Source organism: Tyto alba, unplaced genomic scaffold, assembly GCF_018691265.1.
Source record: "Tyto alba isolate M040663 unplaced genomic scaffold, T.alba_DEE_v4.0 Super-Scaffold_1000006, whole genome shotgun sequence".
Taxonomy (NCBI): domain Eukaryota; kingdom Metazoa; phylum Chordata; class Aves; order Strigiformes; family Tytonidae; genus Tyto; species Tyto alba.
This window is the reverse complement of record NW_024881272.1, coordinates 11,286,532-11,358,620: the sequence shown is the minus strand read 5'-3', so window position 1 is coordinate 11,358,620 and position 72,089 is coordinate 11,286,532. Positions and strand designations below refer to the sequence as shown.

Below are 72,089 nucleotides of genomic sequence, written 5' to 3'. Positions count from 1 at the left end.
GGATAAGTCCAGGAATTCAGCCTACAATATAATCAATCCTCTACAATCCACAAGCATTAAATTCATCATTAAAATGTTGTTCTCTCTTTCCCAAACCTTCTATGTAACAAGCATCTTAGGAAGATGAAAAGCATTTGTTACTGAGAACAGCCCTAAGGAAAGCAAAAAGAGCAAATCTGGAAAACATATTCATATTTTTCTGGAAATGGGTAGTATTCATAAAACATTTAGTGAGTTCAAGGTCAACTTGTTCTCCTTCTGTATGCTATTCATAACAGGCGTTTGACAACTCAGTGACAGTCAATCTAGCAGCTGAACTGAATATATTGGGTCATCCAGTTTAAATAAAAACTAAATCTTCATTGTGGAATAAGCACAACAAAAAGCAGAAAAATAAGAACGGAAAAAGGCTTTAATGTTTCTGAAGTTCTAATTAAAATCAACAAATACATTTACAAAAGATCTAATTTTGGTAAAAGGGGGCTAGTTGAGGAGGTTTATGCATAAATGGCAAGAGATTATGGTCTTTCACACCACAGTAGGTATTGTCTTCTCATTTAAGTGAAACTCCATGATACTGAGCATTTCACATTTTTTTTTTTCATCATACCATGTCTGAGAAATGACCCGATGCCAATAAGACATTCACATTTTGCAGTTACAATTACTCTGAACTTATCTTGTCTTTTTGCTCTCTCTACAAGATCACCCTTGAGTTTATTGCCAGTATTGATTGTTTCTCAATATGCTCTGTCATTCAGTAAAAGGTATCCCCTAGTGGCTCTTGTTCTACTAAAAGTGAAGACATTACACTTATTGGGATGGATTCATGAGATTTTCATCTGACTTCAAAAGCTGGTGAAAATAGCAGCTTGGGGAGCCATGGAGACATGTTTTGGAAATCCCAGGACTATTGAACTTTGTATCTATGCAAATTCTGAGGTTGGGTCCATTTGTAATTCCAATATTTTTTCTCATTGTAGTTCCTGTCATCATGAGTTTTAAAGAAGTTATTCTCTGTCCGTATATGTCCCAAATACAGAGTTTATACCCACCTTTTGTAAAAAACTAAATAAAAAAATAATTTTATATGGTGTACGTTGAAGACAGATGGTCCTAAACAACCAGTTCGTACCTTCCTTCCACCACTTCCAAACTGCACAGCTATTTTGAACATAGTGAAAGTGCATTGTATCACCAATTGCCTTCTCTGTTTCAACAAGATATAAAATGAAAAACAACTAGCAATTGTTTTGTGGGTGGGTTCAAAGATTAAAGATCAGCTATAAATTGAGAGGAGTATCAGGTTCACAACATACTTTGTTTCTTTTTGGAAACCACTACCTGGTTTTGTTTTTAAAGCTGCCACAAGTTTTCAACAGGATTCTTACTCTAAGAGCTCCATATCTTTCAACAGCTAGCACCCACTGAATGAGTACTGTGGATGTTAGTGTCAAATTCTTCTACAGATGTCCAGCTGGACACTCTACAAGGATTTTGCTGCAAGGGCTTGCTGGAGGAATGATGTTACTAACAGTTCCACCTCCCCCACTCTGCATCTTTCAAATATCAGCTATAAATATTTTGAATATGCTCATTATTTAGAATTTTAGATCTCTTCCCCAATTTTGTAAGGTATTTTAGAAGTGGCTTTCTGCCTACAGTTATAATGCGTGTCTGCAGTCCAGGAAGACAGCTGACAAGCACAGTGAATCTTGCTCTATATTTGGAAACATCTGCTGTTTCATTTCCATGATGCACAGTGACGTGCTATTCTAAGAGGAAGAACAAGTTTGGCACAGGAGACATTAGTTTCTGCTTATATATTACGATACTGAAGTTGGAATTCCGCTAATCTAACTCTTCTTAACCACCTTCTGGTGGTACTTTTCCATTCAGTAAAGGATGCCAAAAGAGTTCCTTAATGGTCCACTGACTCTCACACCATTTGCTGAGGAAGTAACTCCCACCCCTCGTGAGGCAGCCTTTCCAGGTATCAGCAATCACCTTCCTTCACATTATTTTGTCATTCTTGAAAGAGAAGCATATAGACAATGTAAACATGATGTGGAGGCAAAACCACTAAATTAACTTGGCAGGGGCTTTGGTTTGAAGAATCTCTAGATTCAAGGTGAGGTGCTGCAGATCTAGGAGAAGATTTGCTTTACTATATGTTCTATAAAGCAGTTACACCAAAACCCCAGTAGTGTTATCAAACATATAAAAGACTAGATGCTTATTCAGGAGAACTTCCCTTTGATGAGTCAAGAAAATTTGGCAAGATTCTGTCGTGATAGCAGCAGAGGAAATACTGTTTTTTACTAGTCTGTAAAATACTTTGAGAAGAAAACAGCTGTGTGAATAATCTTATCTATGCTTTTTGGGTGGGTAAGGCAAATTACTGTCATTGGTGCTAAAGATACTTTTGACTCTTATCTTCAACTAACCAAAAAAAAAAAAAGCCTTTTCATATGTATTTCTATGGTGATCAACTGTTGATCACTGCTCAATCCAGGACATCACCTCTGTGGTCTGACCTAGCACCATCATGCCTATGGACTTTTGTTCCAGTGAAAAGGCAGGAGCTAAACCTTTCATGGGTTCAGAATCAGACCACGTGTTTGTTTTTTGTTTTTTTTTTTTTTTTTTTTTCTTCTCAGTAATGATTATCAATAGAAAATTTAAATTAGATCTAGAAGAGTATGGGTTTAGGAGGCCTGAGAGAGCACACTGGTGAAGTGCTCTTAGTATGGTACAGTTTGAGATTTGGATGTCTGCTGAGTGTGTCTGTCTTCAATCACACTGCTAAGTGTAGTGACAGAAATTTTGGAGAATGTTGAAAAATTGTTATTTTGAGAAGCATTCGTGCAAAACTAGTTAAAATTCCCTCATGCATTCATTATGTAGGAGCTTTACAATGTATACATTACTTTTAGTGCAATGTAATTCTGTTGGCAAGGAATTCTTAGCTTTAAAAGGCTGGGGCATGAAGAGCTGCCTATTTCCAGAGAGAGGACAGACTTTTTTTGTTTTCCTCTTAAATTTAGACATTGGTGGAGTCTTTCTTCAGCAAAACTAAAAAGGGAGTACATTTTGACCTCCCAGATTCAATTTGATTTGTCAAATTTCGGAATGTCTGTGATCAAAAGTACAAAATCCAAACTATTCCATCAGTTGACCTGAAAGTAATACAATATAGTTTAATATAGCAATAATATTTTGTCCTAAATGTTATGTCAAGGCTGTCTATCAATAATTCAACTCTTATATAAAATATTCTTACAAATAAGATACTGTACTTCAAGGACAAATGATCTGCGTAGATATATTTTCAAAGAATTTCAGTCTCTCTGTTTATGTCAGTGAAGAGTGAAAGAAACCTGAGGGTGAAAAATAAAACAATACAAGGTTTTGTGAAATATGTGGGCTTGGAAGGAAAAATTATGAACATTTGGAACAGTTAAACTTCTAGCATGGAATGCATCTTAATCATTCTGTTGCTTTTTTCTGATGTTTTAAACCAACTTTCAACAGACAAAAAGTGCCAAAGAAACTTCAATGACAAAATACATGTTAGTATGCAAGAAATGTAAAATAAGTGCAGTGTGTAATGATGAAATGGGCTGTTCCAAAGCAATGCACTCCAAACCTGTGAGCTAGAGATGAAAAAAAATAAAAAGAATTATTACTTAAATCTCATTTAGGATATACAAAAGAATCAATACCTTGAAAAAAATCTATGAATTTGCCCTGAGGCGAAATGCTAAGGTGATGGGAAAAGCTTTTATTCTAAGATGACTATGTAAAATCCTTGCATTTCATAAAAGAATATTTCATGATTTTTTTTCTTTACAGGTTGTTTCATGTTTGCTTACATTATTCAGAAATGTTTTACATCTTCACTTCTAAATAAGCTGAAGCAGCATTGTTCATCTATCCATAAAGGCAGGAGCAACTGCTTATACCAGTGTTTTTTAAGAGGTATTTTTGGTTTTGGAGTGATAAAAGTTATGTCCCAACACTTGCAGCATTGCCATCCCACACCTCAATAAAATATGATTTAAGCATCTAGAAATCATGATATTGGCTTCAAAGCCATGAGTTTGAAGTTAAGTGAGTACATTTGGCCTGTGTAGCCTTCCAGGCCTTGTGGCCTGGAACTTCCTAACTTTTCCCCACAATCATGAATAGAGGTTTTCTTCTAAAATGAGCACTGGATGATTTCACACAGCCATGTGACTCTAGAAGTTGATGCTTAAGTATGCCATAAGAAATTTAGATACTACAGTAATGACTAGTAACTGTATTGTTTGCTAACCCAGATTTTAAATGCCACCCTGGAGGAGAAGGTTAAAAACACCTAAAATCTTTCTGCCAAGGCTGTTTTTGTTTCTTATATGATCAGCTGTGTAAGACTCCCACAGATTATTTTTTTGTTTTATTTTTTTTCACAACCAGGTCCCTGTAATCATTAGCCCTGGCAGTTAAATATCTTTTTCACATCTGTACAAGGAACAGTGAAGTTGATACCTCCTGGAGAAGCTGCCAGAGTTGCGCTCTCATCCTGTAGAGTCCTTTTGGTGGGATTTTGCTGCAGGTCTTTCCACAGCTGAGGAAATGGAAATTTATTCTGGCTCCCAGGCACCACTACTGATAATATGTCATCTTATTCAGACTCACTTGTTTCTCTAGAGATCACTAGCACTATTGCCAATACATAACTTTCTATTGCTCTAGGTAGCTAGTCAACTTTACTGACCTGAGCAATTACGAATGAAGATTTTCATGTGGGCAAGAGTCAAAAGGGAATATCAACTGAAAGTTTCTGAAAAGGGACAACTATGGGACCACCTCACAAGCGAGACATAATACTCAGTCTCCAAGGATCCCATCAAACCTTCCTGAGGATAAAGACTTGGCTGGATCCAAGGGCAGCTGTCTCGCTTCCTCCCATTCAGATTACCCTGTGGCTACCATGTGTCTTGCAGCCAGTATAGAGCCACAGCATCTCAGGTAAGCTTCAAGTTACGTTTCTAAAAGTGATGCGCATATCTGTGATCACACAACATAGATGATTTCCATGGGGAACTGCACTCCAAGCAGGCAATACAATCTTATGGTTAGAATAGGTTTATGACATCTATTGGACTGTCACCTTTGATTTGGTAGTTAGCAAAGCCCTGTAGAACCCTGATATTGATGTGATGCTAGTGTGAACTATGAAAGCTATATTAACCCAGTTGCCTCACCAGTCACAGAGCAAATAAACCCAGCACAGTATTGTTTCTCCAAAGGGGAATAATCAGTGTATCAATGAAAATATGGAGGCCAAATGTACCATTGTGTACAGATAAGCCCCCTCCACCCTCTTATTCCAAATAAGAACGGTATATTTTCAGATTTATGGTGCTGCTCCTTTCCTTCTCTTGCTTCATCACCTTACTTTTTCTCTCTCCTATCCTTTCAGGGTGGCAGACAGTGTAACTTCATAACGTTTATTGGTGTGTATATGATGCTGAGATGGGATTTTTTTTTTTTCATTTTTTTAGTAAGGAAGATGAACGAACTCATATAGATGGATGGGTGAAGTGAAGTAGAATATTACTGAATAATCTTCAACCTTGAATGAAGAAAATGAGATGCAGGATGCCTAATGTTTCACTGACTTCCATGAAAAGAGACATGAAAACTTCCAAACCTCTCTCTGAGGACGAAAGTTAAGAGGACCGCATGCCAAACTATGGCTCCAGTGAGAAAGGTGGCCCTGGCAGGCAGTGGGACAACAGGGATCCTGTGTACCTCTTCTTGTGTGGCAACAGGGGAGATCCTGTTCCTGGTACATGAAGGAGAAGAAAAGCATGTTTGGTGAGTTCTCAATGCAGTACTTTCCTCCTATTTCTGTGCAGGAGGTAATACTGACTTGAAAGAAAACAAAAGTTTTGTGCAAAATGGGTAAAATACAACTCCATGTTTCTTAATTTCTGGAGTAATTTCATTATTATGTTTCTAAAAGAAAGGATGTATTTTTCTTTTCATAATTAACAGAAAATATATGTTATACGTTAAATATGACACAAGAGAGATGAATTATGCAGTAAACTCTGCGTGTGCATATCAGCACAAAGCCCAAGGCACATTCAGCAGAGTTTCTATGAAGATCTGTAATGAGTTTCAAGTATATAATTTCCTGATGGAGGGTAAGAAAACATCCATCAATGCTAATTTTCCCACAGTTTTTAGGCTTTTATGAATACTTTACAGCTTACAAAAAAAAGATTAATTTCTAAAGTGCAACTTGAGGAAACTCTCTTAGTAATTATAGAGTGTTCCTAGCCAAAACTAATGAGGCCTGAACCTTAAACGTGGGGATGGTTCAAACTTGACAGCCCCAGCCTCTAATTTCTTCCAAAAGGTTAAATTTATTCCCCAAATAACGGGGACTGAACATGGATATTTTTTTTTTTCTAGTTGAACTCTAAACCAGGGTTGTCACTGTGCCTTCAAAAAGACAGAATTTAGGTGCTAGGCTCATTCCTGATTCTTCAGTATCTGCATAAGATTAAGGATTAAATGGTCTGAAAAAGTAAACTGAAATGAGATTGGGGCATCTCTATATCAAGCTTGAGGGCGCTGTGAAGTAATGCTGACTTTGTAGTGGAGCACATGATCATATGCACTGGTTTATTCTTTTCTTAAGCTTTTGTCAAGCTGTTGCAATAAAGACACCCTGACATTTTAGGAATGAGAAAGTGGATTTTAGATACTGTCAAGGAGGTGGTGGTAACTTCTCTAGTTAGGTAGTTGTCCATTTTATATTGAGATCTATTTGCTTCATTCCAGACTTCAAAGAATCCAAACCTAAAAGCTGTGAATATTTTTCCAGCTAGTGTTTGTTGCTTATTTAGTGAGGAAACATCAAATATATTCCATGTTTACATAATAATATATATTAGATGTGTAGTATAAATATAAACATAAATATATTAAATATAAAAATTATACCTGCTATAATAAGGTACTTAGCCCCTTAAGATTCTAGTGATTTCAGAGAATTTAGATGTGGTCAGGTGAAGAGCTGTGAAGAGCTTTCAAAGAGAAATACTAAACCAGTGTATAGGGAGGATAAAACTGTTTAGAAAAACTCATCCTTAATCGAAGCATCAGGTTGTAATTTGACTGTATCTGTCTCCTGCTTGTGTCCCTCAGTTATGTTAAACAAAAGCTCTCTCAGACGAGATTACTACTCTTATTCAGTCATAAATTAAGTTGGTTGTTTTTTTTTTTTTTTTTTTTTTTTTAAGATAGAATTTAAAATTAATGTTCAGGTTTCTTAACACAGATTTTTTCACTGTTGGGTGGTGAGGCACTGGCACAGGTTCCCCAGAGCAGTTGTGGCTGCCCCCTCCCTGGCAGGGTTCCAGGCCAGGTTGGATGGGGCTGGGAGCAACCTGGTCTAGTGGAAGGTGTCCCTGCCCAGGGCAAGGGGGTTGGAACTAGATGATATTAAAGGTCCCTTCCAACACAAACAGGTCTATGGTTCTGATTTCTTTCCAGAACTTCTCACTTGAACCAGAAGGCTTTTCTATATGCACAGAGTAGATTTTATTTGATGACTCAAAGAATCAAAAGCTATGATCTATTGAACAGCCTCAAAGCTGGAGACTGAACAAGAGTAACCAAAATAACTTCAGATAAATGTGAAAAAAAATGAAGATTTGCTTATGGAACTTAGAGCCACTGAAATTCTGCAAGACAATCCTCACTCTTTAATTGTGTTTCAGTTCCAAAGCAGAGCTTGTTTCAGTCATGTTTGTGTTTTTGTTGGTATTTACAGACATTCATGAGAACAGATTTTTATTCACAAGTGTTTTCAGGAAAGACTGTCTTGTTTGTCATGCTTGGACTCATACAATACTGCAAAGACACCATAATTCATTCTCTTCAAAACATTTCAGCCATTCAGTCAAGACACAGAAACAATTCCATGGGACTGGATAACCAAGTTATGAAAAGTAAATAGTCACTCTGGATTTCTACAAAGAAATTATGTCCTGAAATATTTTCTACCCAGTGATCACTGTGGGTATTCAGAGAAAGTAGGATAGGATCTCTCATGCTTTGGTATTAGGAAGAAAGGCTAATTTAATCTTGATTCAGGTAGGCAAAAACAAGTTGTTGAGCTCTGAGTACTAATACAAACTATTTTGTGATACAATGGGGAAAGGGAATATAACACTGAATGTTATTCACTTACCTTTGACGTAACAAAACTTTTGTAGTCTGATCCTACACTCATTTTCCTGTTCAGTAGTTGGATTGTCAAGTGTTCATACTGGATCTTAAAATGTGCTAGAAAGCTCAAGAGAATATCAACATTTGCAGCATAAAACTGTCTTATCATTCAAGCTTTCCATCACTCTAGGTGGTCCTAACTAATAAGGAACTGTGATCTTCTTCACTACTTGATTCCAGTAGACATGCAGCAGACCACATGCAATTAATTCTTGCCATTATTGTTTTAGTCAAAGGATTATTATTTTAGTTTAAAGATTTAAACATTTTAGGTCTTTTTCTTTGTTTTTTTTTTTTTTTTTTTTTTTTTGTGTGGTTTTTTTTTGTTTTTTTTTTTTTTTTCCCTCAAGGCAAAAACCTGTGTAAATGTTATAATATATGTTACCAAGCAGGAGTGCTGCTCTGAAGTTCCATACAAATTTGTACTATGAAAAATAGAAAACTGATCTTCTCCAGATTTCTACATGAAGTTCTTTGTATAAAAATGTTTGTTTACAAGTCTGCCACACCCATGCAATGCCCATACAGACAGCATTCAATCCGCTATCTCTGCTTCAGCAGCCCTTGTCTTTCTCGTTACAGATGCTGGGCACTAATGGCCCTACTCACTTTGTTGTACTGAGAACTCTGAAAAACACACAGGCAGAAAAGGAATTGGCATCCTCAGAATTAAATACCCGATTCTGGTCGCACACTTTTTGCAGGCAGCTACTGTGTAATGAATTTAATAAGATCTTTGAATCTTTGAACAAATATGATTGCACACAGGACATCAATTAGGGTGTCCTGTCCTAGTTAGGGGGAAGTTGTGGCCATAGGAATATCAGTCACATTGAGCAGATACCCAGGTATGGAACAGAGGTATGTATGTTTGGTTTAGATACTAGGATTTAATGATAAATGAAGAAGGGCTGATGATAAAATTCATTAGTGTGATGACAGTTCCTTCTGAAAGGAGTTTCAAGCAATTTCAACCAGGCAGGTCCTCCACAAATGTCTTTCCTGTATCTAAAATACCTGCTGAATTTGAGATTATTGAGAATGAAGAAGTTGCCAAGGGGAAACTGAGAAATGATCTACAAGTACATACCTGATCTTTATAGAAACCTTAGGCCTCCTCTTGCTTTGATTATAGGTTGATTTGATTTGCTGACCTAATAATCTTGGAAAATGTATGTTTGTGATGGAATCACAGTGAGGTATGTAAGTTCAAGAAAGAACTTTTGTTGCATAAATAACTCCTTAGAGGTTTATGATAGTAACCTCCTCTCCCCAGATCTTGTGTAGGCAGCAACTTGTGACATGATCTCCCCAGTAAATCCATGATTTGTAACTCAGGGGTACAGGATGGTCATTGGTTCCTGTTGTAGTGTCTACAGCACCTAAGGTTGATCTTAACCTTACTCCCGCCCCAGTTATTTGACTGGGATACTTGATTAGGCTGGATTATCTGACAGTAGGTCTTTCTGGTTCTCTGAATGTCTCATGCAGAGTGCCAGCAATCTGAAGCACTGAGCACTAATTTTCAGCTCCAGGCAGATCAAAAAAAAAAATTAAAATTGAACCTTTATAGTTTTGTTGCCATATAGTCCCTTAATTCTACATACTCCTTAGTTTGGGTTAAAATTCCTTGGTAGTTACATGCTAGTGGAACATACAGATTTGAGGCTTTGATTTTCTTCCATTTTAATATATAGGTGTAGATTTTAAATAACTGTGAAAGAAATACACTTAAAAGAGGGGAGATATCTGCCCTAAGAGAGGAATGACACAGTGGACTGCTCTGAACTTCTTGGGATCATTTAAAACCAATGAATTAAAAATCAGATAGTCAGTGAGGACTATAATTTACACTACAGAGGTGATAAAGCCTTTTGTGTTTGTATTTACAAAGAAAGCATTAAACTACAGTGATTTTTCATTTTTTTTCTTCCCACCAGGGAGAAATGTGAAACTCAATTTTACCCCCGATTGGTAAGGTGCTAATTTGTCTGACAAGTTGTTGGAATCTCAGCATGTTTGAGGTATCCTTGATGTATCAACACCTTCATGCTGAATGAAGGATGCCTTTAATGTGTAAATGTTTAGTACATATCCTATATCTCATTAGCCAAGAACAATACAAACCACACACAGGCAAGAAGGGTCAGAAACAAGCTCCGGTCAAAGAGAAAAATCTTTTATGTTCTAATTAAATGAGCAAACATTCGGAGTACATCTCATTTGCAAACAGTTTATAAAAAAATACACTTGAAATTCACAGCCTAACTTGTCTCCTAAGGCCTGATAAGCTTACTATCAAATGGTGCATCCTGAATCAGAGTGCCATGTTGTAATGTTGATGTCTCAAAGTTCTTCTTACTGCATGCAATATCACAAAATACTAAGAATAATAGAAAAAAAGCAGTTGTTAACACCACAAAGGTACTTTTCCAAACTATTTCTGTTGTTAGTCTAAACCCCTTGGTAAGTTATACGTAACTTTAGAAATTTAACTTAATTGGCTCTTTTGTGAAAATGAAAACATTTCTGGGGAAAAGGAAATAATTTTCTAGGAAAATACCATCTCCATTTGAATGAAAGGCAGAATCTCCAGTTACATTTCATTCTATAAGTTATAGCAACATCAAAAAGAAGCCAAGCCAGTGAAAAACAGATACTTTAAGGACAAGCTGGTAGAAACCTATGCAACTGCATTGAGCTGTAGCTCACGTGGAGAACAGAGGGCTGCTAGTGAGGTGGAGAGAGCTCTTTGCTAGATATCTTCTAATGGGACTTTTCTGTTTGTGAGACGAGAAAAGTGACGTAACTGAATGAGGAACTGGAGGATGTGGTCATACACTCTCAACTGGTTATCACTGCCATTTTCCTAGTTTTGGCTGGGTTTATGCTGCTTCCCTTTGAAAAAGTTTTCCAAGCTGAGATGAGCATCTGGTTCAAGTATAACAGGAGTCAAAGCTGGATTTTTTGCTCAGTTGCATTTCTGATTGTTACCTTTAATCTCCTCCAGCCTGTAGTACTTCAGACATTTGATTCCATGGTTTTGACAAATACAATACAATAAAAGGAACAAAAGGCAAACAAAACCTGCAATTTAAAAAAAGCAAAAAAAAATAGCTAGATTTTTCTACCATCCTTTATTACAAAGACCAGGAGGCATAGCTGGGTAGCACAGACTGCTGAGCAAGGCCAGAGCCTCAGTTGGACCCCAAGTCCCTGCTGTGGAGAGGGACAGGGAGAAACTGATCTTCTGCAATTCACAGACTCAAGAGGGTATAAAGTTTGACACATTTCTGACTTACTGCACAAGAAGTATTAAGAACATGGCTGTGGATGTGTTTATATAGCAAAGGGTTCTTACCACAAAGCTATAGCTTATCTGACTAACATATTCTGCTTTTCAGAGACCTAAATAGTTTATGTAGACCCATTTACTAATACAGTTATACTGACTATTTTACTGAGCAATACAGAATGTGAGTTCATTGCAGTAGATGAGTACATCTGGGAAACAACTGGTCTTATTTGTCTTGCATGGATTGCATTAAATATATTTATGAAAGGAGACTTAGAAAGCCAAAATGTAGACAAAGATCTTCTCAAAGTTGTCTTAAATATTCCCAGCTTGAAAAATAAAATTTAAAAAAAAAAAAAAAAAAATCCCCTTTTGACAATCCTGATTACTAGCATCTCAAGGGAGGAAACATATTTTCGATACTGTGATTGCGTGTTGGAAAAATGGGTCTTGTTTGTAGTGCTGGGGAGATGCATAAGAATTATCTGCATCTATTTGCTTGTTATGCAACTTTTCAAATCTAGTATTTAAATAAATCCCCATGATGAGTTCACAAAATTTTGTAAAAGCCTTCTTCCAGAGAAACATGTTATTTTTCCATCTTGGTTTTAAAACTTTACAGCAGCTCCCTCCTTCCTGTGCTAGAGCCAGAGTGAAGTGGTGGGCACTTAAGGGCATTTAGGTCTGGGAGATTCAGACAAAGTCTGTCAGAGTTGGCCCCAGCCTGCCTCCAGGGCACTCAGGCTCTCTGCCCTAGCCCTTCCCATTGCCCTTCAGCAGTCAAACAGCGCTGGAAAGCATCTTGGCAACCCCCAGCCCTCGCCTGGGCACTGCTGTCTGCTGTTTTCCCTTCCTAGAGCAGCCTGAACAGGTTTGGTGGGCTTGTTACCAACCCTGTTACCCATTCCACCCTGGCTCTGGTTTAGGTGGTGCCTTTTGCTCTGTCTAGACCAAAGCATGAGGTGGGCATGGGCCCATGGGGAGAAACGTGGAGCTTCTGCTCAATTTGGGGCCTCTGGAGGGGGAGACCCGTCTCATCCAGCCCTTGTTGAGGTCCTTGCCATCACTCTCTTTGCTGCAGGCCTGGTGGGCACACTGGTGTGCAGCAGGCTTCTGTCTGACTGCATTCTGATGCTGTATAGAAGAGATTAAGCACTTCATTACTATTTATCCACATTACACAAAATCAGCCTAATGCCTTTTGTCAGTTCAGTTGCAATAGTGCCCTCCTGTGTATGGGTTCATTCCTTCTTTTTGCTTTTCTTTTCCAGAGGTTGATCCCTTTGAACTGCTGAAACCTGATGACTTGCAATCAATAGTCTGTAAAACAATAAGGTCAGCAGTGCGAAGATTCAGACCTTCTGCCTCTAAGTGCAGACTGTTGTGCCGGGCCACTGAGGTGAGTCTGACCTAAGATGATTGCCTGATAGAAGAACTGAGTGGGAGGAAAGGGATTAAAAATACCTGGAGACATGTTGAACTGTTAATACAGTATCTGTCCACTTCACATCTAGATAGCTGGGGGAAATATGGCTGCGTAAACTTACAATAGATGTGATTTTCTTGTTAAATATTAAATCACTGATGGACCCTGTGACTGAAATTCTAAGCCCCATATGCTACACTGCAACCTTGCAAAATGATCAAGAACATTTACAAGCCCAGCCATAAGGTCGGCTTTTCAAATGAAGGTGAAACAGGAGTCTGGGCTTTTTTTGTTTTGTTTTGAATTTTTGTGTGTGTGTGTGTGTGTATGTATGTTTTTTTTTTTAATACCAATAGGATTATCTGAGTTTATTGCAAATCAAAATTTGCAAGAGTTGCATGAATCGCAGAAGTGTTATGGGGTGACATGCTTTGATATGAAATGCAAGTTTGGATCCAGTTCCTAAGAGGAGCTAAATCCAGGATTCTCAGTTGGATCTCAAAATAAAGCTGGCACAGCAGCTCTGAACAATTTTGATGACATCTGTGCAGATGGACACATTATGTGGGATGTACAGAAACTGGCATCACACCCTGCAGTCTAACCTGCCCACCTCCGAGTGGATTGATGCTGGCTAATACATCCATTTCAATTTGCCTTACTGAACACAACAGGACCTCACAGTGGCTCAGTTGCACCCAAGTTTATGTTGCACTCACAAAACAAAACAAATGTAAGGATCAGACAGTCAATCAGTGAAATAATGCAAAGCAAGAGATTTTCATCAGATTTTGACAAACTGGCATAAGTATGAACCTGAGGAATGCTGAGACATTCAGAAATGATACAGACAGTTATGTCCAAATAAACATACACCTGCTCTTCTTCACTAAACAAGAGAATATATCTGTGACGTGGAAATAAAAAGTTTAATTTGCTTAATAAGTCACTGGGGCTGGGATGCCATTAATGGAGTAGCAGCGAGTGCCTGGGGTCAGTGGGTGAGTGGCAGAGCTGTGTGGGGATGGTTGTATGGGGCTGGCTCACAGCACTGCCTCAGCCCGTGGGCTAGAAGGCAGGGTGAGCTATTCACAGTCAAGAACTCGCACAGAGCACTTAGCTCTTAGAAAAAAAGAAAAGAAAGAAAGTGGTTTTTGACTAAAAGATTGAAGATTCTTTTGGGGTTTGAGGCTATCATCTCATGCACAGTTTGTTCGGGAAATTATTGTTAATGTGATTACAGGAGTGTTGTGGCATGTATTCCAAGTTCACAAGATAAACCCCAAGAGAACCAGCCACAGCAGCTGGGTGACCTGTTTCTGTGACTGGCTGTCTGATGAAAACTCTCTGAATTAGTTAGCTGTGTAAATACTCATGATCATGAGATTGCTGTAGACTTTACATAAGTTGACTGTGTTGGTTTCAAATTCATGTTCCTACTACTAACCAATTTACTAAGTGCTGTTAAATATTTCCCTTGTATTAGTGTCTGGAGCTCAAATCTGAAAAGCTGCAACAATTAGCCAGTCCTAACAAGGTTCGATTGCTGCCTGAAATTAAATTAGCTGGCATCAACTTGAAGAAAACCTACTGTAATGAGATCTTCCCATTGAGAGTGACCAAAACAGATCATAAGAAGGAGCACAACAAATAAGCAAAGAAAGAAAGAAAAAGCTAGGAAGATAAAGCAGGTATGTGAACATACTTTTCATGGACTTTTAACTTTCTTGCTATATTAATTTGCTTTATGTCACGCAGTTTCATGTCATACAGTTTCATGTCACAGTAGCAATAATCTTAACAGGAACAAAATTCTCTCTCTGACAATACGAGACAAGTACTTACATATTTAATTTCAATTTAGGTGTCTGTACTGAAATCAGTGGGAGTTAGAGGAACTTAAATACTTACAGATCTTGTGATTGTTCTCTTCAAACACAGTTTTTCAGATCAACAGATAAAATTCTGCTTTTGTTAGGGTAATGACTATAGAGCATTTGTTTACTCCTAATTGATAGAATTAGATATTAACTTCAGATCTGAATCCAACCCTCAGAGGCCTACACATTTATTGCTGCAGATGTTGAGAAGATTTGCCAGGGGCGCATGTGCAGAATTGTGAAATCAGACTTGAATCCTTGGAATTGCTTAGTGGTCTAGGTGTATGCAAAACAGAACACTGCTGTTTTCCTCTGGCTCATTTATAGTTTTGGGATTCTAGTAGGCGATGCTAAATGCAAACCCATCAACATTGACCCCTTTTACATTCCCATTTGCAGCTGTACATTCTAAAGGCTGTGAAAGCAGGTCACAGGGCACAATGTGATCTGCAAACAAGTATACGATAGATGAGCCACAATAACTGTTCAGGTTTGTTATGGGTATTATAGTTCAAGAAAAAGCCATATTTTGAAATTAAAATATAAGGATGTAGGCAAAGAGAAATTAACACCTTTGCTTCTGTGAAGCATTCTGTCTCAAATACACAAATGTCACCACCTAAACAAAGCCACAGAATTTATTGTCCCTATCTCTCATTAAGGGTGTTTGCCTGCATAGAGTTGGGATTAGCTGTAGTTAATACAGAAATCACACTTGTTCCAGATCCATATTCCACTCCTGTGCTGCTGGGAGGGTCTGGCAAAGCCTCTCCTTTTTTCTGGGCATGTTACATTGAAGCACCGATGGTGCAAGTCCAGGTAGGCAAGCGTTTGCAGTGCCAGAAGCGCTGTCGATGAGCTCTGGATGGGCTTTCTAGCTGCTCCAGCTGTTTCCCCGGCCAGGTTCCTGGCAGCCTCTTGGGGTGCATTGGGATGTCCGTGCAGCACCGGGCCCATTGTACTGCTAGGACTCTGGGCAACACTGCAGAAGCCATGGATCTGCTCCTGGGTATGTCTCCTGGGCAACTTGCATTTCCCAAATAGCTGCCACTGGAATATAAAACTGCTCTTCTGTCTCTAGACTCCTTTTCCTTTCCTGTCATATAGGGGAATGCATATATTTAACATATAAATTCTCAAACAGTCAGCCTTAGTACTATTATTCTCTTTTCCTAGATTAAGAAAACCTATTCATGGTTAACTAACACTTCAGCTGATTTAGAGCACTGCAATTCATTGACTCAGCAACAGTCAAGAATAGACCCCCTGGGCAGTTCTTTTTTTCCCCATAAAAGTTCCCAGGGTGCAGAGGGTCATTTTCAAGGCTTGTGTCTATCTGAGGCATTTGAAGGTCAAGCCCAAGTGGTCTGTGGAACTGCTCTGTACTCTGAAATCAAGTTCGTCCAAAACTGGTATCTCCTGATAAGGAAACAATATGCTGGATGTGGAGATAACAGACTTCTCAGTGAGTGGCCTATTTCTCTAGGATTTGCCCTTGGGAGCAAGCAGGGTGACCTTTGCATTCCTGGATAGTGGGTCTTGGATACAACCTTTTCACCAAAGAAACTACAATCAACTGAAAAAAGCCCACCAAACTTCCTCTCAACATAAAATAAGGCAACCTGGCAACTCAGGCAGAGCCAAACTAATGTTGAACAGATCTTAATGATTTTAATTCATTTCAAACTGAAACTTCATGTATGTTGACAGTACCCAAAGTACAATATTTTGTTTTACTTTTTCTAAGGGAAAACCTGAATAGACCTTAGGAGGTAAATCAGAACTTGACAACAGGGCACTGATGCAAGATTTATTCTAGGTGTTCGCTTTTCCTTAAGCACCTGAATCAAAGAAGAGACGGCTAAAAGCTTCTGCCACCCAGAGTTCCTCACGATGCTTGTGGAGAGACTTCCAAATCTCTAAAATTTCCGAACATTTTAAAAAATTTTGCCAATGTCCTTTGAAGCCCAAATGGGAGCTGAGCAACACTGAGCCTGTGAGCAGCATACAGCCCCCCTGTTCTGTGCTGATGCCCCCCAGCACAGAGGAACTGCTCTGGTTTCTCAGGGACAGCATTTGGTTGTTAAATTCATTTCTCACAGGGTCCTTTCCCTCTTTTCCAGACTACTTCAAAATGACAGGCAGAACCAAAATCCCATTCGATTAAAAGAAAGTGTAAGAGGGAGATGAACTCCTAGCAAACAAACAAAAACAGTTTGAGATTTTTACTTCAAAAGCATGGCAGTATTTTACCAGCAAGGACTGAATTCATTAATGCTGCCTTTTTCATGCTGCTACCATTAAGAGTTTTTCAGTGTTACTGTTCAAAAACGTTTTAAAGAGCCAACTGCTTTACTGCTTTGGAAGAGCTCTACCCAGGAGTGAACCTTTGCATTCATTTTCAAAACAATCAGTTCTTCCATGTGCAAGCTATGAAAGTTTATGCAAGTCCATCAGTCTTCAGAGACAAATTAACAGACTTCCTTATTCTAGATCATTTTCCTTTTCCATTAACCATCTTCTTCCACGTTTCTTTTTCTGATTTGTTCTCCAGCAGCAGCTACAACGGGCACATGCTGGGTTAACACACACAAGCATGCACTTGTGCACACATATGGATAGGCTCAAAAAATGAAGACCAGTACCTTATAACTCCCCTACACGTTACTCTTAAATATTTATTTATTTATTTATTTCTCCTTAATTTCCCTCACTTCCTTTTCCTTGTTCTTTTTCCTTTACATCTGTCCACCTTCACTGCTAGTATTTTATAGTGCTGTTAATTGCCCTGATATTGTGAATCCAGGGTTAGCTGCAGTTCTGAACTGCTTTAATTTCCAGTGTGTCTTGACGCCGAGCTCTAAGCACTGCTTTTTGTCGTGCTGGAGCCAAAGGCAGAAGCCCGTGACCTCCGTGAAGTTCCCCTTAAGTCATTCTGGCCCAATTAGATCCAAAATTAGGCTGTTGTTATAGTTTATTCTGTCTATGGGAACTGAGGCCTAATCTAGAAGAACATTAAGAAAATGTCGGATGTGGGAGATGGAGTAAAAAGCATGCTTTTGTTCTGAAATGTGGGAGTCCCACCAGAGCAGACTGCTGCAGCAACACAAATTCAGATGGGCTCAGCTACCTCAGCATCTCTGACAGGCATTTAAGTTGGTTTTCGTGGCTTTGGCACACAAGTGTTACGCAGCTCCTTAGGTTAGTAATGTGAACGGACAGGAAGCAAGAAACATTAATGCAATGTCGGCAGCGTAGTTAACATCACTTCCGTGATAAAACATTGTGCACCCTAACAACCTGACACACACATCCATTTCATTAGGAGGTTCCTGTCCTAAACATTTCTGTAGCTTTCAATTATGCTGCTTTATAGTTGTAGTCTTTATGTGGAAGCAAGCTGCAAAAACATTGGAGAAATAGTTTCGCAGGATGAAAATAAAGAATAGAGGATAAAATAAATGTGGGAAACCTAAATGTGGATGGAGGTGCAGCGGATTCCACAGGCTCCTGCTTCTGAGTATGTTTGGTAAGTAGCCATACACATAGGCGGCAAAGGCCCAAGTCAAAAGGTTTTGGGGACTTTTCAGGTTGATTGCATGATAGCAGGTAATATTTTAAAGTGAAGATAATAAACAAATAGAGGTTTTCCTTTGCTAGTAGACCAAAGAACTGAGGAACAGGGTCTGTTTACAGGAACTGCTTGTAGCCTTCTGAAATTCGAGCAATAGGACTTCAGAGCAGTGGGGAAAAGGAGGAGTTAGATTTTTTTTTTTTTCTCTCTTGTTATTTTCCCTTTACCAACCCCGGGGTTGTTACAAACGAACTACAATTTCTCCTCGCTCGGGGCAGGCGGCCGCGGCGCGGCGGCAGCGCCTCCACCGCCACCTGCCGGCCGGCGGGGGGGGCGGCACGGGGGGGGCGGCACGGGGGAGCCGGGGAGCGGCACGGGGGGGGGGCCCGGTGTGCCCGGGCTGGGCCCCGCTGGCGGGGCCGCGCGTCTGTTCGGGCAGGGGCGGGGGAAGGCGGCGCAGAATGCGGCTGGGGTACGGGAGGCGGGGAACGGCGGGTGGCTTCAGCCCGCTGCTGTATGCGGTCTCCTTTCTGTTCTGTCGACTACTTTTCCCTTTAATACCTGTGTAATGTAAAACTCCGTTTGCTTTCCACAAACTCCTCTGTTTGCAGCGTCTGGATTAACTGCATAATTAAACAGAATTGGGTCCTAAATTATCACACACACCCCCCACCCCAAACTGTTGCTCATTTTCATTTTAGCTGTATTTCCTGTAGTCTCATAGCCTATGTTATGAAGAGGCCATGATACTCTGACACCATATCGCAAGACAAAATTAAAGCATTATTTTTTAATCTCTTTTATCACTCACTTGTATTGTACCAACTCGATAAAGGTACTAAAAGTGGGAGGAAGGGAGTATGCACTTGTAAAGACAGGCTTTATAATTTCAAAATCATCAGTCTCCTAAAATACAGAGCTGATCTATGGAAAACCAAGTAAAATAACAAACAGCACTGCATCTCAGTTGTTAAACTGCTGCTGTCAGTCAATATAATTCCCACCAGCTAACAATAAAAATGTTTTGACGTGCAATCTTGTACACACTTCAATAATAGTTACCTAACAGGATTTTTCAACCATGGAAATATTTCTTTTTCCATTCCCTTAGAATCATGAAAATTTCGATGCGATACAGGTCCTGTTGTAAAGGGCACCCTGTCAATGACAGCAAGTCACCAGAGCAACTCTGTAAATTGTGTTGTACAGAAGAGTCATGTACAGGACAACAGTTATATTTCATAATAAAAACCAGCTTATCACAAGGGACAGAAGGCTTTAGTTTCTTACAAAAAATATCGTCAGACCAGACAGTGCTTATAATTGGAAATTTAGGGTCTCCCAATTGCCTCTGGCTAGTTAAGCTCCATTCAGGCTCTGGCCTGAGCAGAAGAGGTGACGGTTTACTTTGGGCGGTTACAGAGCTAAGGGGTGCCCAGCCTGTGCTTAGCCCCACCGGCACGGACAGTGTCCAGCCCAAGCAGAGCCTGCCCAGCGCTCGTGTCCCCGAGCCCTCCGCCCCCGGCTCCGATGCAGCAGGGCTGCAGCTGCCGGCGCCGCCGGACTGCGCGCAGGAGCTGCTGATCCAGCCTCACCACCGCACTCCTGCCTTCAGAAGTCATGCAGGGATGTGGTTTCGTCTCCGAGTGGAAGAGAGCTGTAAATGATTTGAAGGTTCAGAGTTCAGGGGTGGTTTGGAAAAACACCCGTCGGGCTGCAGTGCCCATGGGGGAGCCGTCTGGTTAGATAGGGTGTCTCTGGGTATTTCTGGCATTTCACCTCCTAGCTGAAGTCAGGAAAACTCGAAGAAAGAAAAAATATGGAAAAATACAGCCAGACACTTCCAAACTTGGAAACCAGTTTCCTAATATTTAGTCAAAGACAGAAGTCAGTTCTTGTTTTACCCACCAATCCCTCGTTGGACTAGAAAATAGTCAGTGCAGTTTCCTTTAAAATATCAGATAAGCAGCATAAATAGCTGCCCAAGACTCAGAGATATGACTATTTCCTATTCCTTAGACACATGCAACTTAAATAACTACTTGTTTCACTACTCATTAATTACAGTGAGATGCCTCCGGCTCTGTCACATGCGTCCAGGTCTGCTTCCACACTGTCTCCTTTGAATAAATCCGTGTCGTCATTCTGCAGACTTGTACCAGTGAGAGGAAATGGGAAAGGCAGTGTGCCACGGGCATCCCCCTCTGCCTCTCCACTGCTGGTTCCTGGGGATTTGAGAAGACGGGCTCCAGGGGGTAAGATACAGCCACTAATTTTGTTACTGGCATAACATCTTGTGTCTGAAGTACAATCCCCAGATGGCTTTCCTAAGCCATCACATTGCAAATACTTCTGGGGAGTTTTATAATTCACCTCAGCGGTGTATGTAAACACTACTTAATGGATGGCTTTAATGCTGTCTTCTTGCTTCCAGGATTTTCACTGGGTCACTGCGTTGGTGCTGGAACTTTCCCTGGGGCTGCACACGCGTTGCCACACAGCCGAGGGCAGGGGAAACCGTGCCATTTCGGTTCAAGTTCATTACAGGTTTTTGACTGAAACATGCTATTTTTTTTTCTTTTTTTTTTTTTTCTTAAAGAAAACACTGAGTCATAAAAACTTAAACTTACCTTGTAAATGGATTGACTTTGAGGGGAGAGTTTCCCAAACAGGGTGGACTTTATACAGAAAAAAAATTCTTCAGTGATTAGGGCACTTGTGTGTGGGAGCCCTGTAGTCAGCAAAGCACAGTGAGTTATGAATAGTCACTGAGCCTGAGAGGGAATCAAGCAAGGCAAAGATTTGAGCCTGCTTTGCAGCCCAGCTTCCCAATCACTGGTTCATGGTCTCAGTATATGCTGCTAGTGCCAATCCATTTTGTAGAGCTAATTAAAAAAGTCAGTAAGTCACAGAGAAAACACCTGTAAGCCAGCAGTTATAGCAGCCGGGTGAGCTAGGGACCAGCCACGCTTAAACCCTTGATTCAAGCTGGTCGGGGAAAGACTTGTGCCCAGGTACTTCCCTTGCAGCGAGCCTAGGAGTGATGTTGCTCTCTGTTAGCATGTCACGGGAGCAAACTCAAATGCCTCAACTCTTTTTCATGATGCAGGCTTCCTTGTTTCTAACTACCCCTACGTAATGGAGGTTAATAGAGTTAAGAATTGGGACACCTATTTATAGTCTCATTTTTCCCTCCTACATCTCTCCTGATTTTAAATGCTCTACTGTGCATTCCTCGATTGCCCTGAAAGGAATATTTTTATTTAACTTCAAAACTAAAGCTGGTGGGAACCGAGGATGCCCCAAAAGTAATCGTATTAACAGAAAGTTGTGATGTGAGGTCAAGGGGAAGTGCAGGACCAGAGTGCTCAAAATAACATCAGCTCTGTCATGAAAACAGATGTGCTCTGTTACTCCTTTCTGCGTATGGGGAATAATCTCAACATCAGGGTCTACTTTGAACAGCTCAACAAAGGTTTTTGTCCCATTCTTCTACTTCCTACCTGTCAGAAGGGATCCTAGCTTTCCTCTCTTCCCCCCCTGCCCCAGCTTGGTTTTCTGGTCACTGTGAAAAACCTTGAGAAGTTACTCTACAGAAATTCTGCCTGTTTTTATTTTTTGTTTGTTTGTTTTTGTTGTTATTTGTTTGTTTAGTTTTTTAAACCAAAAAAATAAAAAAAGACATCCTCATCCTAAACAGCTGGAGGCAGGAGGTGAGCCCATGGTGAGAGCTTTAAGATGCCACAGTGGCCAGACCTGCCCCGTGGCCGGAGGCTTCGGCGGGCTCTGCACTGTGCTGTGGTGCCCGTCGGCAGCAGCTCTCACACAGGAGGGAGCCGCGCTGAGAGGAGCAGCTCAGTGCCGCCGGCCGCACAGCTGCCTGTCATCCGCAGTTCCTAGCGGTCAGTGCGACACGGTCAAGGTCAGCTCTTCAGGTGATGGGCTGAGCTAAATTGTGGCAGTTTTCCTTTAGCCTCAGGAGCGCGAGGGGCAGGGGCACCTCGGGCTCCTACTTGTAGTTGTGGCTGGACTCTGCAGGTGGCTCAGTGAGCACCACAGGGGAAGCAAAAATAATTTTTTAGCAATAATTTTAAGTTACACTGTTCTAGGCTTGTGCCAGAGCTTAGTGTTACTCTGATGAACGTTGTAGAACATGTAGGAACACATAAACTTGATTTAATGGGTAAATCAAAGCGCTATGCATACTTACAGCCGATAATCAAAACCGTAACTGCTTTATCTGTTGACAGAGAAGCACTGTACAGGAATAGAGCTTCAGATGAATCCTACAGGTCAGCCAGTCCTGCCTCCAGCAACCCAGCTCAGGGCCCTCTTTTGGCTCTCACGTTTTGCCCTGCCTCACTCGCTGCAGCCTTAGAGAGATGGTGCATGCTGCCCAGCAGCTACGCTTCTGTGTTGACTCGAAGCAGCAGGACCACGTGCTGTTGTGCTGGGCTTTGTTCCACAGAGGTAGGCTCTCTCTTTAAACCATATGTTGAATTATAACTGTGTAAGTAGGAGGAAAACTAAAACATATTTCACCAGGTTCTAGAAAAGCTCTGAACGGATGTCATTTTTATCCAGGTTTTATGTGCCCTATCCAAACACAAACCAATTGTGCTGTACCATCAGCTTTAAAGTGAGCTGTTGTATTACATGTCTAGAGGCGACTGCATCAATGGCAGTGCGCACAGTTTGTAGCTCCTGTCTCAGGAGTCAAGGCTGATGCTCAGAGATGAGGTTTTGGGTGGAGGAGAAGGATTGCTAAAGTTAGAGCTGGACATTTGATTTTCAGAGGTATGAAGGGCTATTTCTAGTGAGTTTTAAAGCTGCTCAGCATGAGCTCTTAAGGTTCAGGCAGTAGCAACACAAAGTTCTGTGTTTTTCTGATGCACCCAGAGTTAATGCAAGTTTTGCAAGCTGGTCTTGCTGGTGGGATTAGGGCTGACATTCTCCCAAAAATGATTGTTTGCAGTTGTACCTGTCTTGGGTTAATGGGGTAGTGTTCATGGCTAGAAACCTGCGCTAAGCAGCGTGAGAAGTGTGGTGGGTTAGCGCTGGGCCGGAGCGCAAAGGATGCCCGCGCTCGGCTCACGGCTGTAATGCTGTGCCTGGCCTTGATTACATTACTGAAGCTCTGTGGGACATAGTTCTCCCTTGGAAAATGGGAATAAGTGGTATTTTCCTATCACGGAGCTGTACTACAACAGCCTAGTAGCTCAAGTGGATTGTATATGTGAAAATGCACTAAGTTGCTCAGCAAGCTCCACTAGACAATTGGTTTTTGGACCTGAGTTTATCTAGCACCACTAACTAAATTCCACTGTAACAATTGCAATGGATCCATTTTCTGCTCCTTCTTTAACTTTGCAAGTCTGTGGAAAGGAAGTTTCTTCTAATATATGTGCCAAGCTTGGCAGCACTTTTGTCAGGAAAGGAACTGAACGGTCAGTACTTCTGCCAACTTGGGCTGTGAAAGAGATTGTGAGATTTTTGCTGTCTTCAAATCAGAAATGCAGTTTAGCCTAAGTTTGTACTTGAACCTGATTTTAATTCAAATCTTAGTTTGACATACTTCAATTTTGACTTTTCCCAATAAAAAAAATACCAGCAAAGCAACACAGAAGCAAGAAGAAAAGGCCTGGTTTGCAGAAAAAAATGCCCTGGTGCTGGATAAGTGAGGGTGCCTGACAGGCCAACTCCTAGTGTTCATTCTTGCTCAGCTACAGTGAAGGCAGATTAAGGATAAATTACCCAGTGAGCAAATGTCTTGTTTTCTCTGTGACTCCACCTCTTTTGGGCATCCTGCCCTATCCCCACCCCTTGCACTTGTCTGCATGTCTTAATGGCAGTATTCATGCAGCTGGTAATTTATGTGTCAGAGAGAGAAGATTTACACAGAGCCTTCCCTTCAGCTATTCAGAAAATTTGAGATACAGTATGTATGTGATTTGTTAGGTCCTGAACTCCAAATCACAAATGTCTTCAGGGCTGGGCTTAAGTGAGAGAAATTTTAAAAGGAATAATTTCAACTAGAAGTTAGTTCTGAGGTCCTCACTTTACACCTAGTTACAAAAGTTTGTCATCAAAATAAATACAATGCCTATTGTAACATAAGCACACAGTCATTTGGCTTTGACTGAGGCGGTTTGATGTTCTGCTCTGGAAGACAGACAGAGCTGATCCAGTTACCGAGACCTACTTGATTCAGTTGGTGTCTCGTGTCATAAACATGAATTGTTAATTTCGTATTACTCATAACAGGCGCACTGTGAATGTTTGCAGAGTTTATAGGATATCAGTTACAAATGTGATTATACCAGCCATTCCTCAGGACTGACACCAGTTTCAAATTAGAAGCTGACAGGCCTCACCTGCTCCTGAGTTCACTGATAGGTCACCTTCTTGTCATTTTGGCTGTCCCCCCATCAAAATGACATCTGTGTTCATAAAGGGACAGTGAGGGACTCGAAGTTGTTAGAATTGTTGAAGAATAAGAATAAGGTGTCATCTACTCCAATAATGTAATGCTCAACTTTGGCCTTTCAGATGGCTTGATGCTTGCAGCACCTGACAATGTTTCCAGATACAAGAATAGCTGGATCGGAGGGTCAGCAGTTGTTCCCTCTTCCACCCATAGATGCTAGGCATTCAGCTCAGCCCCAGCCCCAGGGTATAGACAACCCCAGAGACTTGAGCAAAAAGCTTGTAAAATGCCTTTACTTTTCTAAGTATAGGAACAGGACATCAGGATAAATAAACATTCCTTTCAGAGGTCGTTATTATATAATCCTTATTTTTTAAAAAAAACAACGTGTGAAAGACAAAAGATAAATATTGTTCAACAAACAACTGGATAAAAAAATGTTAAACTTTTTGGTGTTAGACATTTCCCTTAATTTATTTACAAGCCATTTATGTAGATGCAAACCATAATTTTATCTGGAAATGTCCTGACTCTTAAGAACCTATTTCTTCATAATAGAAGATTCTTCATATTCACTCAGTCTAATGGAGCTAGGTCAGTCCAGTCTTGACGCTTCTCAAAACTAGGAAATCTTCAAATACAGACTTTGGAATTAGTTCTTATTTCTGTCATTAAACAAGTGGAAATGTCAGATCCAAACAGTGTCAGACTTTGCGGGTTAAAGATTTGGGCTCTCCTAGATTTCAAGTTTACTAAATGATCAGCTAATATACATGTGCCACACATGGAACAGTTGTACAGCTGCCTTCTTAAGGCTTGGGTTTTACAGGCAATTAAGTACATCTATGTATATAACCCCATAGAAGTTGCCTGGTCCATTAGGGCTGTGTGTAGAAAGGAAGGTCTCTGAGTTGTGGGATGTTACAAGTTCATGTGCATGAGGCTGGTGGGAAAAAAACACGTTTGTGAGAGAGTAGGCAAGGATAAACAAGATGTTAAATTACACTGTGCCAAATGAAGGGCTCAGAGCAGCCAAGGAAATTCTTTTTGTTTTCCCCTCACTAAATTAGACCTTTATTTTTGTCTTAGGTACTGTGGCTAGCAGAGCTCTAAGAACATTCAGTTATCACAGTTGCCATCATTCTCTGAAATCTGTCCTTGATTTTATTTTCTGCTCCAGGAAATATTATAGTATTGTTATTTTATCTATATTAAATAAACCTAAGGCCAGATTCCTCATGGTGTAAACAAGTGTGACTTCAGGAAAGCAATGCTGATTCATGCCATCCGAGTGTCTGATTCTTAATATAAAAGGGAGCATGTTACAGGAGAGTAAACAGAAGTAAACATTTGTTATAGAAACTCATGTCATCAACATAGACTCCCCCCACGGTCTTCAGCAGGAAAAAAAATAGCTAGGGTAGATTTACAGAAGCCACCCCCTTTTTTTTTAATGATTTGGATATTGATCATTTTTAATCTTCTTCTCAGAACAACTGGGAGATCTATTATGGCTTGAGCCAGCCATGAAAAGCGGGTCCGTTCTTTAACCTGCCCCAATTCACTTGGACATATTTTATATCTCCAGGGATTCAGCCACGAAGTCCATTAGAGCATCAGATGCAGTGAGGTCAAATCAATTGTCCATACTGCAGACAAGGTAACCATCATTTACTGTAATTCTCCCCCGTCATGGTAGAGGAGAGGAAAGGTTAAAAGCTGTATTATCATGAGGCTGCCTCATCTATCTTTCAGTATATTGGTAATACCTAAACATTGCTTAAAGAACTGAATGTACAATCTTAAATCTGCATTAAACTGGATTTAATGGTTAGATTGCTAAATCGACAAATTCGCTAATGATTTTTTCTTCAGGGTGGAACAGAAAAAAATACCACTTTTAAAACAAAAAGCAAAAAACTTTAAATATATTGTCACGTCCGACACAACACATCCAAAGCTATACTGAACGTTCATCTCAGGATGACCTGAATGACTGCTATCTATCCTTCCTATACATAGATATATTTACCTATGAAGTAATTTGCTGTCATCTCTTTAAGCTGGAGATGCTGCGACAGTCCAAAAACAAAAGAGGAAGTAAATTCAGGATGTATATTTTGCACTGTAAATCAAGTCCTTATGTGTTTGCACTCTAGGATGGGCAATAATAATTGACTGAAGCAATCACTGCTGTGGGAAAACAAACGTCCTGGCGGTGTCGCATCTGAAGGTCAAGCCTGATGACATAGTAAGCACCTGAACTCTCACTGACTCCCGGGGAGGCGGCGGGCGCTGAGCGCCTCCCGGGGCTCGCCTGGCGGGGACAGATTTACACAGCCGCTGGGGCGGGGGGCCAGGATGCTTTTCTGCTCCCACCTCCCGCCGGTGGGTCTGCAAGGCTGTTTATTTCCATTACGGTGCCATGGCATCTCTCCGACTCCTGCCTGCCGTGCGTTAACGGCATGAAACCAGAGAGAAAATGCGGTTCTGGGCCAGGGACTGCGTATTGCTCCTCTGAACGATTGCACTGTGGCCCCGATCAGTGTCACATGAGCTGATGTGGACTTCGGGGAACCGTGCCCACCCCTGCCATGCAGGTGAGAGCTATGGCACCGTGGCCCAGTCCTTGTAGGACTCGTCTGTTGAAGTGGGAAGCGATAAGGAAGCTCTGATTTCTTCACCTGACTGGCCTTTTTGCCTTGTCTAGGTTAATCTTTTCTCTTCCCCTGGATTTCTTTAATCCTGAGCTGTTTTCACTAAGAAAGTGACTGAATGAAGGAGCTATTGAGATTTCCCATATTCCAGAAACCTTTTCACAGCTGTAGAAATTAGTAATTTTTGTGTGTGTGTGTGTGTTTCAGACGCTGAGTTGCTGAGGAAACGTACACATGTATTTAAAATAGAGCTAAAGTAGTAAGAAGTAGAACATTGTTCTTCTAGTATATCAAATATATTTCTGTGGCTGTCATACATTCATGATATTCTTCTTGGGAGACAATGAGATGAATTTAGTGGGAGTGTAAGAGCTGGTGTAGGTTACAGTTTAATAAATATTTTTATTATGAAACCTGTTTTAAAAGTTCTAGTTAGGGTTTAATGCCCAGCACAGTAAATTCTAACTTCAGATAATGTGAGTATTCAGTAACCATAAAAAGAAACTAGTAAAAGTTTTGTGTGTGCTGAAGGAGAGAGAAGTGTGCTTTAGATTAGGTGTTACATACCATTCACTTAACTGCTTTTCCTCTTCTGTTGCCTCTTTTTATGATTTACCTTAACACAGACGCCGTGTGGCTCCTTTTCCTCAGTTTGTGTTACCCATCATCTCTGAATTCATCCCTATAAACGTGTCTATTCACAGGTCCTTTGCCTTATCCTCAAAACAGTGCAGATTGGCATTGTGTCGTTAAATAAAAGTAATGTCACCACTAAAAATATATACTGGGCAACTCTTTACAAAATTAAGCACTAAAACAGATAAAGCTTTTTCATTTTAATACAGAAATTCAGAAATAAGAGGAATGTAAAGCTAAGAAAGAAATAAATTCATCCAAGTCTGGAAAGAAATTAATGGTTAAAAAGATGCTTTCCTTCATGATAGCAGAAAATTAAGACTGCACGCAGCTTGTGTGGTCTGTTGCTTTCCTTGTTCTGGAGTACCCCTCGGATAGCTCGCAGCTCACTGGTACCCTCTCTGCTGGTACATATTCTGCAATGCTAATTCAGAGAATGGTCCACTGGGTTATTTAACTGAAACCGGAGTCTCAAAAAAGATCAGACAAGCTTTGCTGTTCTTTGGCTTCAATGGATAGCAGAGCCCTGACTGAAAGAGCACTGAACTTAATAGAAAGGCTTTGGATCTGGAGAAATGCTTACTGAAATCAATGAGAGAAAGAGCTTTAACTCCAACAGTTAACACTTTGTTCTGGCCCTTTTCTCGATAGATACAAACATTGGCTCTGTAATGCCTAGTCATTTTTTTAAGATCGATACGACAACCCTAAATTGTGCAATGGATGTGTGTTTACTATCTGCTGTGTTGGCATTACAAGTCAGATCAGACTTCTGAAAAATACGTGTTTGATTTTACAATAACTCCACCTTGTGCAGCAAACAAATGTATTTTTAAGGAAATCTGTTTAACCAGGAAAATCACTAAGGAATTCCTCAGAAGTTATATATAGCTCTTACTTGACAGACTTCCTTAAAGAACTCCTTTTTCTATGTCTACAGTAATTAAAATAAAAGTTGCCCTTTGAGTATTTGCCGTTGGCAAGATATATTTAGCTTAATTTTCTCCAAATGCTAAAGAGGTTGCTGCAGTTATGGGGAAGTAGTTAGGTCTTGTAAACATGAGAGAGACCGAGATTTTCTGAATTTGCCATAAGGTAATATATTCAAGCAGACCTTTCTGATTTTCCCGGTCACTCTGAGGGAGTGCTGTAATTGCCTGCTTGTTGCGTCAGTAGTCGGTGTCCTGGAAGCCGAGTTAATGGCATGACAGCTGTGGCATTACAGAGCACATCAGTGTGGGGCTTTGGGGACAAAATTCTCCTCTAAGTAACCAAAAAAGGCAGTCCTGATTACAGAAAATGGTGACATTAGACAGAACTGCTCTGAAAACATGCATGAAACAAGCGGAAGAGAAGTGTGTTTGCGAGCGAGTCTTAACCTGGGTGCGGCTTGGGGTATGTGGCAGCACGACCGGCTCACCTTAAAGATGAAACACAAAAGCTCCAGCAGGAGGTTACCAACATAGGATTTTCTTTTTAAAAGTAACTTTCCCTGTTACAGTTGAAATAACTATCAGTGAAACACATCTTCCATCTATATAAAAATCTTTCCTACAGTGCTAGAGGCCACCAGAGGAGACTGTATGGCACCTTCTGTCATTCTTTTTTAAAACAGCAATAACTAGGGTGAAAGTTAGTAACTGTAGATTGCGTGGAGTTTCTTGGCATTTACAGATAATTTCAAACTAATGTGGAAAGTTTTTGAGGTTCTCTTTACATAAGTATGCATGTTCACAGAATGCATTTTTAGTGATTAATTTTTGTCTTGTGCTGAAGTCCCTCCTACTTGCCCCAGCCTACAATATATCATCTTCCAATATGCCATTGGGAAGTCTTATTTGATAACAGATTATCTAGTAATATTTTCTATTTGAATCCCTTGTCTTGGTGCTCTCTGATGTCCAAACTAGGTGAATCACAGAAGAAAGTTGGGGCCCTCAAGCTTTCATAAGGATATTTAAGCCTTTTGAGTCTGAAATAGTGGATGAAAAATATAAACAATTCAAATTGGATATACAGTTTTAGTTTTGCTGAATTCCTGATGTTGAAAATGTGAAAAAGGCACTGGCGTTTGTGACCAGATGAAAGACAACTAGCTTAAGAAGAACACACATACAAACCAAACCTAAGTAATTAATTAAACCGTTTAGTATTTGCTTTTGGTTTGGATTTTGGGCTGAAATTTGTTGTAAAAGTTCTTCAAAGGCTGAGGGGAAGGCACGGCAACCAATGAGGGAAGGTTTTTGCTTTACACTGATCCATCTGCTTATGATTTTGTTATTAACTGTCTTAGATGATGATTAAAAGATCAATGTATATTTGTCCAAACCAGCAAAACAGTGAGAAAATGTATCAAAATGAAACGATATCCTGAAAGAACTTCAATTTTTCTCCAAGTTCAGTTTAAACAAATTTGTCAGATCAATTCAAGGACAAAATTTACCAAAATTGTGAAAAACGGAAAAATAGTAGAAATATTTTCATCAATTTGAAGAAAAAAAATCTGATTTTGTCCTCAGTGTCCTCACTTCCAGCTCTGAGTTCAGTGTTAATATAATCTGTTGCTGAATGGAAATCTGAATCAGAAATTGGCATTTAAACAAAAGTGAATTTAACTAATTTGTTTTCAGTACTGAAGCTGAGGAAAATGCAAACTATGTGACAGGGAAAAGTTATATTATTGGAACAGGAAACATTTATGTGAAAAAATGTAAGACATAGGAAAAAACAAGGAAATTAGATGGGTTTTAAATACCATTTTTTTTTTTTTTTTTTTTTACCCAGACAAGATATCCCTTTCAGTACAGCATGGGATATAACATTAATCTTATTTGCCTGTGATCTAAAAAACTGTATATATCTCCTCATAGTCAGGACTTTGCTAGGTTACCTCATTTTTACCCACAGAAGCCAAACTGCTAGACTTTTGGAGACTGCTAGCAATAAATTTTTTTCTATGACAATTATTTTCATTACTGATCTTGACCATCTCTCCAATGAACTCATGAAGAACCTTAATATTGAAAAGCACCTCATAAATAATTTACAACAAACTGAAGGAATATTGAACATTTGTAAATATGACCTCCATTTGCAGGCTTTGTGTCTCTTTTAGGTTTTCTTCTTGAACCTTTGCTACAATTACCTTTAAATCTCCATGAAAGAAGCCGAAGAAATGGGAACTCAGGCTTGTAGAAATATTAGTCATCTTACTAATGGATATTCTATAGCTTGTCCTTTTTTCCACTTCCTCTTACCTGATTCATTCATAACTCAGACAGTCAGACAGACTCTTAATTTTGGTTGGAGCCAATGAGTCTTACAAATGTAATTTATACAGTAGTTGATGATTTAAATGGCAAAAACCCCAAATTGTGTGCTTTTTAAAAATGTAAATCTGTCTGGACCTCATTAATGAAGGTTCTTGACTACAGGAGAAACTATTTCCTCTTTTTTTTGGAAAACCATTTATTGGTGAGATTCAGCTCTTCTTTTCAAAAATTACTTTGGAATCATGGTTTTATTTGTTGTTGTTGTTTGTCCAGTGTTCTCAGCCTAAATCTTGCGAGTGGTGACATGTAGGATGCTGTCAGTGGTGAGACATCATGATGACCACACTGTCAAGACAAACAGTGCAACAGGAAGTTTCATAACACAGGAATTTCAGGGAATAATGGATTTAACTGAACCCTGAGAAACTGAGAAACTTCTAAGCATCTTTAAAAAAAAAGTTATAAAGGGCAGCTGCATGTTTGGGCCAAAGCTCTGCCTATTACTAAAAACTTTGCTACTTTTCAGCTACTTTGCTATCCCATTCTGACTGTATGGAAATCAAAACATACCAACTTCGCTTTAGCCATAACATCTAAGAAAACCTATGAGAATGATGGGTGAAACCAGCTTCCCTCTATTTGGGAACAGCTGAGGCTGCCTGATGGTAAACAGCTTGTGTGTTAATTTGTGCATAAAGCTATCCTGATACAGGTTGTCAAGTTGTTTATTAGTGGGGCCATAATGTGAGAAGATACAAGGTTTCAGTGATCTACTTCATGCATAAATTTCAGCAGTTTTTACTCACTGAAGGTCCTAAATAAGAATCCACTCCTATTGGTGGATCAGTCTCATTTTTCCAAAAGAAGGTGACAAAGCCTGGGTGAAAGATTCTATAGGAGGGACAGGCTTATTTTATTTATTATAATTTTGTGAAATCCATGAGTGTCTACTCTTTTTCTTTTGAATTTGGGATGAGTATATCTGAGAAGTCTGGGGTAAAGCAACACTGGTGGTAGTGCTTTTTGCCTCATCCTGCTGTGTTTAGTACAGATTATGCAGGTGTGCTTAAGGAGCTCCTATTGAGATTTCAATTCTTTTAAGACATTGCTGACTACACCAGATATTGTTGACATACCTGGCATCTGTTTTGGGAGGAGACAGATTTTCTTATAATGGGTTTTACTTTTTTTAATGGAGAGAAGTTCTTTAACTTGAAGAGTCTAAAAAGATTTAAGCCAGATTCCGCTTGCTTCCCCTCCTCGTTATGTTCAGTGTATTACAACTGCCTTGGAACTGTTCCAAAAGAAGGCATAGTTCACTATAAGAAATTCAGACTTAGCTCACTGGTTCTGATTCACATACTTGCTAGTCTGGAAATAAAAAATGAGTGAATATCTTATTTTTCAGCTAAATATTAGAATTAGGCATGGTTTTTGCCTTGTTTCTACTTCTAGTCTTCTTGGATGCGTGAGGGAGAGAATGAGGACAAGACAAAGACATCTATAAAAAGGAATATTTCTTTGTGACCAGAACAGAGATTATTTAGTCTTTCTAGGTGTGCCATTTTTGGTGGCTTAGTTGATGCGATCATCCCTTACTTTCCAAAGTTTTTAGCTCTCAAAGAAGAGGGAGATGCTATTAGAGATACTCTCCTCTATTCTCCACTAGTACACAGAAAAGCTTCTACTGTGGAGTTGTAAGGTTTGCACTTACATTTGCCCTTTGTCATCCACCTGTGCCATTTTCTGGTTGCTATGTTTTTGCAAGCAGGCCATGGGGAAGGTGCTGTCCAGGAAAAACAAAATGGTCATTCTGACAGTGACCAGCAGGAGTCCAGGTAAAGGATCTTTTAACAATTTCTGAAAGAACTTTGTTTTGTATAACAGATATAAACCCAAACTTACTTAAATGTTATTGAGTTTTGTATACATGAAGATAAAGGGACATCATCTTGCAAGTGAAGAATAACACTTTTGTATCCAGTTCAGTTACAGAGACTTCAGATTCCTGCTGAAGCAGAAAAAGATACCCTGCAGTACTCTAAGAGTTACCATGCAATTTCCCACCTCCAGGGACTAGCAACAAAGAACCCATTAGACTTGTCGTGGAAGGCTGAATGCCCTGTTAGCTGAATCACCACACCAGAATTACAGTATTTTAAGAGCTATACTATACAGAATTATTTTGAATTTAAACGATAGGCTTAATATCTAGTGTATTGCTTGTTCCCAGTGTGTTATTTGATTAAAAAGAAACCTGTTGAAGTGTGTTCTCTTTTCTGTGGTATTGTGATAGGAAGATTACAGAGACTTGACTTTATGCCATTTCATCATCCTTATCAGCCAAGGCATAGACTTTTTTGGGTGGTTACGGATCTGTACGTGCTGCAGTTGTTGACTGTGATCAGACCTTTTGTGAGTAAAATAGGACTTTACTCCCCCGCCAGGACTCCTTGCCGATATCCCTACTGTGCTCAGCACTTGGCCTTGCAGTATTTTGTTTGCATACTGCTAGTATGAGTCTTCAAGTTTCACTGAGAGATCATGAGATAATGGGATACTTGGGTAAGCCTTGAAATGAAGATGTAGAGTGCTATCTATGCCTGCTTTCTTTTGGTGTTGTGTTTTTTTTTTTTTTTTTTTTTTTTACCTATCACATCACCTTGTGGTTTTAAAATGATGATGTATTTTAGGGCACAATTACAAAATCCTGAGGTAAAATATATTTCTATTAGTACTACATCCAAAGAAAGATACAAAAAACTCTACTGTTGGAAGACTTCCTCTATTTCCATCTCTTATTTGCTTTTATTTTCATCTTCAGCACCTGCATTATTAGAGGACAATACATTAACCAGACATCTCACAAGCCAGAATCCTACGTCGCTTGATCACTTTTGGGGTAAAATTTAGCTAGACTGCCTAAAAATGCTTATTGGTCTCTATGGATTTGTTCTGAATTTATTTAATACAAAGTGTAATATAAAAAGCCCTCTCTGCAGTTAATTAGCCCCCAGGTTATTGCAGGCCCCAAAGCATTGTATTTGAGTTGTCATTGCTACTTGCAAAGATCAGCAGGATTTAATTCTTGTGTTACACAAAGTAGATTGCATGTGCTTATCTGGCTAGTGTTAATTCATTGTTTCTAGGCTCTAATTTCATTTTTAATTTTCTTGGATATTAAAGATGGTGCTAAACATGAGGAACTTTGCTGAAATAAGATGTGTTACACTGAGATAGTACCAGTTTAAATTACAGCAGAACTGAGCATGAAGGCTTATCCAGAATCATGCTATCGTAGCTGGGGGCAAGATTTGTTTCTGTTACATGATAAACCTAAAACAAATAGGGCTCATTCAGACTCCTTTGGGATAGGGTAGACCTAAGCTTATTAATTATTCCTGTTTTCTAAGGAGAAAACGTCAGGTTTCCTTCATTTGATAATCCTGTTTTTTCAGAAAACATTTACACATGTTCCAGTACCCAGTTGGCAGCGTCAGGAACTCTTCAGTGGTTAGAGAAGTGGCAGAAGGTTAAATCATCTGACTTTGATGTGATGTTGATTGTTTACCCTTAGTGTACAATAATATCTTAAAAAAATGAAGCAAAGTGGGTGTATTCATTACTGGACAAACACAACTGACAAGTTAAAGAACATGTGACTCTCTTCAGCTGAGACCAAAGTGCTTCATTTATAATGGAGATTACGGTAAGAACCAAATGAAGTTGTCTAAGGGAAAATGATGTCTCCTGAGCCTTTATTCTGGTTTGGCCACCAGTTAATAACACGACCAGCACTTAACAACAAGATGCAGGACTGTATTATCTTTTAGCAAATGCCAGTCATGTGCAATCCAAACAGGTCAATTACTAGCAAATCTCTGAAGATCTCCTGAAACCTCAGAAGAGTTAGAGATGCCAAGAAAATGTCTAGATGCACAGAGACACAGGAACAGAAATAGGGCACAAACCAATTTGCAGAAATGGAACTTAACCCTTAGAGGGAAGAACCCAGCCTGCTACATATTCATTTCCATTTCATTAAATATTTATGGAGAGACATGCATGTAATGTGATTCTAAATTATGGAAAAAGCACAAACGGAATCTGCACTGTTTCAGTCACATTTAATCTATTTTCTTCAACCTTTCTGTATCTTGTAAGCATAATGGACAAACGTGATTTTTTCTGCTATTAACATGCTAGACATTTGAAAATTAACATGTTGTCTTGAATAATTCTAAATCAGCACACACATAAAATAGAGCATAGAAGCCAGTGATAGCCTGCTCTTCAGCTCAATACGCATGTCTATGACCTATTAATATTAATGAAACCTGCACACAAGCATGTGGGGATAATTGACCCCATTAAATTCCATTTACTCATGAGCTACTTTGTAAGGTTTGCCCCTTAGTTACTGTAGTTTTTACCAAGGATGAAAGTTGGAACAACATGTATACCAACCAAAGACAATTTCAAAAATAGCTTTTGTGGGAAAAAAAAAAAAGAAAAAGAAAAAAAGAAAGGAAAATAGTTAAAAAAAAAAAGGAAAAAGAAAAAGGAAAAAAAAAAGGAAATACTGCTAAGAAACATATTTTCATCCAAACTTTCAACAGCTAATGAAAATAACTTTACCTTATTTTAAACTTTTATTCAGACAGGACATCAGAATCCTTGAGGAGATGAAGAACTTCAGCCTGGGTATATTTTTACTGGGGTCTCTAGTGAATGGTGTTTTCATTTGCAGGACTGTGCTGAGCTGGGCAGACACGGGAAGGGTGAGCAATATTTCACACACATACCTGGAGATCTGGATCCATTCAAGGCCGTGCTGGACAAGGCTCTGAGCAACCTGATCGAGCTGCAGGGAGGCTGGACTTTAATGGTCCCTTCCAACACAAACCATTCTGTGATTTGAATTTTTTTTTCTTAAATTCTGGGAATCTTGTCTTCACTGAGATTTCTTTCATGCTTTTTCTGTTGTCTGTCTGAGAAAGGCAGTAAACCAAGAGAGTCAACCTGTTGTGTTTTTAATGGCCCATCTCTAAACACGTGAAGATTACTGATTTAGTTCACTGGAGAGGATGCACCTAATATCTCTCCTGATTAGTGCTAAGTGGCATTCAAAGTTGTAGACAACAATGCATGAATCATTTTTGTAGCTTTTGTCAAACAAGTGATATATTCTCCTTGGCCAGGAATGGCTGATCTCTTTCAGCTGATCTCTTCTTTAAAAGAATGAGCCTGTGATATACAATTGGTTTTGCAAAATTACGTGCAACTGTAATCTAACCCCCCCCAGACATACAGAAAAAGGAAGAATACTAGCAATATAACTAGCATTAGTATTGCTGTAGCTAGTGCTTTGTAATAGATATTACTCAAAATCATTTTCCTGACAGTAATTTTACTTATTTTCTTGTAACATTCTTATTTTATAACGATCTCAAACAAGTATCTTGGAACAAATCTCACAAACAGTGAGATCAAATCTTTCCCAAAAGGAGCCCTCAGATTGCAAGAGCTGTTGTACTCCTTATTCTTTGTACATAATACAGAAATTAGTATTTTTACAGCCTTAGCACACCTTCAGAACCCCCTTGTTCGGGCTGCAAGGCACCTGAAGAAGGGTCCAGAATCACGCTCACTGTCCCCAGACCTGGACTGGGTCTACACAAGACGCGATGTCTCTGGCAGCTTCAGACTGACACAGTGCTAGTTGCACCAGACCAGAATGAATAATCTCCAGACATGAGTTACTGGCACAATTAAAGCAAGAGCACAGCTGACTGACATACTGAACAAAAGAGCTTTGGCAGAGCTTACAGTGGAAAAGCATATAGAGGAAATTCACTCTTGGCGTTGAACGCACCCGAGTAAAAGGAGGACAAACTGCTGATTAACAAGCTCAGACTCTGCAGACCAAATACCAAAGGATGAACAATGGCAATAACACTCTGTTATGTCTCTCTACAGCATGCATGCAATTTATCATTAAGTTATATTCCATAGGCAGCTCCAGCAGTACATTTTCACAGTCTAATTGATGCTTATGAGATTTGGCTTGCAGCTTTCAAAAAAAGTCAAAAGTACAGAGAATTCTGGTCCATCCAACAAGAAAATCAAAGCCCTGCAATGTTAGTTATAGCTGCAATAGATTTTTATGACTCCAACACAGCTAGGTCACTGGGTAACACGGACAGAATGCAGTCGTGCCTCAGAGGGTGCACGTTTACCTGGGCTGCAGGGGCTTCCTCATAAAGCACAACACGCTGATCGCTCCACAGAGCTCTGGTAGGTTTGGGAGGCATGTCTGCCTTCTGCAAAAGTCAGCTCGGCCCCTCTCGGAGGGACATATGTATCCTCACATTGACTAATTTGATTCTTTCGGCAACTTGTACCAGTTGGTTTGCTGCAGCAGTCAGGTTTACTAGTTCCTCATTCTCAGGGTCACCTCCAGAGCCTCTCACAGATTTTCATCTGCCTTTTCCCTGCCTGTGCTATTGAGATCAGTGCAAATAATTGATTACACAGAGCCATTACTGGCAATTTCATATCTGAGTTCGGTTGGAAATTTTGAGTGAATACCCTCTACTCCAAGTGTACTTGTTTGACACTTTAATCTGATGCAGACCTGGAGACACTTTTGGTCTTATATGGGAACCTCCCCGTCTTCCTCTACTGATAACTGATGCAAATAATACATAGATGTTTCCCGTAATGGCCTTCTGTTCCAGAACTGCTCCTTTTGCATCTCTGTCATGTGTTGGCACCACCAATTCACCACTAACCTTCTAGAGCCTGAGTTAAATGAACATAGCTTTATTAGGTTTGTATGTTTAGCAAATCACTCTCCAAAATGTTTGTCTGTTTATTGCGGTTTTAGTTAACTTCAGTCTATTCTATTATCTATTTTTCTCTACTGACCATGGCTTACTTTCTGAAGGATGGCTTTTTACTCCTGATAACCATGTTCTCTGCCCTTCTGACATGATAACTACTTTTGTTACTCAAAGAGGCTATTTAATGATATGCACTTACACTGAACCTTCATTGTGCCTTTAAGCAGACTCCACGAGGACTGTGCTAGCTGCTCCTTTATTTACTTAGCCTTGCCATTTTAAGATAAATTGCTCCACAGCTTGATATTTTTGACTACGTCCTTCTGTGAGGAGTTGAATTTGAGAATGGCAATGTCAGTACGTAATTCTTTTCCTTATACTTAGAGAGCTGTCAGCTTCGCTCTGCTGAATGTGTCTGACCAGTATGTGGTACTGGTGTCCGGGTGTCTCAGCCAATGCCTTACCTCAGCTCTCACTCCTCAGGTAAAGCCGTTAGAGCATCGCTCCAGAGAGAAACGGTACAGCAGTGAATGCACTGCTGTGGCACACGACACTGTCTCCTGTGGCAGCTGTGAAAGGACCTTCTCAGGGCTCGACCATCGCCGGGAGAGGTGCTGCGCACGTGTGCCAGGGGAGGCACAGCCCCCAGCTGAAGAACCTGCAGACAAAAATATGAGCTTGAGTTTCCAACTTTTCAAGTCCTGTGAGAAAGAGAGTGGTCCGCTGGTGAAACGCAGCGTGCTAGGAGAGGTCTTCTGCACGCAGTGCTTTCACATTACACTTGGCCTGCTAGTTGAGTAACACAATATGGCATTACCTGATTTCTCCAGTGCTTATAGCAAAATGACTTCATGATAAAAGCATTCACGTTCACCTATACAACTTCAGATTTTGCAAGACTGTTAGGTTTCTAATAATGAAAAACATGGTTTTATTCAGATGATCAAGTAGCCATAAATAAAGAGCTCACAGGAGCCAGCTGACAAATAAACTTTTCATATGTTAGGTATGTATGGTGATGTAGTTTGTGGTGACAGCACATTGTTCAGAAGAGCAGGTCATGTGCTGCTTCCTATTATACCAGTGTCGACCCAGAGAATTTCCACTGTCTATATTTCAACCAGTTCACCTAAGATAAAGATCTCTACACAGGATTTCACAGCCTTTTTTGCCACTGTATAGTATTATTAAAAAAAGAAAGTACTGTAGGGGTCAAATAACTTTCAATATTGTTTCTGATAATAAATGCACTACAAATGGTTTAGTCTCATCCATTAATCATAATAAAATCATAAACCAAAAGAGGCTGAAACAGATTTCAGTAAGGCATCAAGCCCTTCTCCTGCACTGTTATGAAATTTAGGCCTGTGACACGAGGCAATGCCTATCACAGTGACTGTCATGGGAAACCGGACACCTCAGGGTAGACATTGCTGCTTTAGGTCTCACAATGACAGGACTTTGTGAGGACCAAGTCCCCAGCGCTTTAATTATTTGTAGCAAAAATAAATAAAGATGAAATTATAAAAGGAAGATAGAGGGGACAGTTCTGAGGGACAAGTTAAGAGGAGTCCGAAATGCATCGTGCCACGTGCGTGTATACAAGAACCACAAGAAGGAAAACGGGAAGCTGTAAGCAGAGGTGGGCTGGCAGAACAGAGTCTGGGAAGACGCACAGGCAGGGCTAAGCCCAGACTGACTCTCAGCCCCTTCCCCTGCCAGCCTCTGGAGCTGGCCGGCTGGGGCAGATGTGCTGGGAGCCCCCGGCCCCGGGCCCGGGGCGCTGCCTGCCTGGGCTGGCTGGGCGCAGCAGCCCTCGCCCCGGCCGTGCTCCCGCGGGCGCCGGCGGCCCCGGCTGAGGGGGAAGAGGAAGCACTGGACGTGTCACAGGCCAGAGAGGTGCGGGAGGTGATGCTCCCGCCAGCCAGAGCCCTGCCGGGGCTCGCTGACCGGGCAGACCGGAGCGGGTAAACCGGACCGAAGGCACACGGAGACAGCGCGCCGAAAGTAGGGCAACAGCCACGCACAGAGCCTGAGCGGCCTACCTGACACTAATGGAAAAAGGGATTTCAATAGCTAAAACCTGGTATGTCGAACCGAGCTGAAGATATAACTCTAAGTATGTATTTCTGGGCCGTAAGAGGACTGGTAGAGAGTAAAAATGATATCCATCTTACTCCTCTCCTGGAGGATTTGTTTCCCCCCCCCCATATTTTAATATCACAAAGAGATGTTATTTTCAGTCTAAATAATTCATTTTTTATATGTAAACTCAAGAACAACTGGAAATCTGGTTCCAGGTTCAGAAGTGAGATGTATGGATGTACATTCATGTACAAACACCTTTTACAGAAGCATAAACATACTTAACCCCTGCCCCCCATATTTCTCTGTCTCCAAATATCTGCGTTTCATTATGCACCCTCACAGACGATTTTTTTCCTTTCAAATATAAGATCTAGGATAGGTTGTTTCTGAGAGATAAATATAAACCAGATATTACATTTCTAATTCTCAATTAATCAAATGCTGTACATGAAAAGGCAAAGGTCAGATTCTATTCAGATTTGTAACAATGTAAAAAAAAATCAGAAAAATTTGCTGTTACTCTTTTCCTAAGTACCACAGAAGAATCTGCCATTTTTCTGTAACGGAACAGCATGGAATAATAAAACTCTGTATTTCAGGAGCCCGTTTCTATGTGAACACTCTCATTTCACAGCCAATTCAGATTAGCTCTACCATCCTTGCTGGAGTGGGAGTCATGTAGGTTCATTGTCATTTTATGGATGAAATTATTTAAGAAGAAACATTGTGACTTGCCTGATGCAATGTAAAAGAATATTGTCTGAAGAAGAAATGGGACCCATGTCTGTGGCTACCTAGTTGCGTGCATTAACCTCTAAGCTTTCCAGCAGTGTGATGCATACCAGAAGATGAATTTCCCACCTATTCTATTTTTTTTTTTGGTGGTGGTCCCAGGATAACATTAATACCTCAAAAGAAATTAGTGTTATTTATATGAGATGGGAGGAGGTATTTTAAGGAGATGTTAATATTTAGGTGGTTAATTTATTTTCCCTAGGGCAAATTCTGCTTGTGCTTTCCAATGTGCAGTTTACACTGCCATCAGTAGCACTTCTCTGGGTACAGCTGTCTGGACTGGCAGAGCGATGAGGGGCAGGGAAAGAGAAAACCCACAGGTTTACCTGCTCACTTCATGAAACAAAGGTATACCCGGCACCTTGCACCTACTTCTGGCCTCCCTTGAGGGCCCTTCTGAGTATCAGCACTATAGCTAAAAGACATTTATTCCTTCTCCTTCATTTGAGCAGTAGCAAAGCTGGTGGAAACTGTCATATTATCCTTGGAGAGATTTACTATTAGAATATTAGAACTAATATTCGAATATTACTATTAGAATATTCTAATAGTAATTAATTCTGATATTACTATTAGAATATTTACTATTCTAATCTACATTTCTCATCTCTTCTTTAAAAAATAGGTTTGCTTTTTTTCACGCGTTGACTAAATAGTTGTGCTAAAATGCAGGTAAAACTTCTCTCTCAGCAGTCAGTGACACTGAGCTACATGTAGTCCATGGCAAAAACACATCCAAGAACACGTTTCATACTATTTCCCTTCTCTTTTTGGCACAGCATGGAATTTAATGATACATATGCTAGACTCACATGACAATAGTTTTGACAGCTGTGGGGGAAGGGTGGTCGGTGTTGTGGCTGAACTCCTCACCCGTTCCCATGGGGGAGAGGGTGCCTTGCAACTAGACAGATGGCTCCTACAGAAGGTCAGCAGAAATGGTCATGCATACCCTACTTATTTTTGCATGGTATTCATTGATTCAAACTGCTTCTGAGTGTCTCTCCCCCCTTTTTAATAAGAGTTTTATCATGTTTTTAAATCTTTGCCTATTTCAATGTGGCTGATTTAATTTCACACAAAAAAGTGTGGGAGCAGCAGTCTCAGTTCCCCTGGATAAACACTGGACTACGTGCTACTTGTGTTTGACTATGTCAGCTGTGAGCTCTGTAAGTATGAAGTTCTGCCAGGTCAGACATAAATCTTTTGTCAATGAAAGGGGTACATTATCTGCTTCTCAGCTGTTTTTTTTTTTTTTTTCTCTAAACAGCTACCTGAGGTTTAAGATAAATATTCAACGTGGTTATTTAAAAGAAAAAAAGAAAAAAAAAAAAGAACGCTTTCTCTCATGCACTGTACATTAATGGCAAATCATAGAAAGCAGGGATCAGTGCTCATGGCATGTCCCAGGTCAGTCTAAAAATGTAGTGGTGCAGTGAAAGGATTTCTAAAGAGGCCAAGAATGTAACAATACTTTGACTGTAATATACTTTGTACCTTCTGAGTCGGTCCCTTGCAGTGAAGCTCCCAGATGCAGAACTCTTGAGGCAACTGGGTGCAACTTTTCTGGGTTAACAAAGCTGTGCCCTGCTTCCTCAGGAACAGTCAGTCCCAGCATGGGGTTGTGAAGAGGGTTACGTTGAATTGGGATCCTTATTCTCAGCCAACGTCTTGTTGTTCCCAGGTATCTGCATATTGAAAAGCATGAAGAAATTAAACTGATGACTAGCCAAATGCCAACAGCTTAAAGGTTCATGGATTTAGTAGCTCTCCATGAATCCAGTCAATCTCTGCTCTGTTTTCAAGTCCTGTAGATGTTGAATTTGAGTTTTGGTATTTCTGATACCATTTCAAGGTGATCTCAGCCTTGTGTGGGTAAGAGGATATGGTTAGGCAGTGCTGTTGGCCTTGCACTATCCCACACCCCCAAACATCCCCAACACTCACCCCCAGCTCTCTGTGAAATTTGGCTGTTTCTCACATAACTCCTCCTTAACCACCCGTGAATTCCTCACAGCACTATCTGTAAATTTGTCAGCTTCTCACCCTGTGATCTGTCACATCCAGAAATTTCTTGTGCCACGTCCAGTAGTTTCTCACGTCTTGTTCTGCTCGGTGCGCCCCAGGCCAGGGCACAGGCAGCGGTCCCATCGCCTGCAGCCCTGGCAGCCAGCGTCACAGCCTCGGCCTGCTGCTGCGGGACAGAAACGGCTATTCTGCTAGGGTTCATCCATATGTATGGTACATAAAAAGTAAAAATAAAAGTTAATGGTTTGAACCTGATACCCTTTTCTCATGCTGCTTAGTTCCTGATCACTTATGGAAGGAGTTATTTGGGAGAAGAGGATGTACCATCTGGTCCCATACAAGGGTAAAGCCTTCAGTTAAATAGGAGCTTGAAAGGAACATAAAGATGTTTGTGACCAGACTAAGGAACTGGAGGCCATTGTGGGAAGCTACTCGAGTGGATGATGGGTTCAGATCTGACAAAACAGAACTTGGAGTCGAGAAAATTCTAGTTTAGGAGAAACGTCTTTGAGGAGGAATGGAAAACTAAATAAACCCACAGTAATTGTAGGAGCTGTAGATAAGATTATACATATTAGATTTAGATAGATCCTCCGAGGAAAATAAAAACGTCTCAGTGTAAAAAATTCAGCTACAATAGCAAAGTAGACAGGCTTGCAAGTGCATAGGTCTTGCAATTTTGGAAAACCAAGCTATGCATATATGATTTGTTGCATTTTTGTTGTAGAAGGCTTTATCCCACTTTTATGATTTTAGGATTAATAAACATTATCCAAGTCAAGCATAAAATGGGCAGCACCTCATTCAGCACATTCACTGGAATTTCCAGTGTATTTATCATTTTCTGCTGGGAGCATGGTTATAGCAATGATTAGAAAACAATATGGCAGGAAACTCTTGATGTTAAACATTTGAGTTATGCATCACAGATTGTCTCAAATTCTCTGACTTTTTAGATTTAAATCTTTTCAAAGTTTTCCTGAAGCTTTTGGCACATTTTCTGCAAAATGTGTACAAAAAAGACAGAAGATTCATGGAGGACTCTAGCCTTCTGTTATTGTTTAAACACTGATGCTTAAGGTTTAAATTTACAGGGAACAAATCGCTCTACATCAAAATTAAGGTGTTGCATGTTTATTTACAGACCAAGCTCCAGTAGTAATGTGTATTTGTCATGGAAACTGATTTGAATTTAATTCTAAACCCTGTTTTGCGCGAGGAAAATGTGAGTTTCATTTTACTTGTCTCTGTTTTCAATTATAATTTGACAAAAGAAATAACTGCATTACCTATTTGATTTGCCAGAACTTTATCCCAGCACCACCTGTTGAGCCCTCGGCACTTGAATCCTGACATGTAGCAGAGAACAAAATTATGCAGTTGGCATACTAACCAGTAAGGATGCCAACAAAAGCATAATATAGCCTTTGTACTCAAAGTACAACAAAATATATATTAAGCTACCAACTGCAAAGGTTTAAGCAAGCCACATTTAATTATACATGAACATATCTTTCCAACAAATAACTCCGTAGAAAAATGGTGTGGAAGTCAGAAAGGACCCTTTTTGTATGGTTTGCTTTGGTAAATATCACAAGCTTAAAATAAACAAAGTTTCACAAAACCACAGTAGATTTACATTAGAGATGGCAAGAAGATAGCCAGCTAGTTTATACAAATAAATGAGTTCAACACTATCAGCTTCCCAGTTTAAGAGAAATGCCCCACGCTCATGTCAGGCGGGGGAACCGACCTAGAGCAGCACTGCTCTCCCAGGAAGGTGGAAGAAGAGGCTCCCAGTACCAGTCTGGATCAAAACCTCTCTTCTGCAGGCAACTGGGACCAAAGCGGTGGGGATCAACTGCGTCTCTGAAACGTGTTTCTTGAAGCAGCGCTTTGCCACCAACGTAATCACAACTGCTTTCCTGGCCCTCCCGACCTGAGATCTGCACAGAAATGGGGCAGAAGTTGAAGGGAGATAGGGCTGGTCAGGAGGGATGAGGCAAAACCTCTGCCCCGCGGTTCTGCAGAGGTCAGGTGAGGTCAGCACAAGGTCTGTGAACTCACGGGGGATTTGCACACTGGGAAGGGATACCAGTGGCTCTAGCTGTGATTCCTGAGTTTCCAGAGTTTCTTCAAAAAGATGAGTTAAAACACTGCATGCTTTTTAAGGGACCCTTTAAATACTGGTGAAAATGACAATTTACAGACTTTTATCACCTCCCCAATAAGCCTAAAGGAGAATTAAGTCTGGAAACTTGATTATGGTGTTTCTATTTCAAAGAGACTGTTGATCAGAAAAATGATATTAGATATAAAAAGAGGATTGTGTTCAAAGGTAAGGAGAAAACAAGGAGTGAGATCTTACTCCTGCTCACACAGAAATTGTCACAACTGCCCTCAGACAGATCCAAGGATGACGACAGGGTAGGGCAGAAAGAGCTAACTGACCCACAAGGAAGGGAAAAGCAGTTTGGGAAGTATAAGGAGAGGTTAATGGCCAGAGTTGCAAAAATTCTCCTGATGCATTTGTACAGGGCTGAGCACAAAGGTTCTGATGCTGGCTAAGGCTTTTGTCAATATTTTCATATGAAGCATAAATGAAAGACAGTTAAAACTTTGGATAAGGAACCAAAATGCTGTACGTTAAATGAAGCACCTAGAAAACCTTTTAGAGGCAATGAAGTACAGCTTTAAAATAGCTTGGGAAAAAACCCAACTAGTTTTGTAAACAAGGAAACAAACCAGCTGTAAATCACAGAGTAACTAAAAGATTTTGCTTACTGTGCTACCTTTTGCCCTCTGAGCTACTTAACTATTACCACTGTAGGCTCATAGAAGCCTGAAGGGAGGAAGTACCTCTTGGAACCTGTTAGCTACCACCAGGTACAAAGTTCTGATATATGATTCCAGAACAGTACAGATGCAATCCAGAAAGTTTAGTGAGGAAGAAAGTCCGCTGATAGAAAGTGGGACATTTCAAACTGTATCCAGAAAAATGGAATATAATTCTGCATGTGGACTTTTTTCTTACCAATGCACTGCAGAACTCAGCAGAGATTGGGGAATCTCCATCTTTGGAGGGTTCAACTTGACTGGGCACAGCCACGAGCAACCTGATGTAATGAGACCTGCTTTAAGAAGGGGACAAAATGACCTGCAGAGGTTCCTTCTTGCCTAAATTATCTATGATTTTAAAACTGACCTAAAGAAATCAGAAATCTTTTCCTTACAGTGTTATTAAATTTTACTGAGGTGCAATTTTTTGTCTTATTTGTTTAAAGGTTGGAATTATGTATTTACTATTTATAATTATATTATAAAGTTATATATGTGTATATAAATATACATATAAATATACATACTTACAATAAATATACACTATATAATTATAAATATACATTATATAATTATGTATGTACTATATATATTTTTTGGGGTAACTATTTATGTAAATGTATTTTCATTATTTATTTACTTTTTGTTTAAGGAATTGATTAAATAGAAGTAAAATCCGTAAATGGTCCAGTAAGTATACTGGGTGCGTGTGGTATAAACCCAACGAGCCAGTGAGAGTGCTTGCCTAAAACTCTAAAATGGTGGCTTGAAACTTACCCAACGTCCTTAGTTTTTCTGTGCTGAAAATGTAAAGTGACAATTGTTAATGAGAAAAACTTTCCTTCAAATTTGCAATATAAACTGTAAAACACGTGCTAAGAGATAAACCACATCTAGGAAAGCCAAATCTAGTTGATCTCTCCTTCTCAATTGCAAATATCCTTTGTGGTAGCCACATTTCATTCAGGAAAATAAGACGAGAGGAAGTGCACATACGGCAGATAGTTTGGCATCGTCCACTCCTAGATTTCTCAGATGTCTAACAGCCAAGAAAATGTTCCATCATTTTAACTTCTTTCAGATAGCTGATACCATGTAATTTTTACTCTAGATGAAGACTTCAGATGAAATATCTCACTAGTGTTTGAATATGGCATTAAATAAGTCTCCTATAATAGAATTCATCATCTTCTCCTAATTTCTCCCTCGTTCAAAATAACTACAAATTCTTAAATTGCAATGCGGGCCTTTGAGATTTAAAATCATAAACTAGTAAGAAAACTCAGTCCAGAAACAGACTGCATTGTTTGCTGCCTTTCACAGCATCTCCAGACTATTTTTGCTGCCTTTCAAATAGCCTTGCAAAGACACTGAGAACACTGGAACACTTCTGCCCATCAGGCATGCAAGGAAGCTGCAGGTGAATTGGTGAGCTGTGGGAGGGCTCTACAAGTAGCTTTTTCACCCTTGACTGCTTTAGGGAATTTAATGAGCCCACCCTGAGGCTAGCATTTCAGCTTAAAATTGAACTTTTTGCATGTAAAAGAGCCATGAAAATTGTGAAGATTTACAGGTAGATTATAGTAAACTGTACAACAGGCTGCATCTTTTCAGGCAATCTTTGAAGTCTGCTCTGAGTAACGTAAATGCCTCAGTTACTGCTCAGCTCCACTGTCATTCAACAGGTAATTGCTATTAGTCCCTTGTATCATCATATAAAGTGGGATTCACTACTGAATTTAATTCCATTTATATCTGGATCATTTTGGAAGAATTAATAATTCTTAAATTAAATGTCAATAGTTCTTACATTAGTTTAGTGTTTTGTGTCTGCAGCACTGCTCCAAGCAAGTGCCCCCACTTTGCATCACATTTCTCTTATTATTTGAGTATCCTGATAGCACACACTTATCCTTTAGCAGAAACCAGTGACCCTGGGGATCCTTTCACTTTGAGTTTACCTGTCACTGAAGGTGACTGAGGTCAGCTGGCTTAAAATGACTGATCTATAACCCACACCTCCTGAAAGGAGAAATTAAATCCAAAGAGAGAGTCTCATAAATTCCCAGGGAGATCTTAGTATCATAAAAATAGACTTGACACCATTCCAAAGTTTAGCCTCTGCCTTGATAAAGAGGAATCAAAACCAGCTTTGGTGCAGATCCTCCACAGGAGATACTTCTCAAAGCACTACTGAGCAGTCAGTGCCTTCCTTATCTTGTGGCAACTTGTCACTGATCCCTCTGCCAGCTTTCAGTGATAGTGAGATACCGCAGCTGACTAGAAGTGGGAGAGAAAAAGAACAATGTCTTTTCATACTTCCCCATTTACTTCTCTGTGTCTCCTACTTTACATCATTATTTGTGAAGATACTTCTGTAGAACTGGGCTCAGGGTGATTGATGCAGGGTGCAGAGGAGTTTCTATAGAAAATCCTACCATATTGAATAGAATTCTGTAGAAACAGCTCTAGGAGCTTAATGTATTTGTAGAATTAATCATGGTACATTTTTTTGAGCCACCTATTAAAGCTCTACATCAAGAATAATATTCGCTATTGCATTCTATGGAGTTTTTGCTGGAGCTTGTCCTGTTCTGCTTCCTGCCCATCGTAATCACATCGTTCCTGCTGCAACCTGAGCCTTTCACCGTTCTGGAAACTGGTTGAGATTTACCCAGTACTACTTCCCAACACAAAGTGATTTCCTGTCTCAAATGACTGAACTGTTGCATTGGGAAGAGAAGGAATTTAATTTCACTGTCACCCTCTGAGCTAGTAAGATGATTCATCAGTTTGTTTATGCTCTGAAGGCTGCCAGTGAGGAGCATGCTGTGGTAAGGGGCACTAAAATGGGTGATGATTTCATTTGGCAGCACCTAATACCGACTGTTTACCTTGGCACTTGCCCATTTAGGCAGCTATGTACACTAGTCAACTTAAGAAACAGGCATGAAATTATTACCATAAATTGCCTTCAAAGAATTTTCTCAATTCATGATTGTCTTAAAATATATAAACACATTTTTACCACAATGATTTTGGCCATTTCAAGGGATACCCAATACACAGGGGACTTTCCCCCTTCATATGGCTGTAAAAACAAACCACTGTGGCTCTTGCCAAACTTGTTCAAAGTTTACATGGATTTGGTTGGATAAATGTGGTGGAAAACTATGTCCAGTGTTCTGGGTACTGGACCATTCACCTCCTTACATCTCAACAGTGCATATTCCAAGCTTTAATGCAGATTTCTAAATTAAGTTTATTATTATTTGGATTATAATATTTAAAAAAATAGACCATATGAAATAGAACATCATTTTGGCTCTGTAAAATGTGGCTCTTCCTGATGCTTTTTTTTTTCTAATTGGAAACAGTAGCTAGTGATTTCTGCTCTGCTTTTCTTGGATGCTGCTGTTTTAGGGTTTTCTATTGCCTGTAAGAACAATTGCTCCTCACATGCTATTGAAATAGATCATCTTGTGATAGACCTCGAGATGACACAAATGCTATACTGAAGGTATCTGGTACAGTGGCAAAAAACATGGAGCTTGTCCTGTCTCACTACCAACTTCATTAAATTTCTGTGTGGTGGGTAGTTGAGTGAAATCAATAGGGTATTCTGCTGGACTTTTTAATGGACTATGATATACACTATTGACAAGAATTATATAGTAACAGAGAGGTTCCCACTCCTCCTTAAGTTTCAGCATTATACAGGAGAAGGCAAAATAACCTGTTTAAAAAAACCCTAAAACATTATTTTGAAGGAGAACATTATTTTGCATGGCTGTAAACTAATAAAACTTCGGATTTTTTTCAACGTCATTGGAAACAATCACAACATAAGTATTTTGTCAGAAGGAAAGTTTGCAGACAGCAAGCAGAGATATTTGTTTGGTTGTCTTTGGCACTCCTTGTATTCAAATCGGGTTCCAGGACTATCGATACCTAGGAGTCCCTCAGCAGGAGCTCTCAGCAGAGATCAATAGTTATTCCCGCAGCAGGTCATCAGGCACATAACTTACCGAGGTGGAAGGCTCAGTGCTTTTGACCTCTCTCCTACCTCAACAAATAAATCTGAGGCTAGGGCAGGCGTATCACTGGTCTCAGGCTGGGGTCCTTCCGGAAATTCCTCCCTTAATTAGCGACCCTTTAGGAAAGAATTAATTAATGCACTCAACCTGGTTTGGTGCTGTGTCTGTGTACGGAGCACGAGCACGCCCCTGACAGCCGATAATACGCGGCTGCACTCACAGAGGATTTGGGCTCCGCTCCGCTTCCCGGGCTGAACGCTCGGCACACCCGTGGGTGACCTCTGACGGGGAAGGTTAAGTAGGTGTCGCTACAGATGGTCTGAAATTCAGGAGAATTATCCTCCGGTCGGGAAACTTCCCCTCCGGAAAGTCCCACCTTCCCACCGCCGACCTCCCCGAGGGCCGGGCGCTGCCCCGCCGCCCGGGGGCACGGCCGGTGCCGGGCGCTCCGCCCCCCGCGCGCACCTCGCGGCTGTGACGTGACACCCCCCGCGCGCCGCGCGCCGCGCCCAGCAGGGGGCGCTGCCGGCCGGGCCTGGCGCCGCCGCGCGCGCCCCGGGCCTCGCGGGCAGCAGCTCGTGCGGCGCCGGCCGCGGCGGCGGCGGCCGAGAGCGCGGGAACGCGCGTGGCGCCCCCGCGGCGCGCTGGGGTTGGTCCCCCCGGGCTGCGCCCCGGCGGAAACGCGAGCACCCGGAAACTCAGTTCTGGCGAAGGGAAAAGGGCGGGGAGGCAGCGATGGAGGAGGGTCTTTAGGCACAATTTAGATAAAGCACTATTTAGAAAGACCGTTCTTGGGAGGATAATCGGTGTCAGCTTTTTTTTTTTTTTTTTTTGTGCATAAAATGAATTGCCATTCTTGAATTTTGTCCATGTTTGTGACTGAAAATGGACTGTCCAAAAAAGGCATTAGATTTCAATAGTTTACTTTTTTCCCCTCTAATTTTCCCCTTCAGCTGAGAACTTTTATTCTTTTTCAGGGACACATCAGGCAGAAGACACGAACAACTTCCCCTCCTCTCTCTTCCTTTTATATTCCCCGAGATCACCTATTCCTTTGTTTCCTACCGAGGCTTTGGCATTCTGGGGGTAAAGACATATTGAAGAAAGAGGGGCCTTCTGTTTGCAGTAGGGCACCCAGAGGTTTTTTGTTGGCTGGATTATCAGCAGTTGCAAAAAATACCCTCAGCCCCCAGCACCGCCCGGTCTCCCGACATCGCTGCCCCGCGCAGGTGCCCCCACTGCCCGGTGCCCCCACAGGGATGGCGGGGGGACGCCCGAGACCTGCCTGACACCTTCCCAGCTCCCTGTGACAAGGGGCACCCTCCGCCTGCACCCCGCCAGAGGCCTGGGGCAAGGGCCTCAAAGGTCAGACATCTGCCTGCTTTGGGGGTCAGGTCCAAAGCTTGGAACCTAGCACAGGCATTTCTAAAACCTCTTCCTTAAGTGTCTCAAACTGCAGAGAGGAAAATAAATCCAGTTTATAACCTGGTGCTTCTTCCTCTATGGATCTGATTTTCACTCTGGTTCTCTAGTGTTGCTTTTGTTTCATAATTACCTACATATAAAAAACCCACAGAAACCTCTGCGTACATCTACATTATTTCTCTATGCTTTGATTCCTTAATTTGAAATAAACTATTTAGGTTTACCTTTCTATGCTTAAAAAAATAATGAAATATGACAGTTTATGGCTTTTCTCCTCTGGATGGCAGTAACTCCTGCTTAAACATTCATGACCCATGACTGCAATATCCTGCAGCAAGGGATTTCCTTTTCTTTGTCAGTGTGCTATCCAAAAGAAACATTTCATTTCATTCATCCTATGTTTTTTCAAGTCTAAATTTGAAGGCTAAGTAAGCTTTCAAATAAGGAATCTGTTTAATGTAAAAATCTAATTGCACAAGTATAAAATCAGAACAGGAATCAGAAGAAAGGAATTGATGCTGGATATTTGTGTCTACTTGGATCAGATTACATGTTTCATAAAAATTAACGAATGTCGCTGAGAAAATCAAATTCCTTGACATTAAACAATGAAGCAATATAAAAGATACAGAAATGTCCTGACCTGAGAGTATACCAGAATATCTGCCCCTTTAAAATGTTCTAATTGTAACAGAGCACATCTGGATTTCTTGACTGTTCATTAAAACATGAAATTTTGAAACAGAAAATACATCTAGTAAAGGTGATTCCCGAACACCCACTGTGCAGCCATGTAAGTTAGTTTAAGCAAGAGGTATGAGAGGGAATTAAGCCCTCCTCCCTCCACATCTGACCAAATAACAGTTTTTCAGTAACAAAGCTACAGTTACATGTAGGACTTGGGTCTTCTCACCAGCCAGGCCTGGCTCCATCACCTTGTTTTGCTGCTGGTGAGACTGATGCAGTTCACAGCATCAATTTCCAAAGGTGAGTGCTTATTTTCATACAACTGAATCTGCACTTCGGGTGTGACCCAAGTCCCTTGACACCTTCCTGCTGACTTTGGCCAGCTGAGGTCTGACCTTCAGACCCAGAGCAGCCAGCCTGATTTCTGGGGTGCTGCGAGGGCAGTGCTCCCCAGCTCCTGGCTCAGCAACAGCAAACGGTGCCTCTGTTTCCTCATATATATTAGTCTATCAGGGAGAAAGAAATTTTGCGTGTGCATTTGGTTTGTGGTCTATGGGCTGAGATGGCCAGTGGGGATCTAAGTGTGGTTTTTGAGAAGTGAGTATTTTTCTACCAAGAGTGTAATGCTACCAACTCCTATAAAAAGCTTATCTGTTTTCAAATGGAAAAAAAAAATAAATCAAAAAACAAACCTTGGCTCATATAACTGAGAAAAGTATTTCTGTCCACATCTTTTTCAGTGAAAAAAACAAATTTGGCAAATTTGGCAAGTTTACGTTACTTTCTCCAGAATCAAGACACGATTTACATTGCTGGTGCTCAGAAAAGCCACTTACTTATATTACTCTATTTCTACCACTATTGTCCTGATCTTCTATAACACATTAAGGTTCTGCCCATTTGTCTATCCTTCCTACATCTGAATTAGGTAAGCAAACCAGTTTTGTGGTAAACAAGTCAATCCCAAACAAGGTCCTACCTAAGCATTGGAAGTCCTCTGTGGTGACAGAAACATCGGCCTGGCACTAGAAATGATGTGTTTCAGGAAGGCATGGCATCTCCTGAGTTTCTTTGACAGACAGGGAAGCAAACTTTGTTACTGTCCTCCTGGAAAAGAAGCAGCACTTACTTGCTGACACAAATCCAGCTCCACAGTGCAAAAGGAAACAGAATCACTGGCATACCATCTTGACCTCCCCTGCCTTACTGTTCGGGTAAATTTCTTCAGGCGTGCTCAAGAATCTTTCAGGACTGAAGATATCAGTGGGACATAAACTGCAAATTACTCCCAAGTTATTGCCATGGCCTCTTTTTTTGGAATGTCAGGAAACCTGAATAATAATAATGTGGGTGCAGCTAAGAAGGTGGCATTATAGCTTGCCACAAAGCTGAGCTTTCAGCCTTTCAGAAGACGAATAAAAGTAGATAAATCATTTGTTACACTGGTTTTACTGCAGGTCCATACCTCTCAGATTCCCTGATTTGCTGCAAAATTTTCTCTGAAGACTTCATTATATTCTGGCCCTGGCACCAATTTGTCAGCAAAAGATAAAGCACTTGGGAAGCTGACCCAAAAAGTACTTCCTTAGCACATTTGTGAAGGCCTGTTGCTGCTCATACTGACTTCTGGGCTCAAGGGAAGAAAATAAAAAAAAAAAAAAAAAAAAAAGAGGGGAAACCCTCTCCCCCAACAAATAGAGAGAAAATACGTGCCTGGTGGTATGTAGAAGTTCTTTTCTCTTCTATTAAACATAGCGCTCACTTCCCACTTCAGTGCATAAGTTTGCCTCTGTTCACCATAGTATCAGGTAAAAGGACAGACATAGTAAAAAACATTAAATGGATTAAATGGTCAGCTGCAGATTCATTTTTGCTGTATAATTTTCTAAGTATGAGCTTTGTTGAGGATGTGGGAGGAAGGTTGCTGACATACAGCACTGGGATACCAAATACCTCAGCTATCTCAAGCTGCCCTGTGGGCAATTTGAGCAGTATTGTGCATGGTCTCTTTCTGAAAAAGATGTAATTCTTAAACCTCCCCTTTCCCCTAGCTTCAGACAATGTCTGTACCCATTTCCTAGATGGTGATACATACACATGGCATAGTAGAAATACAGACAGAACACATGCAGCAATGCATATGTTTTAAAACATATTCTTCATCTTCCTGATACACTAAAATGGAGGCTGATGGAAAACAAAGATGGTTTCCTGTGTGGTGCAGGGTGCCACTGTGACAGCTGAGGTCAGGAGAAGAGAAGTCATGCAGAATGTTTCAGGCTAAGGTCCAAAACAGAGAGATTTCAAGTTTATTGTGAGGACAGAAGATCACTGTGCACTTGAATTTCTAGCTGCTGGCACTATAACTGTACCCAGTTAGTCAGAAAGTTAGATTATAGCTAGAGTTTGAAAGGAGATTTCAAACAGATTAAAAATTCCTGTTCATTACAAGCTCCTAAATTACATGAAACGCTATGAAAGATTGGTTTCTTTCTGAATCCTGAATCATTCTTTAAATTATGATCAGAGGGTATGGTCATTTTGGATTCTAATTTAGAAGCACATGTATGGGATTGTGCTTGCATTCCTAATGTACAAAGTTACAGAACTGCCAGTAGTTTGTCAAGAAAACCACCACACTCTGGACTTATTTTAAAATAAAGAAAAAAATCTGTTGGGGACAGCATCACTGTCTCCCAGACTAGAGATGTTTTGCAACCCTGGGAGCTCAAATACAACTACAAGTAGACCTGCAATGTGTGCGTGAAATGTGAATTTTCTCTGAAATTCCTCCTTCTATTTCCTCAAACTAATTAGCAAGAGCAGCCTTCCAGGACCGTACAACAAGGCGTTAGCTTTCTTGCTTTCTCGTGCAAATGCAGTGGTAGGAGCGGAACTTACAGCACAGCCCTCTTGAAATGAGGGCAGGATTGCCCTTTTGGTGTTGGGATAACAGTAGGATCCCTTCTAGAACATGCTTTCTGCTAGGTGCTGCACAAAGTTCTCTGCAATGATACACAAATGGACAGTACAAATAAAATTCATCATAGTTACCTCAACTTTCTGGTTCATTTCACTTGAGCAAGGTCTTGCTGGCTTGTGTTTCTCTGTAGCATCAACTGCTGATTCTACCTGCAGGAAATCATAGAAAAAAAGTTTCCCTGCATGGGGTATACACTTGTTTTTAAAAGAGCTGTTGTATAAAAACCCCCTATGCTTTCCGGGTTGCTGGAGCTGCCTGAGGCAGACTTGTCATTGTTGATAATACATTAAGCACAATATATCAGCATGCCACAGAGAAAAATTTCCCAGGATCAGCTATGCCCTTTGTACAGCAGTAAGCAAGAATGACTAAGATATAAAAGGGCATACTGTGGTGAAGCATTTTTGTGAGTGAGGACTGCAAGGGCAGAGAAGACACATATAAAACTAATGCCTTCTGCAAGCCATGAAGAAGTTCACAAGAAAAGAAGTATAAAGGGGAAAGCAATCAAAGGCAAGTACAGAGAACAGGCACACATCCAAAAAAATCACCTGTACAACAGGGCCGGCTGCTGGGAAAACCCCGAGCGATTTAGAAGAAAGATTCCTTTTTTCATGGGATGGCACGACTGGCTGCAGAGATGGCGTTAGTACGACATCCATGGACTCCCTCCTGCTGATACTGCTGAATCTATTGCAGAACATTGCTGAATGTATTGCAGAACAATCTGAGCAATATCTTGAATCTTGAAACCCAGTTTCACACAATTAAACCACAACAGTTCAGTGGTGGGGGACTATAAGTGAAAAGAAAGGATAGAGTCAATTTGAAGGAAGCATATATCCTATGATAGATATCCAAGTTACATTTAAAATGGTTTACAAACTGTTTTCTTTGTAAATCATCAGTATACAATACCTCGCCCTGCTGCTAAGCTCCCCTCTTGTACTGTGTGTACCTGCACTTTCTACCTGATTTGATTTCCTCTGCTCTGTCCCCTGCTGCACTCTATGGGCCTTACTAAGGTTGCAGAGGATCTTCAAAGTTACAAAACTGTCTGAAATAATCAAGTGGTAGTGATGCTTTTTGATGAAACTCTTACTTGCAAGCCCAAATATTTCACTGTTCTTGCTTGTTACAGCCAAATTTTCTCAACTGAGATGGGTGAATTTGATAAAACAAAACACCCCATGAAAATGAAATTCAGGCCTTTTTATATTCTCCTTTGCTTCAAGGGACACAGGAAAACTGGAAAAGCATTGAGATGATAATGGACTTTTGCATTGCCTATAATTACTCTGTTAGCAGCAGACTGATTCTTCAATAAACCAAAGACACGATACAAACCTTTACATGGGCAAATATGCTGAGATTCTTTGAATTTGTAAAGTTTGCACTAGCAGTTACAAAAGTCTATTTAACTCATTCCTGATGATTTTGGAAGGCTGACCAGAATGCCTTTATGTAAATTATTCCAGGCAACAAAGCTTCATGCATTCAGGGGTAATCAGCACATCCTCTTCTTTTCACATCTTTGTTGACATCTTTACAAAATGACTTATCCCAGTACCTTTCTAATCAAATTTTCAAAGCATGTGATTGATCAGATCTTCAGTACAGCAGTGTCCCCTCAATGATCTCTCCTCCTCAGATGGTTGTATGTAACAGAGCATTTTGAATTGTACCCACATGGCCAAGGTCTCGTGAAGCCATTTTAAAGGCCAGAAATTGCCAAGGTGTATAATTTTTGGCTAAGGGGAGAGCCACCCCCTTGCTTCAGTAACCACTCAGTTTAAGCGTGTAGGGGCTGCTATGGCAATCCAAGGTCATCCATCAAATCCCTGCTGAAAGGTACGCGAGAGCTAATCTGCATTTTACAAAGCGGCTGCAAAAAGGACCAGTGATGCTAAATCATGGATCAGCAAACCATTAGTGTATCTAGCACATATTTTTCTGAGATTTTCTCCAAGCTTAAAGGTTTTCTTTTGGTTATCTTTTTTGGTAATATAGAGCAAAAAATGAAATTTTTGCATGAGTTAAAGAAATACTCCCTTTTGATTGATGGAAGTTGTTTACTGCATAAGGGATTGAAGCAAATCATGTGATTTGCTTAATAAGAATTAGAGGAGTTTGTATAAAAAATAAAGGATTGTTTTTGATTTCCTATCCTTAAAAGGATACTAATCAAAAGTATCTGGTGGCTAAAAAAAAACCAAAACAACAAAACAAAAGCCAAAATCCTGAGCGTGGTCCCCTGCTGAAGCCTTGGATCAGTCATACCATTTGGGAAGAGACAATTGCAGTTGAACATTATGCCTAAGGCTTGTCCACACTTCACTTCTGATGGCCTGTTTTCCTCTGTTGTTGCCCTCAGAATTTGAATGACATGGTTCATTGCAGACAGCACCTGAAAGGCCTTCAAAGGAGTACACGTCTGCACATGGAAAACAAAGCCGCTCAAAGCACTCTGACTTGCTCACATCACCAGAACAGATACGGAGGGAAAAAGCTCTCTGACCCAGCATTTCCTTTGCTGCTTCTGTTTGCCTCTGTGTGATGGGCATGAATAGCAGGAGGTGACAGAGTGTTGATTTCAAGCTTTAAAACTTAGCTCTGCAGAGGCTGCTTCCAACAGGTGAGTGAAATGAAGAAAGAATGGGGCTCTTTTCATATTGATAAATCCAGCCAAATCGTAAGTGTTCCTGAAAGTGTGTGAGGCTCTGATAAGAGTTTTATCAAGCATGTATTACATCAACTGGCTGCTACACTGGCCCTCTAATCAGTTGGTTTTCCTAGCAACAGTACATAGACAATAAGCTCACATCTATTGAGGAAGCACTTCACTGACAGTGGAGATGCTGTTACAGTAATTCATGCTTGAGACCAGGTGCAAAAAAGGACAACGAGGCCCCAGGTTTAAAGATGCTTAGATGTTGGGTGAACTGAGGATCTTTTAAAAATCCTGTTCAGTGCAAACTTTGGTTCAGCACATCTGAGAGTCCCTCCATCTTAATGAGAAAGAATATGTATTTAGTAAGTTTGTTGAGGAGTCAACAGAAGAAACTGTTAATAATTAAACACCAACCTGTGAGAAATGTCCTCTCCAGATGTGTTTTTAATACAAGATGTAATTAAGTTTTAACAAGGTTTATTCAGCTCTGTAAGGACCTCACATAAAAGCTTTAGTGGGAATGCAGAGGATATAACTGACTAGAAAAAGAGAAAAAGGCCCATGAATATAGTTTCTTTTGTTACAATGAGACTGAATTTGCAGTTTCCTGGATTAAACTGGCACAGGCTTTGAAAGACTGCAAAGATCTGAGAATGCTGAGAGACTTCAAGCATTCAGTTTTTCATCACTGGCAATATTAAAATCCCTGGGTAAGATTATTCTTTGTCTCGTACTCATATAAATAAGGACTAATTCCACTTAGGAAATGCAATAGCTTGATTTAAAGGGAATTATTCCTGACCACCGAAAGTGGTAAGAGAATATGTCTTGCATTGAAAATAAAAGCCAGTCTGCCCATACAGCAGTAACATACACTGGAATCCATATCTGTGCACATCCTCTGAAAGAAAGCTGATGTTTTTTCCTGAAGGTATTCTGGGATAATTATATCTTTGTCCATTATAAATTCACATATATTTTTATAAGCAAAGCAAGGGTCCCATTGGCGCCATTAGAAATAATCCTTTAAAGATTTCCAAAGATATGTCTTGCTTAACTTTAACAGGGAGTTAACTAAACACTCTACAGAAATTTTATTTTTCCTCATAAGCAACAATAGATCCCTGTAAATGTAAAGTAAGTCATACACAATCATATATGCTGGCATAAAAGTAGTCATGCTCTCACTCCTATAAAAAGTAAATAAATGGTGCCAATAAAGACATGCCAACATGTAAGAATAAACCTTTTGTTTTAGAGCATATATAACCAAAGAACATTTTATAAGCTTTTAAAATTCATTAAGACTCAGGCCTTGGCTGTTGGGAAGTCTTTCTCAGTGACTGGATCACCAGAAGACTGTTTGGGGCAAATTCTGCATTTTCACGTATGGAGGCCATAAAATGATGAAAAAGCTCAGTTTACTTGAAACTGGGTCCTATTCTTATTGTCATAAAAATAGAATAGAAATAAATTTGTCCTGGTCTGTCCTTTCCTTGCAACCCTATTGACTGTGGCTAGCAGTAGGGAAGCCTTGTTTTTCCACCTACGTCCTGTGCTTCTTTATGCTGTCTTGGGCTCACTCCAGGAGGGTAGAGGACTTTCACAAGTCTCCCGAACTATTGCACCCTGAATTCTTACGGACTTAGAGAATGTAATGGCTAATGTGTTTGCAGTTATCTGACAAACAAATGAGTATTTTTTCACCTAAAAAGTGTTAAAACATTTCATTGCACTAGAAAGCTGTCATATGAAATTTATATGACAGCTGTTACAGTGGAAGTGTCATAGGAATTAACATACAGGAACATCTCAGTAGCCCATCAAAAGTGATATTCTCCATCTCTGAATGCAGTCAGCCACAAACATTTCAAAAAAGAGGCAGGCAGTAGTCAGGATTTGGGCTAAAAAAGAGCAAAAATGTTTGGGTCCATATACAAGCTTTCACAGAGAGCACTGGAGTCCAGAATTTCAGTACAATCCTCGTGTCCTAATGCTAAGAATAGTGCAGTCATGCACAGAGGATATCTCCTCCTTTCTTACATGCTCATGCATAAACATTTTCTATACTTTACAGTAAACGTACTTTACAAGGTAACTAAGAGCTTGAGGATCCCTCCTTTACAGTACAGTGAACTTGCATGTGATACACCCCAGTTGTTCCAAGTCACAGAAGTGTTTAAACTGCAATGTTACTTACAGTTGGGCTTGTTCTAGGAGATAACTGACTACCTTACAGAACAAATCCTGCCCTTTTTCTGGAGACGTTTTCAAACCAGCAAAGCTGTCTGGGGCAATGTATTTGTGAGACAAGACTGGCGTCATCACTTGCAAATGAGGATACAGGACAGAAGGGTGCTTCTGCACCTTAACTTTAACAGAACAAAATGCAAATTTGAGTTGTCTCCTACAGTTAGACTCTGTAATATGATACATTCTTCCGAGGTGCTTGTTCATACCAAGTCTAAATATGCAGTATCAGGATTTAATTCTGGAATGGACTTCTACTTCCCATGTAATAAAAATTACTTGTATCAGTCAAAGTATCAGAAAAAGTGTGTATACCATGTAGTACCTAAATGAATTTGCCAAATCATCTGAAGGATGATTATTACTAGAAAAAGGTGGGTGTATTGCCTTTGGTAGAGAGTTCATTAAGTTACAAGTTAAGCAACAGTTGTTTCAGAAAATCAAACCCCATGGCTGATTCCTCCAATTTTTGGCCATCTGCATCACTCTGGAATATTCACATAAAAATGACATATTTGAAAAATTGTGGTTGGGGTTTTTTTTTTTTTTGTTTTTTTTTTTTTTTTTAACAGAAACATTTAATTCTCATTCACAGTTGGCTGTGAACAAAAACTTCAACACTTCTAAGAAATTATAAAAGAAAGTGGTGAGCACATAAGGTTCTTGCTACATCTGCTAGGGAGCAGGAAAAAAATCCCAGAATGCTAGAAATCTGGGGAGGGGAATAGGAAAATTGTAGGAAAGGGCTGTATCCAAGGGGTAAGTATGTCACTGTGAGGCACAAGCACTTATTCCAGTAAAGCTCAGAGTGCCTTATAATGACATAATAAGTAAAGCATGAGCTATACCTTCCTAGTAAAATAATTTCAGAAAACTCCACTGAATGTTTTCCTGCTGAAAAACTTTTTTCAGGTTCTCTAGGCAAAGAGAATGATCTAAGCTAATATATCTCACTACCACTAACAGAGAGCATAACATGTTGTTTAGCCTGCAGTGCATTAATAGTATCTGGTATCCAACTGATATGAGGCAACCCATATTTCTCAAGATGATAGAAGCCTATGGCTCAATTATGACATTCCAGATTAAAAGATTTACAGAACATAAAATTATCATAGTACTCTCTTACCTAGATTCCAGGGCCTCCTCCATGGCTTTAGTGCTGGTATTTCTGTCTCTGGTATTAATTGATAGTATGTTCACTATTGGAGCTGTGAAAATTTCTTGTTACCCTATTTAGCAAAGACAGACCTTAGTTATTTTAGAAAACAGTAATATAGGGTTACTTGGTAAGGGATATGTTGATTTATTCATCTAAATTTTTTAGGATGACTATGTATAATGGTCTCTTATTTTGACATACAGAGCTGTAAAAAGAGTGACTGTTGGGCTCTGGAGCATTTCTTTTCTGCCTGGGTATTCTTTGCAGCACTAAAATCTGATAACATACTGTTATATGTTAATCCACCATGTGAAATTTCTGAAATAATCTAGCCCAGTTGGTTTTGACCTTTTTCAATTTGCAAGCCTCTAAATGTTTTCCAATAAGATTATGAACCCTCTCTACACTCTGAATTTAAGCTAACAGGTAATAGCCTTGCTTTCCTTCGTTACTTTTCAGGGATTGCCTGGAAATGGTGCCTTTGCAGTGCTTGCAGGCCAGAGGTTGAAAACCATGTGTAATTTTATGGCCGAAGTCACAACTAGAGTAACTTGGCATAATTCCAGTGATTTCAAAGGAAAAATCCTTTGATAGCATCAGTTAGAATAATGGCTATTTTATTGTACATTAGCTGAGGAACTTCCCCTGGCTTTAGACTTCCTCTATAGCTTTCACTGTGAATAAGACCGAGCTCCATTTCAATGTAATTATATCTCCTCTGGGAAATATTCCTTACTTACTACCCAGACTAGAACACATCGAAGAGCCCAAGAGGAATCTTTAAAAAATTTTACATGGAAAAACCCATCAGAAAATTCTTAAAATTGTATTTTATGCTTGGTCTCAGATGTATCCTAGATGTCCAATTTTTAAGATGGCTCTTCAGCCAGATAGTACCTTTTACCTCAGTGGTGCAGGGTAACACATGCACAACTCTAATATAAGCTATACAGTAAATAACATAAATTTTTCTTGGCTTCTCCAATCAAGTAGTTCTACTGTTAAAAATCTTGAGCAAGGTAACAGTGTCTCTGAATAGTTACACTGATTCACACCAGATAATCGTACACCCAATTACTTTAAGATGCTTGAGGTTCTTCATGAGTGCAAAGGAAGTAATGTTGCTGATTCTTCTGAAAAAGAAAAGCTAGATATTAAAAGGTAGATATTAAGAAAAGTAACAATTAGGTCTGAAATGTTAATAACTGGATATCTCTTCTGAAGATAGTGAAAAGTATTTACATTTAAAAGACAAGAAAACCTCTTAAAAATTAGAGAAAAATGGAAAATTGTCTTTTATACTGTTACTGCCTAGCTCACTTTACAGCTCCATCACATGACAACGAATAACTAAAGAAAACTATTATTATGCAAACCACTCCAGCACAAAAGGGTATTACATATCTTGTACAAAAGGGGATTTCTTTAAAAAGCACAGCACATTCAGTGTTTAGGTTTTGCAGTTGAAATTCATGGCCTTGCTTGCCAATATTATCATGCAGCTGGGTATTATGCTACTGCTTTACTCTGAGGGGAAAAAAAATCACAATAAAGATATTCAAATGGGTTCGTGTTAAACAGTTGTATTCTCTTATGTTGCAGTATCAGTTTTAATGATTTTTGGCATCTCTTCTCTAGCACAAAGGTCACAATAAACACTACCCACAGAGAATCTGATTGCAAACAGAAAATTTCAAAACTACACATTCTCTGATTTAAAAAATTATCACTGGAAAATAGCGTTAGGCATTATTTCAGTGTTGAAAAATGAGACATTTAATAGGATTGGTGAAAATATTTTTCTCTTATTTAACAGCTATGAGACAGAGGTCCATATTTCTGTAGAGAAGGCTTCTGAGAATCTATTCTACTGGTACTATAAAACAAAGGTTTATTATTTTAATTCTAATTATTTTTTTTATCTTTCCAGAAATTCTCTTCTATTTAAATAAAAGCAAAACCAACTGACCCAAAACATTCCTGATGAGTAAAAGATTAAATGTAGTCTCAGAAATCTTAAGCTCTTCATGACATGACTATTCAAACACTAATTTGGATGAGTAAATTACATCAGCGTTTACAGGGTGCTTTCTGTTTCTTCTGTATGCAATCTTAGCTGTATGAATATTGTGAACCATCTTACTAAGCATCTATGATTTTTCTAAAATTTTTCTAAAGGAATGTCTTGCAGAAAACAATAAGTCACATAGTACAAGTCAGACAGTTTCAGAGGAACAGCTTACATTTTTTTCATTTGCATATGTCATATTTCTTTTGCTGGCTCTTAGATACATACATCTCTGGGTATCTCCTTATTTCTGGTTTTGTTTTCTGTTTGTTCCTTTGAGTTGCCTGAGCGCTGCCATCATAGAAGGCTGAGAGATGTGTACTCTGTGGTGACGTTATGTACTGAAAAACAAAGGAATGGCACAAAATGAACATTTTTATAGTGGGGGGTGAGGAGGAGGGAAAGATATGAAATGGTCCCTTGGCATGGATTAGTAGAGAGGCCAGTCTCAGACACTGAACATACTATGGCATCCAAACACTAAAGTCAGACTTGCCCTGGGTGTACAACAATTAGCGATAGAGAGCTTTGGAAAGCTATATAGGAATGAACATATAATTTAAATATACCTTTATTTCATTTACGTGAATTGAAAGTACAAGAGATGCCACAAAATACTGTCCCAATCTCACTTGCTTATATATAACTGTTCTTTGTGCTTCTTGTTCATTTAATTATAAAGAAACAATTCCCTACCTTCTTATTCCATATTTTTAATTACTATGTCTTGTCAGGTATGAGGAATATTAGGAAAAGTAGTGGTGAAAGAAACCTCATCTCAACTGATGTAGTTAAATATATACCAGGATCAGTGTTAAGACAGCTGTTAGCATTTGCGTACCATTTTGGTCCTAACTTGTATATATATAATCAGTTGTTTAAATTTACTACACATGATTAAGCATTCTGATTTTCTTCCTTCTACCATTTCCTCCACTACAAGTTATTAAAAAATATAGATCCAAACTTAACGTGTCAAACACACATCAAGAATAGATATGTGCATTTTGTGGTCATCTGTGAGCCTAGTACTTATGCTCTCTACATCACTGCAACATGATTAACTGAGGTTTGAGCTTTCAGAAACTGAAGGAAGCAAATCTATGGGATCAGCAATACAGCTCTGTGGGTAATGTAGTAGTTCCCAAAATACTGTGTGCAGCAACAGGGCACAATAACATAGACTTTTTAAAAGAGGCAGCCATTATTATCCCTGTTTTATTGAGGGAAAGATTTGGTCACAACTGCTTGAAGAAGTTCAAGGTATAAAGCAGATCTTTGCACTGCCATACCTACTGTATGACCATGTGGAAAATTTGCACTGCTCTGATGATTTTGGGGACTGAAAAATTTTCTCTGTTTGGAAGACTGTTATGAGATGAGCCATCCTGACAGTTATGTTTTCTGGCTTTAGTGGAATGTGAAAGTATGTATCTGTCCATAGTGGCTCAGAATCCTCCTGGGGAAACACTGGTTTTCTAAGCTTCATGTTGCTCTACTTCCGCTGTGCCACCCACAGGATTAGGAGAGCAGGAATTTTGTCCCAGAGGGGAGCTGGTTGGAAAGCTGTGTTTCCATTCAGAGGGGAATTCTGACACATTGAAATCTTTTTTCTTTCACTGAGAAAAAGTCTGAAATTTCATAATTTCCAATAACAAAAGTTTATCCTAAAAATCTGATTCAGAGTAACCAAAAGGCTTCATTTGACTGTTCAAATGATACAATTCTATTTGAACAGTGAAACTGCATAATTTGTGGTGCCCTTATTTATATCTATAACAGTGTTGCAAAATTAACTTTGTTTTGAAATTCACATAATTTCTTTACATTATGCTGTACTTCTTAAAAAAGCAGTAACATCAGAAAGTCAAGCTCTGACTAGTGGCACTGAGACAAGTAGTACTACTGACCACTTTGTACAAGTGGCACTTGTAGTAGCTCAGAGAAGCATAATCACCCATCTTCTCTTCATAGATTACTGAGCCATCACCAAAATATTTAATAAATGCTCACTTTGAGGATTGATATTTTGGTTGTGATACAACATCTTCCTCCTCAGGCTCAACATTCCCAGTTTACTCTATTTAGCTACTGTCCCATCCACATTTCCTGATGGAAAAAAGGAACAGATCTGCTGGGGTTTGTGCTTCCTCTGCCTTGTGCACCACTGCGTATAGTACAACATTCTGAACTTGTGACACTGGCAGTGCTGTGTAGGACATGCTATCAGATGAGCTAGATAGTGCCCATATACAATCTTGTATAAATACTGGTTTACTCATGCTTCCATTTAAGTATGATAGGTTTTTTCCACTTAACAACCCTTTTGTATGTTTGTTAGTTTGGTTTTTTTTAAATTCTCAACTTTTCTGGAATAACCAGAAAAACAATGTAAAATGAAGAAAATGCACCAAATGAGACACAGTGATTACAGCTGACTGTGATTAATTAGTAATTCTAAGCCCACACACACAGCCTCATTTGCTAGTGAGTAATTTACTTGCATGAATTCAATAAAAGCAGACAAATTTTAAAATACCTTAATCGTTCTTTAATTGACAGATGAGCTTGTCTGTTGTCATTGCTTTAAAAAATTATATTTCTTAAACTCAGAAGGGATACAGTGGATCCTCTTATTTAGATTGATAAGGAACCAGAAGCCTAACCAAAAACCTGTAGCCAATACATAAAATATTTAGCCATCATTGCCTACATTCTACTTCCAGGCTCCCAAATTAGTTGCTCTGATTTACCTGGCTGTAGCAAAGGAGAGGATTTATTGCTATGTTTTCAAGCATTCTTCAGTTCTAATGACAGGAAGCCAGTCAGGCCCTATGGCAGTCTTGACCTTTTGCAAAACTGTAGCATGATGGCTTTCTAAGGAATTAAGTCACAGAGGCTTAATGGCATTAAGGTCCTGGGTATCCCTGGTAGAAGCTAAGAAATGAGCTTCTCATGCCGCACTGGAAGACTCACAATTCTGCCCAATGCAGCCTCATTGTGAGGATACATGGTCTTACTGCTCCCCTTTAAAATGAATCTGCCTGACTTACTTTTTGCCTCAAAATACCTTTCAAAAATCTTCTTCAGATCTTCTAGGTCTTGGTATCAAAAATCCTTGTGTATCATCAGTTAATTGTTGTAAGATCTACTGAAATGTGAGGGTCAATTCTTACAAAACAGTATTTGCAATTACTGTACCACAACCTAAAACTGACCATAAGCTTAAAACCAGGGCATGTAAGTGAACTGCATAGTTTTGCCTTCAGTTAAACTATCATCATGGCTTCAGAACAAGGTTTTAAAATAGCACTATCTAAAAAAATAAGTGTTATGAATCACCACTTCTTACGAGACCTTTAGAGGTTCTCCCTTTTCCTGTTTGTAAATCCTTAGTCTTTGCATGAAAATTTTCTCAGACAGGAAAACAATAACAATTGATTTACATGGACAAAAGCAGCTTTTCTCAGTTTTCACTCCAGTTTCCTTTGAGATCTCATTGACCTCCAAAGTTCAACTTCTTCCAAGAAAGTTTTCTTTGGGATTAATAGCCTTCAGCATCAAATCATTGAGTGCTATAGCCATTACCAGTGCTAAAACTAGGGCTGTATCAGCATTTCCACATAAACTCTTATTTTCAGAGTTTTATAGCTTGGCTACAAAAATATAGTGTTATGCTGAAACTTGGCAAAAAAATCTCAGTCTGGGAATGATCTTACTTTTATTTTGAGAAATCTGCACAGCATTGTGAGTGTTTTTAGACTAAAATTCTGAACAAGAATTTGACTTGTTATCTACATCCCATTGGTGCCTTGGAGAAATCCCAGTCTGACTGTTTAAGAGTGCAGATCCACTTCTGTTAAGTTATGGAAAGACAATGTAAAAGGGTGTTTTAAAAATGGTTATTCCCTATGTTAAATATTCTCAAATTGGATCTAGTCATTGCTTTTCTGGAAGACATTTTAATCACTTGAAAATTATATTTTTCAGAAGACTTTATCCAGCCAGACTAACGTGAGACCAACAAAGTGCTCTGCAGTAACAGCGGGGTCTGAATGTTCCTGTTAGCATCTTCATGCAGAGTAACTGAGAAGCCTGCTGGCCCTTCAGCAGCTGGAAATGCTGATGGTTCAGGGGATGAAAACACTGTATAGAGGAGACCTGAGAAAACCTGAGGTAAGAAGTTTGAGGAAACTGTGGCCTCCTGCCTCTTCAGGACACAGTTCTCTGGTAGCTGGGGCTGAATGCTAGGAGGGACAGGCATAGGAGAGGAGGAAGCAGGAACATTTCTCTCCAGCATCAGAAATAAAATCTTCACCAAAATTAGAGATGCTTAGGTCAAAACCAGCAAAAGTGCTTACATGGCTCTGATTTTCACAAGCCCCTTCAGAAGAGGTTTGGAGGCACTCTGGAGGGAAAGATGAGAGAGACATGCCATGGTTTTCAGTTTCCTTTGTAGGTAATTCCTGTAAAGGCATGACTTGATCCTGAGTCATTGCCACTGGAGAGGGAATATAAACACGACACAGTATGCAAACATGTTCAAGGCTACAGGCTACGAATGTAATTGCTTCAGAGAAAAATGTACCCAGCTAAGATGATGACCCATTGCAATACAGTGGTTCCCATGACTACTCATTCATAACACAACAGTAATTTGAACAAACCAGAGACAGTATCCTGCCCCCAACTCCCCCAAAATTGGTCACCAAAAGTAAAAATGTCCCACCAGTTTTTCCTCACAAGTATAGGACTATTCCTAATGACTGCCCAGCAGCAGGACCACTATTTCACTTAGCCAATACAAACAATATCTTATCACTTGCCATATGAAGGAAAAGGCCAAGACACCCTCTACACTATCCTCTTGTTTCAGACATGTCAGTGACTACCACAGTTGCTCCTGCAATCCAGACAGATCACCCTTAAATTAAGACTGTTCTGTTTTCAAGCAGAAATATATTGGTCCCCAACAACAGCAAGGCAACATCCTCTAAAAATGAGGCACTGGTAACCATTCAGAATTGATGGTGCTGCACCTGAGTAGGAAATACCAACCTTCATATCTTTGGGAATGCTCCATTTGAATATAATCCAGAAATCTTTTTTGGGAGCAGCTCATTATAACTAGACAAATTGTGTCCAAACTCTGAAACTTCTTTTGAAGGCATAATGGCAGGGCAACCTCACAGATGGGATTAGAAGGAAGATAATGAGGTAGTTTTGCAGATGTCTAAAGCAGCTCTTTCCAAATGTAAGGAACGGCATGGGATAAAGCTTGAAACAGAGTGACTGAAAATCTAAGGAGTAGATGGAGAAGGTTGGCATCATGTGCTAATCAGTGAAAGAAGTGATTTCTTGATCCTGAATGAGAGATGATAGGTAAGATGAGGTGAAGCTATGAATGGCTTTGAAAGTGAAGACAAGCTGCTTATATCTGATAGGAGTGTTATACTTGACAGTCAAAGAGATGGGCTAGGAAAATGATCTCTGCAGTATAGAATCATGCTGGCAAAATTGCATTTTTCAAAAGCAGAGGAATGGATACTGCAGTACTCAACAGAGCTTGGTGATAATTTACATATATATTAATTCTTGCATAATTATAATAATCACTGAGTAAGTTCTATAACTCACTTCCATAAAGACAATTATTTTTAACAATTTTTTGGAAAGTTACACTGAAGCATGTTGCATAGGAAAGTGGGCATTTTGTTGGATATTTTTATTAAGATCGCTTCATGTCAGCATTTTTGCTACAACATTCTTGTAAAATTTCTAGTTTTATAAAAGAAAAAATTACATACTTGACCCCAAATCCTTTTTACATTCATCTTTTTTTTTGTTTGTTTTTGGCTAAAGCTTTTTATTTAAATACAGCACCTGGGGGCATCAATACTTGTATTCATTGCAATTACATAATGTCTTAGCTGGTGGTCTTGGTTTATTCCTCTCTGGGCTCTGGTAGCAGGAGAGAGGTTGTCTGTTACAACTTGGAGGCGGCCCTGGAAAGTCAGTATTCTGGATAACACAGACATCAAGTCACTAAACATACCACCTCCTAGACATGCAGATTTAAAGGCACTTATCCACTTTGTTTGGAACAGTATTACATTATAGCAGTTCTGGCTGTAATACATAAGAAATTAATTTTATTCCCTATTGTATCATATCCTTCATTTCCCCCATGCAGAGACTGACTGCTGCATACACATTCTTCCAGGGCAAGGCTTTTCCTATTAATAGACAGCTTGGCTTCACACGCCAAGATGAACGAACAAGGTTTCAAAAGTGCCTGCCTAATTTAAGCGGACCATATGTCATAAGCTATAGTATCCTGTTAGTAGAGAATAAAATAAAGCAAGATTGAGAGGAAAAATAGCTTCCTACCATTAGCTGACCTCTCAAAGTCATATTTTCAAAGATGTTTATTCAAGTGTGCTCAGAGCTATTCACTTACTCTGTGCATCACGTAAAGTTATGCATATTTCTAATGTATTCATAAATGGGGTGCTGTCTCAGGAACAGAACTTCTGAGCATTACTACAACACAAATAATAAGGTACTGATCCAGATGTTTAGTATTTGACTGTTTGGTTGGTTTTTTTTTTTTTTTTTTTTTTTTTTTTTTTTTTTCCTCCCCTGGAACTGCCTTCAAAGTGTGTCCAGCTTCACATTTTTCTGCTTTGACTTTCCAACTTGTAAAAACTGGAATACAGTTGTTTACTATTTATTTAGTGTCCCATGATTGTAGGATATTGAAAACTTTTCTTTGCTAATGTAAAATACACTAGTGGATGAATGTTATTTTTTAAAGCAAATTATATCAATTACTATTATTGTTTAACCAGCCCATCTCTGCTGCACAGTTGAAAGAAATGTGCTTTTTCCGACTCTTTGAGTGATTATATAATCATAATTCCTCACAAATATTTGACTCATTAGAGCTAGCAATCATATTTTCCTGGCAAGTTGTCCAGTGCTGGGTGCAGACAGTCAAAGAACTAGAAAATGTAAAAATCATCATTTCCATTTACTTCCTCCCACTCAGCCCATGTGTTTCTACTGTATTTTTCCCTTTTTCCTTTGTCTTTCTCTAAATGTCTCTTGAAAAGTAACAGTGCCAGATCATTGCATTCAGGTTGGGGAATGGATAAGACTATGATCAGCTGACAGGCATACATGCTTACACCTTCTTAGGTTTTTAGGATGTGCCATTCTGTATTTCCAGCATAAGTTCAACTTCCATTCCCTTATGATCCATTCTGGCAGTCAGAGGTATATGTTGGTATGAAAAACAGAAAAGGAAGAAATTCCATAGCTAACATAACTTACAACTTTATTGTTTTGTTCTTACACTGCTTGTGACCAAAAGCAGCAGAATAAAAGATTTAGTGTCTCAAATGAGAGAGAAAAATCTTTAGAGAGAGAAATTTGTTTGGAACGAGGAGGAATTTTGCGTGCATATTTTAACCAGTGATCATTTGTATTATCTGTACTACTGAATATTGCATGCAGTTCAGATACTCAAAAAGCAGAAATTAATAAAATGTAACAACTGAAAGCCACACATGTGGCTGTCCTTAGTTTTTGCAAAAAGGAAGCTAGGTATTTTGGTATTTCAGTTTTAAAATGTCAACAAAAACTTTATGTTTTCTCTTAGACTAGTGGAGATGTAATTTAAGGAACTGTGTTGTCATTGACAACATTTTAGAAGTTTCCTTAGGAGTCTAGCAAACAAGGGCCTGGATTTGCACTGCTGAATTTGCTTCAGCTTGCTCAATGTAAAAGAAAAACCGAAAAGTCAGGCTTTGACTAACTGTGTGTTCCCTTTGAAGAAAGAATTGTGATTGTTGGCAGAGGAAGGAAGGAGCTAGGACAAAACAAGGGAAGGAAGAAGTTGTTTTTTTCTTTCCAATAGCCAGCTCCTTAATTTTCACTGCCAAGATTATAACTCTAATTTACAAGATAAACATAAATCTATTTATATATTATTGAAATTTAATTAAAATTGCATGTCTCTTGGGTTGAAAACTTTGAGTATTAAGTGAAGGGAAAATGAGGGAAATATGCATATGAGGCAAAGGTCATTCTGATATCAACAGAAAATAGCCCAGTCAGAAAGAAATGAGTTTCTGTTCACATTTAACATATTTTTAACTTGGTTCAATATTTCTTTCCTTTTTAATGTTAACTCTTATTACAGAGATACGGTCAGAGATCTAAAAATACTTAGGTCTATAGCTTAAGTGTTTCAGTCTCTAAATATTTAAACATATCAAAAAATGTACCCTTGAAAATCAAAAGTGAAAAAGACCTCCCTGTAGTCCTTCTGGAATAATTTATTTTGGATATAACTAGGACCAAAAGATGTCAAAATAAAAGAATTATCCTAATAAATTTGTTAATTGCCCCAATTATTTAATGTAACATCTCTTAAGACTCATAACAATAGTATAAAGATTGATGTCATGAGCTAAGTTGTGAGGATCTTTTCTGCAGCAACACTTACTGTCCCAGCTATTATGAACAATTTTTCAATATATCAATACTATTTTCTAATGCCCAGCTGAAAGATATGCATACTTATTTAATTAATAAGAAAGAAATTCAACAGGGACACCCCAGTACAAACTTAGCCACTTAATTATAACTTGTTGAAAAAATGACTTATGCAACCTTCCCAGAAGAAATGAAGGAAAAAAAATGTTTGCAAACATAAAAAAAAATAAAAATTGTTTGCATTACTTCTT

The 72,089-nt window shown here is 39.6% G+C and overlaps 1 long non-coding RNA gene across 1 annotated transcript; it reads right to left on the bottom strand.

The window, feature by feature from the left end:
- Positions 1 to 36,041: 36,041 nt before the first annotated feature.
- LOC116963500 lies at positions 36,042 to 43,380 on the bottom strand. The gene is made up of 4 exons (XR_004408213.2): positions 43,234 to 43,380; positions 42,685 to 42,875; positions 38,769 to 38,962; positions 36,042 to 36,450 (listed from the first exon to the last, which is right to left on the bottom strand). It is a non-coding gene; the product is annotated as an uncharacterized LOC116963500 (long non-coding RNA).
- Between the last annotated feature and the right edge of the window lie 28,709 nt (positions 43,381 to 72,089).